Here is a 72,089-nt window from a genome sequence, read left to right as displayed (position 1 = left end):
TTGGCCTTAGCTTTGAACCTCTTGTCCTCTTCGATCATGACCGCTAAGTTGACCCCCCCCCCCCCCGGCTTAGATATCCCCGAAACTTTCCCTCCGAGATAGCCACTTCACATACTCAACCTTCGTTATGATTCGGGCTTCGGCTAGCTCGACCTCGGTCTTATACTAGGATAGCATATCTTGGGCTTCTTAGACCTCGTTCTAAGCCACCTCCTATCTGAACTTCAGCGCAATGTACTCTTCGCCAAGAGCATCGCGCTCTGCGACAACCCGAGGCGAGTTGTGCCCGGAGTTCCTTGTTCAGCCGATCCTATTTGTCGGCCTTCTCTTTCGCCACTCAGATCTGTACTCTGGTCAACGCCAAGTCCTCTTTGGTGGCATCACGCTCCGATTCTAGGTGGTCCATTTTTGCCTCTCAGCTCATCTGTTAAAGCCTTGACCCTATCCATCTCGGTCCTGAACTGGTCGATCAAGGTTATGTTCTCCTGGCCTGCGAGGTTGCGGCGTTAGCATTGGCATTTAGCCTCTCGTAATCAATTTCTATCACTCTTACCTTCTCAACCAGAAGAGCATGGTCTTATTTTGCTTTTGAGGCCTCCTTCTGGACTTCTCTAGTTCGGTCTTAAGGGTAGGGAGCTCGGCCATATCCCTAAGGACTTCATCTTTCTGCTCACAAAGTGCTTTGTACATCTTTGTTTGCCGGACCTTCTCCTTGAGCTCGAATTCGAGGTGACTCACCTCCATCCTGGATCGTTGAAAGCTTTCTTGATGAAGAATCGAAGCTTGAGACATAGAGGAAGAAATTTTTTAAAAACAATTAAGATGACGGGAACTTGTTAAAACAAATAGGGAAAAGGATATACCCGATTTACGCCTGCTGAGCTTCATTGAAAAGACTTGGCCCATCCAGCATACTGACGTCCACACACTTGAAAAATGAGTTAAGGGCATCGCCCATAGCCTGGTCATTTCGATCGGTTTCTCTTCAGCAACCCGATCTTCATCTAAAATGGCCTCCATACGAGGAGGTGACTCTTAAATGTGGATGATGGCAACGCCTTTAGAGGCAGCCCTCCTCGGGATCGAAGGGGATGCTTGCGAAGTAGTAGCCACATGTTCTTCTACAAACCCCCGAGTTGAGGAGGATTCAACCTTACGAGCATCCCTCTTTGGGGCCACAAACTCTTGTTCGGCATCGATCAGCTTGTGAGTGACGAACACCAAGTCCTCATCATACTAGGGAAAATCCTTGAGCCGATGAAGAGCTTCGGAATCCGGGACCCAGGCACCCAAAGTCTTTTTGGTGCTCTTTTTTACCCTGAGCATAATCACTTTCCTCTCCTTGGCTTCGGCAAAAGCGTCCGAGGAGTCAGGCGATTTTTTCTTCTTTTTCTTTGTTTTCTCTTCCTTATTCACAGCAGCTTCGGCAACGGGTTGTTGAGAAGCGGAGGGTTTTATAGACGGGGTCGAGGTCACTGAATCAGTGATTTCCCGAAGTTTGGTAGTCTTGGGCAAGCCTTTGAAAGAAGGACTTAGCCATGACAATAACAAAATAAAAAATGAGAGCTTGCGCCACTCACGCTTGGAAAAGGAGAGCTAGTTGCATATACCCTCGACCTACTCCCTAAAATGCGGGACCGCGTTAGGGACTCGGGGGACAACTGTATATCAAATGAAGCATGTCATGAGAATGAAGAGCAGATACAAGAAAGGACTTTGACAACTTAAGAGGAAGTAAACTACGATTCGGGTTCCACTTCTCATGGAACGACATGAACTTGGAAGGAATGAGGTCCTCGGTCTTTATCCGAACAAACCTACCCTACCAACCTCGGTCCCTATCTTTGTCTATACAGGAGAAGGAAGCCTTATATGCCCGACATGCAAGTTTGATTAACCCCCCTGGAAGATTCGAGGTCTGTAATTCAGAGCAAGTTATCGATCGTGAACCGAGGCTCCTCCATATTGTTCACGAAATAACGGAGAAGTGTCACGATCCTTCAAAAGGACGAGTGACCTTTCCCGAGGCAAATTTCGTACCTCTTGCAAAACTCGAGGGCCACTGTATCAACATGAACAAACGTGAAAGGATACGTGTAGACACTTAAGTATTCTTCCATGTGCGTCGTGATGGCACCGTCAGGACTGGGAATGACTATGTCCTTGCCTTCCAATTTACAGTCCTCTCGGACAGCCTTGAGTGTCTCCTCGGTGATGGAGCAAACGTACCTCTACGTCTCCTCACCCCAATCCCCTTGTGCGGAGGTTTTCCCGACTTTAAATTCATTATATGGAGCAGCCACTGTGTATGAAATTTCTAAAGGGAGGTCCCAAGCTACCACCAGAGGCACTGCCTCGGTACTGGTGGCCTCGGAAGAAGTTGTCGGTGCAGTGTTTTGGGTTACCAATTATGAGGTCTTCGGCATTTCTATCTAAGTATATGAAGATTTGAAGACTAGATATGAAGATTTGGTTGAAGGTTTGAAGGTAAGATTACGAAGGTTTGAAGATGAACTGTGAGGATATGAAGAACAAGTTATGAAGATTTGAAGGATTGGTGAATGGATAAGGATATAAAAGGCTCGAAGGTAACTTTAGGAAGTTTGAAATCAGAAAGTAAAAAAGTGAAAATAGGAAAGAGGAACTTTTATAAGGATAGTAATGAATGTATGACGTTTCGAATTCGGTAACTACCGGGGGTGATCAACTGACGGCTGACGCGTGTCAAAAAATCAGAGCAATGCGGCTGATGGGATGTTTTTATTCGTCAACTTGCTCATGGTGTGCGAAAGAAGGATTCGGGTTCAATTAATCACTTCTCATCGCTCCTATAATCTATTCTCCAAGAAGTGAGGGGATTATCTATGTACTGGTAGAATCGGGGATAACGTTACCCCCCAAGTTTTTGTTCAGAAGCGGGGAACAACGTTACTCGTTACTAACTCGAGTGAGACCGAGGGCACCTGTAGATCGGAACCAAGAGCGAACAGAATCAAGCATGGCTAAACTGGAGAAACCCTAGCTCGAGCAATACGAAGAATCGAGGGTAAAGAAGAAACAATTAAAGAAGACAAACAGACAACCGAAATATCCGCCATCAGCCAGATAATGCGGTGCAGATCACGCTCGGTAATGGTTTTAGATTATGTTTTCGTGGGAAAAAAGGAAGAAAATGATTTTATCTTATTTAGACTTGTATTAGGTTACAACTCCTCTACTATATAAAGAGGGGAACTCTTTCATCTTTTGGTCATTGTTGGCATGCATATCAAAGTAATAAAATTTGTTCTGGCTTTAGAAATTGTTTCTGTATTCTTCAATTGTTCATTGACTTAACCGCATCCGAACACCATCTCGAGGACTCGGTTGTGGTCGATTGTTAGCATTTAAGCCTAACACGGGGCTTAATTACTTCGATATATTGGTTTGATCGTTTATTCTCATTTCAATTCAATTATTTACTGTCCTTTAATTATTTGTGTTAAATTAAATCACATATCGTCCTTTACGTATACAAATTTAATTGTTATCCATTTAAAGGGTAAACAGATATATGGTACAAGCTTAGCTCCAACTAATTTGAATTCACGTTGTATAAAACCTATTAAACCAAAATTCAAATTAAGGGAAGAGATCATATCCATTCCATAACACTTGATATTAAGAGTGATGGGCTTCTGATTCTCTCTTTCTGTTTTCATGTATGAAATGAATAGTGCATAGATATCGATGGTGTGTTTTGGTTCACTGCAGTTTCCGCGAAATAAATAAGGCAAATAGGAATGGCGGTGTACCTGCTCCAAATTGGTCATAACGACCAAGTTTTAAATCAAAGTTGAATTTGCATATTTTGGATTTGGTTCCAGCGAAGTTATGGCAGCTGTTAGACTGCTTTTATTAGTAATATGAACAAAAATAGTGAATATCAAACATTTTCAAAGAAAGAATACATACCATTTAAAAAGAAAGATAAACTTGTGTGTTTTATAGTGAAAAGTGGGAATGATGAGTGCGACGTATCACTCGACAAAAGGGTAAGGAAGAAGTATTTACTCCCTTTGTGTCGAATCAGAAGATTTGGTATTGGAAAAGGAGTTTTAATTTGACATGAGATAACACTGCTGAAAGAGGTGAACAGCATTATTGAAGCCACTTGACCATTGCTTTAACAAACACACACTCACTCTTTTCCTCTAGGCTCTAGTTTTGTAATTATAATTGCTATATTGTCTTAACCTTTTAACCCATATATATGTTGGAAAAATTAGATGATTATGGAGAATAAAAGGTTTAGCTTGAGACGTGTCAAAGACATTGTCCTTAAGGATATATCGCTCACACCGAGATGAATAATATTAGGCGTATCCCACAGGATTCAACAAGCTCTTCTAGTATAACTACGAGCAGAAACAACAAAGATTTATGAGAAGAAAACCCAGCACTAAAAAAAAAGGAAGAAAAGTTTTTTAACCTTTTTCACTCTACTTAGAAGATGAAAACACATAAATATATATAGTCCAAAACAAATGGACTATCTGATGGTAATGTCCAAATCTGATGGTAACGTCAAAATAATGAAAAAAACGTTACCAGCATAATAGCCATTATGGCTATATAAAAATTTGACTTTTTCAAAATTATTATAAAGAATCCCATAATAGCTATTTAATGGTCAGTTTTAATTTGTAGAAACTGAAATCAAACTTGATAGTTATCAGTTACAAACATTAAAGAAATATATTTAAAATATTTAATATAATAAAGACCCCATTAAAAAAATGAATCTAGACATGATTTTGAATATTTCTTTTTGAGTTATCAAATTATTTTTCTAACAATCTCCCACGTAACTCAAAAAGAATATTAAGCATTAGAGTAAAATAAAAGGTTTCGCTGGATTTTCACAAATGAGCATAATGCATCGAATCTGGTGTCTCTTGGACTATGGACCAGACCTAGATAAAATAAGATTAAACTTATAGAACAATTGGTGAAGTTCAAAACTTCTATGAACCAAGAATTCTTTTGTAAGTTTAGTGTCTGATCTATCACATTATACCCCACACACTTTGTTGTTTATCGCGATTTTGCGCTAATAGGTCATGTGTGCGCCTGGTTTTCATGAGTGCTCTAAAAATATTTTACCATAAATTTCATAGGAGCGACCCTACTCCACACTCGTATAGGTCCATCCATCAAGTGTATTCTGCAACACAATACACCACCTATCAAAGACTATGGATTAATGGATTAAGAGTATAATAACTCAACCTCACATTCTTTGCAGTCTTGCACTATATACACACATCATAGGAAGAGACATAATTTAATAGTGCACATTTGATCAACTAATGACTTGTTATTACCCATATAAACCTAATTCATGGGATCTCCAATCACATAGGTTGGGTTACCATCATTGTTGATATATCTCAAATTGGCAAAAGTCTCAACCCCTGGTTGTTTCACTTATAAGTCAAAGGATCGGCCAAATCCTCTTTTGACTACACATAATATGTATAAAATTCTTATATCTAAGCAATTGCTTTATCACATTATATCTCAAGAGAATGTGTCTACTCTTCCCATTGAAAGATTTATTTTCTTACAATGGTTAGTGCACCTTGGCAACCACAATTCATCGACATAATTATTGTCGGTTTAACTCACCAAGAGGTTGCTTAATTAGCATCACTGCCAGACAATTTTAATATCATAACCCCCACCAAAAGGTGATCATACAACAACTATCTAGTTTTTTCTCATCTGAATCAGAGATTCAATATCTTCAATGTATCCTTTTAATACAGTGAAAAATTCACATATAGAATACTAACTTATAGTATTCTCACATAAGGCACAAAATCATCTCAAATAAAATGAAACTTGACTTCTATACAAGTGCTTTTTGAAATATTTTTCAACACATAAGAACTTATTTTCTTCTTGTATCTTCCATAGTCAAGAACAAAAGTAAAATTTTCTAAAAATTGAAGGAACTTTAACTTCTACAAGAATATCTCAAATTAGTAGGAAACAAGTCATGATTCAACGACTTATTTACCCAAATGACTAAGAGACCCAAAGCAACATAACTTTTTTAGAGCCAGAAATACAACATATTTTTTTTATCTTCCAATATAAATTTTTGCCACAAAAAGAATTTTAATTTTGTAATGCTTTATTATAACATTAATAAATAATTTTTTTTCTCATGTTTTTCCTTCTTAAGATCAGGCTATATAACTCTGGACACCATGGTCCCCCACATTTTCGAAAATTTCAGGTTAAGAAGTTAACCTCATCACAACTCATAAAGAGTTTTACTTTATAAATAACAAGCTAATAATATAGCTTTACCCAATGATTATCACATAGACTATCTAACTCATTAACTAATTTAAAAGTCATATTCTTCTTTCCATCTATACAATTAGATTCAGAATAACATAAAAATCTTATCTCATGATTATTTCTAATCACTTCTTGTTAATATATGTCATGATATTATCGGTATTTCATCAAGGAACCAAAAGAAGTAACATATGCAGGGGCGGATGCAGCATAGAACTACTGGGTTCAACTGAACCCAGTACTTTCGACGCGGAACATACATTTATGTGTAAAAAGTTATTAAAATTGTATAAATAGTAGATATCGAACCCATAACTTTAAACGCTGAACCCATAGAACTAAAATTTTAGATCAGCCTCTGAACATATGCCTTTATGAACATGACTTATATTGTATTTCATACATATTAACTTGCAAATACTTTGTAGAGTTTATCCTTTATGCTTCTTATGACATAGTTAATCATTGCTGAATTGAATCATCTTATTTATCTTAATCTAGCAAATTCTATTTAACAAGGATGCTATCATAGTAAATTATTTACTTTTTTATGTTGAGAAGATCAACAAAGAACCTATATGACCTGAGTATAAAAAACATATATATTTTTATTTCTAACACTCCAAATTCAAAACTCAAATTGATTGGAATTGAAAAATCGGTTTAAACCCACTATCTTAGAGCTTTTAAGAACATGAAGAATCAATCCAACAAAAATAAAAAATATTTCATCACGGGCAAGAGCCTACTATCAAATTCATATAGTTTATGCTAGAAGTTGAACATATTAGTTTACGAATAAATTATAATGGGGGTATGGATGCTATTAGACAGCATGAGAAAATATTTCTCGAGAGCTTTTAGCATAAAGTGGGTTCTTAAATAAATATACTTTTGTCCCTTTGATCGAATTATATAATTACAAAATTTACATTTATGCAAGCTTACGTGCATTCAAATACTAGGAAAGTATACATTAATTTTGTGATGCATTTTGTCTTTCATACTGCGATAGTGTACAAAATTAAAATAGCAACCTGCCAAGAGTGCATGCCAAAGTAGAACCAGCAACAACGGCATAAGATACCAATATAATTTGAGTTTCTTTCGCGTTAGCCAATTTGAGTTTTGTTAGAAACCATAACAATTGATATTCTCCATAAGAACAGTGTGAAATATCCTTAAGATTGTTGAAAAAATTGGATGATTATGGAGAATAAAAGGTTTAACTTGAAGCATCTCAAAGACACTGTCCTTAAGGATATTTCGCCTACACCGAGATGAATAATATTAGGCGTATCCCCTAGGATTCAACAAGCTCTTCTAGTATAACTAGGAGCAGAAACAACAAAGATTTATGAGAAGAAAGCCCAGCACTAAAGAAAAGGGAAGAAAAGTTTTTTTAACCTTTTTCACTCTACTTAGAAGATGAAAACACATAAATATATATAGTCCAAAACAAATGGACTATCTGATGGTAATGTCCAAATCTGATGGAACGTCAAAATAATGAAAAAAAACGTTACCAGCATAATAGCCATTATGGCTATATAAAAATTTGACTTTTTCAAAACTAATATAAAGAATCCCATAATAGCTATTTAATGGTCTGTTTTAATTTGTAGAAACTGAAATCAAACTTGATAGTTATCAGTTACAAACATTAAAGAAATATATTCAAAATATTAATGTAATAAAGACCCCATTAAAAGAATGAATCTACACATGATTTTGAATATTTCTTTTTGAGTTATTAAATTATTTTTCTAACAATATATTCTCCTTTTCCTTGTTAAGAAGATCAAAACTTTATCATTTGATTTTTTGAAGCTTTCTTTCATTCCATGACCTAATACTCTCCTGGCCAGGATTGTACTGCGTACCGTGGAGGTTACAGGGGCGGACCCAGTCTTTCGGCTATGGGTCGGTCGAACGCAGTAACTTTGGTCCAAACTTTTTATTTGTCTTAAGAAATTTATTGAATACACATAAATTATTAAGTTAGAACCCAGTAACTTGAAAGAGCTAGATCCTGAACCCATAAGCTTCAAATCTTGGCTCCGCCTACAGCAAAGATTATATATATATATATATATATATATATATATATATATATATATATATATATATATATATATATATGGAGATGAAATTTCTTCTTCAACCAGACATTGATTACAATTACACTCACTACACTTTTCCAAAAACTTATCATTAATTAGTCAATATATACGTCTATTTTAAAATCTTTTTAACTATATATATATATAGTTCCTGTCTAATATTAAAGTGTTATTAGGCATGTATCGTGGTGTATCTCAAACATATATACAGTGTTTATACTAAACTAGTATTTTAATAATGGTTGAGTAGTAAATAAGGTGAAAATGTACAATATTTATCATTCTAAGATGATAAAAGAATATGTAAAAAACACAATTTCATGTTTGTTGATTCCCGGACGGGTTTTAATGGAGTTGGATGGTCTTATTATATGGTCGGGTAATTCTTGTTACAGTTTGTCCTGATTTTCTATCATAATTAGAGTTAGATTCATTGATGAAAAAGAAAAAAGATTTTTTTGGTGGAAAATATCACTTCTATATTTGGCAAATCCTTTTCCTTGAGGAAAAATTTAGTACTTCTATAAATTGAGGAATCTTCATCTCACATAATAATATAATAGCATCCACATGTAGTCATTAAAAAAGTCTTGTTTAGGGGGAGATTATTCTCTAGATATTTTATACTTTCTTTTTATATTAGCTTTATCAAATATATACAGGATGATTGACCAAATCATCATAAATTGTTATGTCTCATTTAGTATATTTTCCTTTTGTTGTCTAATTTAGTGCTAGGTTGGCTTTGTTAGCTTCACCATGATGCTTTGTTATTTTGATCCGAACTATTCTCACCTTATTAACTAGCTTTTGAGGTTGAGCCCAAGGTCCATTTCTTTTAATAGGGTATCTAAGGCATATCCATCATAATTCATTGTTTGCTTGATGTTAGGCCTCCATCTTATATTGTTCATGCTCTAGATATTTAATCCTGGACGTAAGAAAGGTGTTGAGTCTCTCATATTGGTTGTAAAAGATGTAATAATTTTTTTATATAGTCTTGAGTATATATCCTCACTTTATAAGTTAACTTTTGAAGTTGAGTTAGTCCAAACTTCAATTTCTTTATCAATGCAATCATTGATTTGATCTAAACCTCGAGATAAGTATGGTTATTTTTTTCCGCCCTTTATTATTGTCCAAGCAGGAATTTGAGAGCACTTTTTGGATGGTAACTAGGAAGTTTAATATAGAGTAGGATTTTGTCGCCAGTCATTTTGTGTGTGCCAAATTCTCGTAGAAGTAAAAGTCACCGGTATGTGTTTTTCCCCAATTGTAAACATCCTCAGGAGTAATAGAGTCACAAAATATCTTGCGTGGCTACATATTCTTCGTCTGTTTCAATTTCGGTTTTTCTTTCTTTATTTAGAAAGTACAAGACAAAACTAAATATGGTTAGTCTTTTAAGAAAAACTAAATATGAGGGTTTCTTATTTCGATTGATTAGATTTTTCAATTCGATTTAGTTTTTCAATTTATCTTAAATTCCTATATACTCGTGGATATTATCAAGAAGAAACAAGGTTGACGAGGCATGAAAAGAATGGGACCAGAGAAGATTAGGACTTAATTTCCTTCTACAACATAAAGCTGCTTTGCATATTACTTACTAATAACATAGTTGATCAAGTTTTTAAAATTAACTTATTAAGAAAAATACTTTTAAAAAACGTTATATACCGTAAAATCGGAGGGACCAATTCCTCGTCATTAAGGTGTTTCGAGAAGTTATCTCGAGACCTCGAGGCTGCGAGGTTGCGGTCGAGTTCTCTCCCTCGATGTCCATTTACCCCGGCCCAACAACAATACCGGGGAAGGGGAGTTCATGTCACGCCCCAAAACCGAGGGGCGCGACCGGCGCTCGACCGGGCAGCCCCAGCCAAGCGGACCTGGGTGCCTTTCCTATTCCACGTGTTACCCCGCATTTCCATTTCCCATTAACCAAGTGAAATAGCCATTTATAAATTTAAACACATTCTTACGAGATTTACATAGCATACATAGTTACTTAGCGTGGTTTACAAGTTATACTGCCCAAAATACATAAGTACATAACCCACATTTCCTGTCTACGGAGCCTCTAGGGATACAAAAGAGTGATACAATACTTGCCGGTAACAAGGCTCCGGGAGGAAAAGGGTTCACCAATGCTTCTGGCGGAAAGTGAAGAGGAGCTACGGTCGGTGGACTGGAGTACCTGCTATGGATCCACCTACAATCATAGCACGAATGTAGCGCCCCCGGCAAAAGGGACGTCAGCACATTTGAATTGTACTGGTATGTATGAACAAACTTGCCCTAAGTAAACTCAAACCATACACAAGTAACAAGTAGTAATGGAACCAACAATCAAATATACATGAAAGAAAACCATCAAGCCAAACAAGGTACAATCTCTCCATTTCCCCTTCAACATTTTCACATCAATGATTTCACAACTTTCTCATATTTTCATTTCAATAGTGATTTCGATCACTTTTCCACCCTTATTACCTCGACCACCCTTATCACCACAACCCACACCTTATTACGTCGTGTTGCGGCGCGCAACCCGATCCCACCGAACAATCACAATTCACAAACAACACAACAACAACAACAATTCACAAAGAACAACAACAACAATTCTCGCTATAGCCATCAATACTATTTCCATCATATTCAACAACTCATATGCATTTTATGTCACCGCGATAATTGCCAATACAAGCCATATATGTTATTACCACAGTTGTTCCAACTGCATCATTTACAATTTCCTTCCATCATTTGTTTCTCAACTCTTACCACATAACACATTCACAATCACACATTTGGTTTATTGCTAATTACGTACACTATTATATCGGGAGACTTAACCACGAACAATCAAATCATACCAATCACAAGAATTCCACAAATAATCCACATAGATATCACATACCAAATATTCGTACACCAAACAAAGTGACTTTACAAAGGTCAAAGTTAGCCATACATACCTTTCTTGATCTTTCCTTTAATTACTACGATATTCCGGAAATTCTAGCAACTTCAATCTATTTTGAGACATAACAAAATTTGAACACAAATTAGGAAGATATTCATAATTCTAGCTCATTTGAGAATTTTATCAATTACTAGTTGTGCATCTTGATTTCAAATCTCTTTTACAAGATTCCCTTCATTTTCCAACCCAATCTTTTCTTGTTTATATTCAACAATCTTCCCACAAACCTAATTTGTACATGCATTAATAATGAATACTCTCACATCCAAGAATCATCTTACTAATTACCCATTTCTAGTTAGATTTCAAAGTTGAAGAATTGGGGAAAAGAAATTCTTACCCCTTTAAAACTTTAGCAACCCTTTGATGCAATTTCAAGGTGTGATTCAAGGAAGAGTAGTGAAATCTTTAATTTTCCCCTTTCCTCTCTCTAGAATCGCTCTCCCTTCTCTCTAGAATACCAGAAATTTCCCCAAAAATAAACCTCAATCGAGTTAAATGAAATGGGGTTCGGGTCTTAAAAACCCCTTTTTTGTACTGCCGCGCCGCGGGGCATGAGGCATCTGTGCAAAATGTGTCTGAAAATGAAATTTCGTACCATACTGGAATTACCGCGGTAGTGCAAATTTCTGCTCTGCTTTGGTAATTTGGTCATAACTTTGTGTATAAATGTCCGAATGACAAACGGTTTGAATCGTTGGAAACTAGACTCACAGACCTTTTATTTGATAGGCTGTGCATCACACAAATCCTTATATAACTGGAGATATAATTGTCCAAAGTGAGGTCTTGTGCGCACTCATTTGTAACTTTCATCTATTATGAAATTTTATAACTTGGCTTAGACTTAGGCCTCTCCTTAGACCCCAATTCACTTCTAATACAACTTATACACTTATTAATATATCCAATTGATATCCATAATATCCTTAATCCTTATTTGTACGCAAGATAAAATATTTAGCCTACCTTGGCACCACGAAGTCTTAAATTACTAAGCAAAATTTTCTGGGGCTTTACAGTTCCCAAGGCGAGCAGATAGCATTGGCAGAGCCTGGTGTCACGTCTAGCCGTCCCATCTCCATACCTTTACAATTAATGTATTTTGTACAATGTTGAGATTCCCCTCCTATATAAAGGGGATCCTTGCCATTTTGTAGGAGGACTATTGTTGCTCCAACCATTCTACACGAGATAAATAATAACTCTTAGCCATAAAGAGCCTCTATTAATTATATCCTAACTGTTAGCCCTTTCCCGATTATCCCCTATAGCTCGAGCCCTAATAGGACCAAACCTATTGTTGTATGTGAAAGTAGACAAAACAAAAGAAAGAAAAAATCAAAAAGAGATGAAAATATAATGTAAGCGCTTACATCGACATTCATGTGATGTAAGCGCTTACCTCAGCATTCTTATGATGTAAGCGCTTACATCGGCATTCTTATGATGTAAGCGCTTACCTCGGCAGAGCATTCAAATGCCTATAAATAGGGGTCTACATTTTCATTTGTAGAACATCCCAAAACTTCTTCTTTCTCTCTTTAATTAATAAAAAGCTATTCTTTGTGTGGCCGTGGAGTAGGCAAAAATTGCCGAACCACGTAAATCTTGTTTTGTCTTGTGCAATTTATTGCTTTTCTCTCTTAAATATTCTTTTCTTTCTATTATCTTGACACGCTTCCTCAACAACTGGTATCAGAGCACAGACAGTATAATTCTGGTAGAAAAGTACAGTATTGGTACAGGTACTATTCACAAGAATAGTGCGACACTATTGATCATCATTACTATTCACAAGCACTATTCACATAAATTGTTTTTGTGAAAAATGGAATTGGAAGAAGGGAAGGTTAAGATTGACAAGTTCAATGGCAAAGATTTTTGATTCTGAAAAATGCAAATAAAGGATTATTTGTACCAGAAAAATTTACACTTACCTCTGACCAAGATGAAACCAAAGACTATGGCCAAAGCAGATTGGGATCTATTAGATTGCCAAGCTCTTGGTGTGATTCGTTTGACGCTAACACGAAATGTGGCGTTTAACATCATTAACGAGAAGACTACTGCAGGCCTGATGAAGGCGTTATCAAATATGTACGAGAAGCCATCTGCTTCAAATAAAGTCTATTTGATGCGTCGATTGTTCAACTTAAAGATGACAGAAGGTGGATCAGTCACGGAGCATATCAATGAGTTTAATATAATATTAACTCAATTGAGTTCTGTTAATATAACAATTGATGATGAAATCAGGGCGTTGATTCTACTATCATCTCTACTAGAGAGTTGGTCTGCAACAATAACTGCAGTTAGCAATTCATCAGGAAGTACCAAACTCAAATTGAGTGATATTAGAGACTTGGTTCTAAGCGAAGATATTCGCCGAAGAGAATCAAGTGATTCCCCAGGATCTGCTTTTAATACCGAAAGCAGGGAGAGAATCAACCAAAGAGGACAGAGTTACGGTCGTGGCAGATCAAAGTCAAGGAGAAGAGGACAATCCAAAAATCGCAAGGATATTACTTGTTGGAATTGCGATAAAAAGTGTCACTACAGTAGTCAATGTAGAGAACCAAAGAAGAAGAAGGAAGAAAACTCAGCAAATGTAATTGCTGAACAAGTCGGTGATGCACTAATTTGTTGTGCAGACAGTCTAGTCAAATCTTGGATTCTGGACTTAGGTGCATCCTTTCACTCTACATCATGCAAAGAATTATTGCATAATTATATTGCTGGAAAATTTGGGAAAGTTTATCTAGTAGACGGCGAACCTCTCGACATTGCCGGAAAAGGTGAAGTTCATATAAAGACTTCACAAGGCACGCTATGGAAATTGCAAAATGTACGACATGTTCCTGGCCTCAAGAAAAATCTGATATCTTTGGGTCAGATTGACGATGAAGGATATACAACAACATTCGGCAACGGATCGTGGAAGATAACCAAAGGGAATTTGGTTGTGGCACGAGGCTTCAAAAGGGGAACACTGTATGCAACTGCAATAGAAAGAGATATTATAGCAACAATTGATCATGGTCGTGATACAACATTGTGGCACCGGAGGCTCGGGCATATGAGTGAGAAGGGAATGAAGCTTTTGGCATCCAAAAAGAAGTTGTCAAACCTAAAACATGTTGAATTAGGTTTTTGCAAAGATTGCATTTACGAGAAACAAAAGAGAGTTAGTTTCTCAAAGGTGGGAAGGACGCCAAAGAAAGAGAAGCTGGAACTAGTGCATACAGATGTGTGAGGACCAGCTCCTGTAACTTCTCTAGGAGGCTCACGCTATTATGTCACCTTCATTGATGATTCCACAAGAAAGGTATGGGTTTATTTTCTGAAAAATAAATCTGATGTGTTTGTTACCTTTAAAAGATGGAAAGCTGAAGTTGAAAATCAGACAAGTATAAAGTTAAAATGTCTGAAGTCTGACAATGGAGGAGAGTATGATAGCCAAGAGTTCAAAGCATTTTGCTCGGAGAATGGGATCAGAATGATCAAGACAGTTCCTGGAACACCGGAACAAAATGGTGTTGCTGAGAGGATGAACAGAACCCTGAATGAACGAGCCAGAAGTATGAGAATACATTCTGGATTGCCGAAGTATTTTTGGGCTGAGGCTGTTAACACGGCAGCTTACCTCATAAATAGGGGACCCTCTGTACCGCTGAATTTTGAAATTCCTGAGGAGGTATGGACAGGAAAGGAGGTAACTCTCTCACATCTAAATTTTTTTGGTTGTGTTGCTTATATGCATGTAAACTCTAATGATAGAGATAAGCTTGATCCTAAAGCAAAGAAATGTTTCTTTATTGGCTATGGTGATTATAATTTTGGTTATCGGTTTTGGGATGATCAGAATAGAAAGATCCTAAGACACAAGAATGTCACATTTAATGAAAATGTGATGTACAAGGACAAGCTTGAAGTAGAACCAACCAACACCAGCAAACAGACAATGTATGAAATAGTTGAGTTAGAAGAAATCTCAGAAAATGAAGTGGCTAGAGGGATTACAACTGATTCTGAATTTGAAGATGAAGAACCAAAAGCCGAATTGGAAGAAGAACTAGAAGCCGAACCTGAATCAGAACTAGAACTGGAACTAGAGATAGAATCAAATGCAGAACCAAATCTGGAATCAGGACCTGAATCAAATTCGGATTCTGTTACTCATGAACCTACATTGAGGAGATCTAAAAGAGTCACGAATGCTCCAGATAGGTTAACTCTCTCTCTTCACTATTTACTTCTTACTGATGCTGGAGAACCAGAGCATTTTGTTGAAGCAATGCAGGTAATAGACTCTGATAAGTGGAAGCTAGCCATGAAAGAAGAGATGAATTCTCTTTAAAAGAATAAAACATGGATACTTACAGAGTTACCAAAAGGAAAGAAGGCATTGCAGAACAAGTGGGTATACAGAGTCAAGGAAGAGCATGATGGTAAGAAGAGATACAAAGCACAATTAGTAGTAAAAGGCTTTCAGCAGAAGGAAGGAATTGCCTACACCGAGATCTTCTCTCCTGTAGTCAAATTAACTACTATCAGGTTGGTGCTAAGTGACGCAGCTGCAGAAAATTTGCATTTGGAGCAGTTAGATGTTAAAACTGCTTTCTTGCATGGTGACCTTGAAGAAGACATCTACATGAAGCAACTTGAAGGTTTTCAAGTTTCTGGTAAAGAAAACCTTGTGTGTAAGTTGAAGAAGAGTTTGTATGGTTTGAAACAAGCTCCCCGACAATGGTACAAGAAATTTGCTGGATTCATGCATAAAAATGGTTTCACATGATGTGAGATGGACCATTGCTGTTATATCAAAAATCTTGATGAATCCTATATCATTTTATTGTTGTACGTTGATGATATGCTAATTGCAGGATCTAGCATAAATGAGATCAACTTGGTTAAGCAACAACTGGCGGAGGAGTTTGAAATGAAAGACTTAGGACCAGCTAAGCAAATGCTTGGGATGAGGATTAGCAGAAACAGGTCGGAAGGAACCTTAAAGTTGTCTCAAGAAAAGTACATACAGAAGGTACTAAGCAGGTTCAGTCTTCATGATGCAAAAACCAGAGGCACTTCACTTGGAAGCCATCTAAATCTGTCAAAGGACCAATCACCTAAGACAAATGAAGAAAGGAAGTACATGTCCAAAGTTCCGTATGTTTCAGCAATAGGAAGTTTGATATATGCTATAGTTTGCACTAGACCTGACATAGCCCATGCAGTTGGAGTTGTCAGTAGATACATGTCAGATCCAGGAAAGGAGCATTGGGAAGGTGTAAAATGGATATTACGATATCTCAAAGGCACCTCAGGTATGACACTTTGTTTTAAAAAAAGCAATATTATCTTACAAGGTTTCGCTGATGCAAATTTAGGCGGCGATCTGGATAGTCGAAAAAGTACCACGGGCTACGTGTTCACCTTGGGTGGTACTGCTGTTAGTTAGATGTCCAGACTTCAGAAAAGTGTTGCTCTATCTACCACTGAAGCAGAGTACATGGCAATCTCAGAAGCTGGAAAAGAGATGATTTGGCTCAAGAATTTTATTAAGAGCTAGGTAAAGAGTAGGACAATTGTGTGCTTTTCAGCGATAGCCAGAGTGCAATTCATCTTGCCAAGAATCTAGTGTTTCATGCAAGATCGAAGTATATCCAGTTGAGGTATCATCATATCCGAGAGTTGATAAATGAAGGAACTCTTTCCCTACAGAAGATACCAGGATCAAAGAACCCGTTAGACATGTTGACCAAAGTTGTCGGTGTTGACAAACTAAGGCTGTGCACTGCCTCAGTTAGCCTTCAAGACTGATAGAGTTAAGGCGCCACCAGAGAATAGCAAATCTTTCTTTATTTTCTTTCTTGATGTAACATAGGTTTGAAGGGGAGATTGATAGGACCAAACTTTGTTGTATGTGAAAGTAGACAAAACAAAAGAAAGAAAAATAAAAAAGAGATGAAAATATGATGTAAGCGCTTACATCGACATTCTTGTGATGTAAGCACTTACCTCAGCATTCTTATGATGTAAGCACTTACATCAGCATTCTTATGATGTAAGCGCTTACATCAGCAGGGCATTAAAATGCCTATAAATAGGGGTCTACATTTTCATTTGTAGAACATCCCAAAACTTCTTCTTTCTCTCTTCAATTAATAAAGAGTTATTCTTTGTGTGGCCGTGGAGTAGGCAAAAATTGCCGAATCACGTAAATCTTGTCTTGTCTTGTGCAATTTATTGCTTTTCTATCTTAAATATTCTTTTCTTTCTATTATCTTGACACGCTTCCTCAACAGAGCCCGAGCCCAGGCATCGACCTCGAGGCCCCTCATCGTCCAGTCCGAGGCCCGAATAGCTAACCTTTCGGTTTGATTATAACTCTACTTTAGTTCGCATTTTGTCTTTGAACTTCACATACTGCTTAACAACTAGAATAAAAATAGATCACATATTTTTAAAATTCCATCAACAAATTTAAATTGTTATTACCATTTTCACGGTAAACAGTTCGGCGCCCACCGTGGGGCTAAAATTAATAGTTATTATTTTCTTGCTGGTTTTGTCCTATAACATAAGTTATCTTTCACACTTTTTCTTGTACAAGATCTTCGATTTCATGTCATAATGTCTAACTCGGTTATCGGAGATGAAAGCAACAATCTTAAGGACCATGGAGAGAACAGCGTGGTTGTTCCAGGCATTATTGTGCCATCACAAAACCTTGGGACCACACCGGAGCCAATCCCTGTGGACGCGGTCTTACGCGACGCCCAGCGCATCGACATAAGCTCCCACACTGATAGGAGCGCGCACCGAGGGGACTAACAAGAAGCACAGGAAACCCCAATTAGGGAGGAACATGAGGTTAGCCTTCATGTTATTTTCGAAATGTTGCAGGCACAACAGCTAGCTATTATTCAACTGCAAAGTCACCAGAAAACTCCCAGCACGGTAGCACCGGGGATAGCTCCCCCAACCGAACAGGTACCTGAGAGATCGTGCAATAACGGATCGATAGCCGACCCTACCATCGTAAATATGCTCAAGTACCTCACCAAAAGGATCGAATTGGTCAAGAAAATGATAGAAGCCAACGATAAGAAGGTCGAGACCTACAACTTCAGGGTCGACCAGATCCCGGGCGCACCCCTAGTCCTAAAAGGTGTGGATTTGAAGAAGTTCACACAAAGGTCGTTCCCCAAAGAAGCGGCCCCAAAACCCATTCCTAAGAAGTTCAGAATACCGAAACTCCCAAAGTACAATGGGACCTCAGACCCCAATGAACACGTTAACGCCTACACTTGCGCAGTAAAGGGCAACGTTATAAAGAACGATGAGATCGAGTCCGTATTGCTGAAAAATTTCGGGGAAACACTCTCGAAGGGGGACATGATGTGGTATCACAACTTGGCTCCTAACTCCATAGATTCATTCGTCATGCTAGCAGACTCCTTTGTAAAGGAACATGCCAGTACCATCAAAGTAGCGACGAGGAAGTACGACGTTTTCAAAATTATGCAAAGTGAGAACGAGATGCAGCGATAATTCGTGTATCGCTTTCAAATGTAATGGATGGAGCTACCACTAGTCTCCGACGACTGGGCAATGCAGGCTTTCACTCAAGGTCTGAATGAACGAAGCTCGGTGACTTCAAAATAGCTGAAACAGAATTTGATCGAGTATCCAGTTGTGACTTGGTCGGACATCCACAACCGGTACCAGTCAAAAATCAGGGCCGAGAATGACTAGTGGGAGCCCCCTCGAGCTCAGTATACCCGGGTAAGCTCTTGGCAAAGAAACCAAAACCAAACAAAGAAAGATATAAGTCGTACATTGAAGATACGAGGAACATCCCGAGGTGCAACCCACCTCACAATGATCGGAGAATAGAGCGAGGGAAGGATCCTCGAGTACTCATCAACAAAGCCAGATTCGATATGAACACATAGCCAATGGGTGCACCTTACTTGTCGGAATACAACTTTAACATCGATATATCGGACATCATGTTCGCCATTAGTAAAATCGGAAATGCCAAATGGCCCAGGCCTATACAATCGGATCCTTCACAAAGGAATCACAACTTAGTGTGCGAGTTTCACAACACACACGGCCATATGACCGAGGATTTCCACCAACTACGAGAAGAGGTAGCTTGAATACTTAACAAAGGACATCTCCGGGAATTCCTTAGCGCTCGAGCCAAAAATCAGTTACGGGAAAGAGAGGCGACCAAGAAGAACGAGGCAAACGAGCCGCAACATGTCATCCATATGATCATGGGAGGCGTCGATGCCCCGCAGAAACACAAAAAGAGAAGGACAAAAATATCCATCACCAGAGAAAAACGGACCGGGGGATATATTCCCGAGGACGTCCTCACATTCAGCGAAGAGGATACCAAGACCTTGTCTCAACCTCACAATGACGCCTTGGTAATCTCTTTCCTTTTAAATTCTTTTCAAATAAAATGTGTACTCGTGGATCCAGGTAGCACGGCCAACATTATCGGGTCGAGGGTGATAGAACAGCGCGGACTGCTCGACCAAATCGTACCCGCCACTCGAGTCCTCAACGGATTCAACATGGTAAGTGAAACAACGAAAGGAGAAATCACCCTCTCGGTCACCATGGCTGGCACGACCGAAAATGCCAAATTCCATGTCATCGAAAGAGACATGAGGTATAATGCCTTATTCGGACGGTCGTGGATACACTACATGAGAGCGGTTCCATCCACTCTTCACCAAATGATGAAATTCCCAACAAAGGACAGAATTAAAATCATCTACAGGGAACAACATGCGGCAAGGGAAATGTTCGTAGTGCACGATGTGGCACCGGCTGTCACACCTCTTTTTTCGGCCGCGCCGCCGTGAAGGTACACAGAAGGGAGTTTTTCCAATTAAAGGATAATTGAAACGAGATTTATTTATTTATTTCAGAGTTGCCACTTGGGAGCTTTATGGTGTCCCAAGTCACCGGTTTTAAATCCCGAATCGAGGAAAAGAATGACTTTGTTTAACAGTCTGCGCACCAGAAATCCGGATAAGGAATTCTGTTAACCCGGGAGAAGGTGCTAGGCATTCCCGAGTTCCGTGGTTCTAGCACGGTCGCTCAACTGTCATATTCGGCTTGATTATCTGATTTTATACAATTATGAACCTACGTGCAAATTTGAACTGTTTACTGCTTTGTTATTATTTATTCAAAGAATTGCAACGTCGTGAGAATGCATCTCGAATTGCGCCACATAAATGTACCCGCAATTTTGATACGTTCCAACTTCGTTGAGATTTGGATTTGGGTCACATAAATGTGCACCCGAGTTTAGGAAAATAACATTATTTAATACGCGCCTAAAGACTAACGCGTTGTTATTTTGAGAAAAGCCGTAAAGTTCGCTATGCGGCCTGTCTCGAAATCCCAACATTCGAAATAACTATCCGTTGAGGGCCCCGCAATTTGTGTATTCTTGTTTGTCGAGGCTCGTCTCATTCATTATTTTTTAAAGGAATTTGCAACATCATGGACATGCTTCTCGAACCACGTCACAATCAATGCACTTGTGGTTAGCGACACATTTCGACTCCGTTGAGGTTTGGATTTGGGTCACATAAATGCGCACCCGAGTTTAAGAAGATAACATTATTAAATACGCGCCTAAAGCGAATGGCGTATCATTATTTTGGGTAGGGCCGTGAAATTTGCTAAACGGCCCGTCCCAGAATCTAAGTATTTAATACATACATTTAACGAGGGCCCCGCCGTTTATGTGTTTATCCAGCGAGGCTCATCGCATTTATTTTAAAAGGACAATCCTAAAGTGACTACATTTTATTAAATTTGTCTCTAAAATAAAATCTCCAAATTAATTACATGCTTTAAAAAAAGGACGTGACTTATTAGTTATTAGTCTAAGACAAATGCAAAATGGGAAATTGTAATCGAGCTTGTACAAAGGGAGATTATTTAGTTCCTTATTCTATTAGTTAATAACACTAAAGTTGAGATTATGAATAGAACGCGAGATTGACACCCGATATTATCAAAACAAACCAACTATTCTTTGATTAATTTAAACTAACATTATTAGATGACTTGAACTATTGGAATTGACTATGTGTAAGACAAAGCCATTTTTTTCTTACTCTTTTTACGACTTGTCGAAGAAATGCGTCAATGCTTAAAAACCGATATTAGGCTAACTTCAATCACTAACATTCGAGAATATTAGTTACTAGCATTATTCACATGTTTGTAGAAATAGAATCAACAGTCCAGTTTATGTATTCGGCAGGCATTTGCACGATATTAATGAATGAGATATCCTAATATACAAATCAGTAGAAAAACTAGATCAAACTTAAAGCTTCAAATCTTCATTTATATTCATGCTTATGTTTTCGGCTTACAAATGACCAAGGTTACAACTGTGTACCTGGAAATGACAATACAAGAAGATGAAAGAGCAGTCAGCAACAGTAATAACACGGCAAGACAACAGCAACCCAACATCAGCAATTCAACCCAGATTCGAGGCCTGGGAAAATTTGAAGAAAACCAAACAAGCTCAATAGAACAAACCCAAAAGTTTGTAAAAGACTAAACAACAACAACCAACATCACCACAAACAGGCTCAACCACACGTGTATTAAACCCAAAACTAAACTCGTAGACTACTTTGTTTTTGTTTTCTCTTTTTAAAACTCTCCAGCACTCTCTTAAGATTTTCAGAATGTCTTTCTCCTCCAAAACTCTCTCTAAAAAAAACCCCCCCCCCCCAAATTAGTCCTAAGTGACTCTATTTATCACCCAAAGTAGGTATGGGCAACATATTTTTAATCAATCTCTTTTCCATCTTTTCATACCATTATGTTTTGTTCCCCATACTTGCATGCCTTATTCCTCACTATATTAAACAAGTGTATTAGTTCCCACTACCACATGTCTTGTCCCCCACTACGTATTATTTTAATATTATTAGTGCCTAGTGGACGGAACACTCAAATTAATCAATTACTAAAACATAAAATCCCGAAAATGCCCCTGAAACTATTGAAATTACCATTTTACCCCTGAAAATACTGCAATTTACCATTCTACCCCATCCCTTTCAATCTGTACCAAAACCATATCAGCTATAACTAATTCACCTACTCAACGATCCAATTAACAAACAAACTTAACAGGACAAACAAGTAGATTTAAATCACTAAACTCAACATCAGTTGAACTCAAACTAAATCAAACAACATCATAACCAAGATGAATGATACATACTAAATCAAAACTAAAAACCAACACATAAACACTCACATTAAATTTCTTGATGAAAAACTAGCAAACTTCAAACAAAAAATGAACACGAATTATCTTTAATACAAACAAAGACGTGGGTTCGAATTCAAACCAACCCATCGGAACACAAACACAATCATAGAAAGAAGAAAAAGAGCGGAAGATGAATTCACTGAACGAAAAATTAAAAGAAAAGAGAACGGAAACCTACTAGTTTGAAGTCCGGGCTCGAAACGGAATCTCGATGAACAACGCCGAACGGGAACCTCTAGAGTGGTTTCATGGCTATACTGTTGTGAATGGGAAGCGGCAGAAAAAACGACGATGATCGTTTAGACGTGACGACGACGGGGCTGTTTCAGGTGTTGGTCGCCGGACTGATGATGAAGAAGACATAACCGCTATGGTTGCTGGAGATGGCAGTGGTGTTGTTCGAAGTGAGCTGCTGGTCGGCGATGGCTGGACGTTGACGGACTGGTGAAAACGAAGCAGAAGAAGCAGCAGGAGAAGCTGGGGTGGTGATGACGGGAGGGAAGCCATGGGCATGGGAGCTGGAGATGTTGCTGCTCGATGGAAAAGAAGGAGGGGGCAGCTGCTTGACTAAAAAGTGGTCGACGGGCAGCTGATGAGGCTGATGAAGAAGAAGCAGCGGCCATGGCGTTCGTCGTTTGGTTGTTTCGATGAAGATGAAGGAAGCAGCCATGGGAGTTGGTTGGTTTCGAGAGGGACATGGTCGTGGGCTGCTGGAAGTGGAGGAGCTGGCTGCTCCGACGAGGAAGAAGGCGAAGCAGAAGAAAAAGCAACCATGGGAGCTTGAGGTGGAAGAGTTGTTTGGAGAAGATGATGCAAAAGGGGGCGGATAGTTTTTTAGATTTTTGGGGTTGGAAAATGAAAAAATGAAAAATGAAAGAAGGGGAGTGTTTGTTTGGGTTATGGGGTGGATCGGGTCGGGTTAACCCAGTAGGGGTTTGGTTAAGGGGTTATTTGGTTTGGGCCTGGGGTTTAAAATTGAAGAAAAGGCCCAATCAGATTTTCTTCTTCTTTTCTTGCTTCTTTTTTCTTAAACTAAAAACTAAACTCTAAAAATCCTAAATTATCCTATAGAACTAAATTGATTTATAAAAGTGCTAATTAACTCTTAATAACAATTAACACACAATTAAATAGCAATTACGATAAAATCACACAATTGAGACATTAAATGATAAAAATGCAACGTACATTATTTTTATGATTTTTTGTTCTTGTATAACAAACTTAATTGCTCCTAATTGTAGAATTAAATCCTAAATGCAAATGCGACATATTTTTATATTTTTTATTAATTTAACAAATAAACATGCATGGGCAAATACAAATAATTATCCAAAAATGCCACAAAACTTCTCAAAATTGCACACAAAGGAAAATTATTTTATTTTGAATTTTTGGGAGTAATTCTCACATAGGGCAAAAATCACGTGCTTACAGCTGCCCATCTATGTTCGAAAACACGAAGAGTTTTCGTGCAAAGATAAAGTGAGCGATTTTTGCCCATCCGAGTACTCCGTGTGAAATATTTTTTGAAAAAGATTTAACCGAACCTTTGCTTCAAAGGTTTCCTACATATCCCTGGCTAGAAGGGAATCGGGTTAATATAGTTCGGGAAGTTTTGGTAGCTGGGACTACCATGGGACTGCAATGTTACTGTTGTTGCATGCTGTTATTACTGCTTGCCGACCTCCTTATTACACCATGCTGAAAGAAAACAAGAAGCTAGACTAAACTATGAATTACAAAATCTTATCTAGATCTTAAGTCATGCTCTTGTATCTCTTGTTGCTTTGATGTCTCAGTGACTCCTCTGGTATTTCTTGTCTTGTATTTTCCCTTGACTGCCGATCTCGAACTACTTATGTCCTTCTCGGGAGCTTCGCATTATTTTTCCATCGAGTCTGGGACTTCCTTCCTCTGCTTGGGATTCTTATTGTTTCCTGCTGGGGATTTCGATTGTATTCCTCTGCTTTACTGACTTGAAATGTATTCCTCTGTTATAAGGGCAGGCTCCCAACCTCAACCAACAACTTTGAAAATAAAGCGCCCTTCCGTTCTTCAGGGGGGCTCCTCAACAACAACTTCGAAAATAAATTGCCATTCTGTTCTTCAGGGGGGGCTCCTGACTGCTACAAAATAGACAAAACAAAGGAAATTTTCTGCCCCAGTTTGCACTAGGAACATTTGTGAATTATTAGCAATATTGTAAACCACTTATGATATCGATGCAATGGTGAGAGTAAACTAATGACTAGGCTAGGATGTGCGTCTCCTATGAGTAAAACCAAAACTCTGACTAGCAGATGCGTCTGCTATCCTAAAACCTGAATGAAACAAAGAAGTGCGTCTCCTAAAGATGAATTTGAATGGTCAAGACTAGGAAGTGTGTTCCTTATGGGTGAAACTTCAATGACTCAACTTAGGAGGAAATGCGTATCCTATGGGTAAAGATAAACTTAGGAGGAAGTGCGTCTCCTATAGGTAAAACTAAACTTAGGAGGAAATGTCTCTCCTATGGGTAAAAATAAATTTAGGAGGAAATGCCTCTCCTATGGGTAAAAATGAACTTAGGAGGAAGCGCCTCTCCTATGGGTAAAACAAACTTAGGAGGAAATACCTCTCATATGGGTAAACAAACTTAGGAGGAAATGCCTCTCCTATGGGTAAAAATAAACCTAGGAGGAAATGCGTCTCCTATGGGTAAAATAAACTTAGGAGGAAATGCCTCTCCTATGGGTAAAATAAACTTAGGAGGAAATGCCTCTCCTATGGGTAAAAATAAACTTAGGAGGAAATGTCTCTCCTATGGGTAAAACAAACTTAGGAGGAAATACGTGTCCTATGGGTAAAAATAAACCTAGGAGGAAATGCGTCTCCTATGGGTAAAATAAACTTAGGAGGAAATGCCTCTCCTATGGGTAAAACAAACTTAGGAGGAAATGCCTCTCCTATGGGTAAAAATAAACTTAGGAGGAAATGCGTCTCCTATGGGTAAAATAAACTTAGGAGGAAATGCCTCTCATATGGGTAAAAATAAACTTAGGAGGAAATGCCTCTCCTATGGGTAAAACAAACTTAGGAGGAAATGCCTCTCCTAAGGGTAAAAATAAACTTAGGAGGAAATGCCTCTCCTATGGGTAAAAATAAACTTAGGAGGAAATGCGTCTCCTATGGGTAAAACAAACTTAGGAGGAAATATCTGTCCTATGGGTAAAAATAAACCTAGGAGGAAATACGTCTCCTATGGGTAAAATAAACTTAGGAGGAAATGCCTCTCCTATGGGTAAAACAAACTTAGGAGGAAATGCCTCTCCTATGGGTAAAAAAAAAACTTAGGAGGAAATGCGTCTCTTATGGGTAAAACAAACTTAGGAGGAAATGCCTCTCCTATGGGTAAAAATAAACCTAGGAGGAAATGCGTCTCCTATGGGTAAAATAAATTTAGGAGGAAATGCGTCTCCTATGAGTAAAACAAACTTAGGAGGAAATGTCTCTCCTATGGGTAAAAATAAACTTATGAGTAAATGCGTCTCCTATGGGTAAAACAAACTTAGGAGGAAATGTCTCTCCTATGGGTAAAAATAAACTTAGTAGGAAATGCCTCTCCTATGGGTAAAAATAAACCCGAAAGACCTAGATTAGGAAATGCTTTTCCTAGTGGTGAAGTGTGATCTTCTCAAATATCCTTTTGCGTAAGCAGAATTGGGGCATTACACCTGGAAAGTTCACCCTTCCAAGCTTTGATATGAACATAGCTTCCATCCCTATTTCAAACAAAGGAAACTTGTGAGTTTAAACATGGTGGTTGGTTGCGTTACTCCTGCTGGGGATGCTATCAACCCTTTTCCCTCTGTCCTGAATTATTTATCTTCAAAACTACTTCCCTCAAAACTTGTACTGTCTTTTATGCGAACTGCTGGGGATAACATTTTTCAAAAAAAATATGTCCTCTTACTCCTTCAAAGACTACTTCTCTTAAGACTGATGTTTCATTCCTCTGCAAACCGTTTCCTTTTGCGAAGCTGGTCTTCCTTTTTTTTTTTCTCTTAAAAAAAATTCTTTCTCTATTTATATTCTTCCTTCAAAGACTACCTCCCTTAAAACTCTGTTATCTTCCTCCTGACATTGCTTTCTTTAAAGCTTGTTTTGCCTTCTCCCGAAGAACTGCTGGGGATATCGCTTTTCACCAAACTTATGTTAGACTTCTCGAAAATTTTCGAAATGAACAAAAATTTTCTGTTCCAGTTTGATAATCTTCTTTGTGACCCTGTCTTTCTGCTGTCAGTACTATTTCATTTCCCTGCTTCAAATCAAAGAAAAATTTGTTAGTTTAAAACGTGGTGGTTGGTTGCGATACTCCTGCTGGGGATGCCATCAACCATTCTCCATCTATGCGTTGTCTGTCCATCTTGAAGCTTAGGCTGATACCTTCCGCCCTTCTTGACGATTCATTATTCCCAAACCTCTTAGCCATTTTCCCAGTCTCCTTATCTGACCTCATGTATTTTCATGACAGCTGATTTCACTTAAAGATCTTGCATGCTCATTGATTAACCACTTTCTTTGTCTATTCGTGCCACTGAAAACAACCTTTTCTGCTGGGGATATCCCTCTTCTTTTGTGGTATAGCTCAGAAACTGGCATTTCCCCGACCTTTTAGCCTCATATGAATTTCCCAAATCATGCCCATTGCTCTCCGCGTTGTTCTTTCTTGATTTGTCCACGGGCCTTGGCCTTGAGGTCTATAACCTTTGATTTCGGCGAGGATATCCCTCTTGACACTCGTCCATCCTTTTGTCAATTCTCTCTTGCTGGGGGATATCTTTCTTGACACTGGTCTCACGCTTGTTCCTTGCTGACTATACCACTTGGATGTACTAGTCAGATCTCGTCTTGTATAATTGGAAAGCTGATGGTAGATTTTGAAGTCATTTCTCACTTGTTCTGACCAAACAGACTCTACTGGGGAATTTTCTATGAAAGGAGGAAGATAAAAAGGAACAGAATAAAAGACAAAGGAAAGAGATGACTCTCTAATGAGGAAACTATAAAATAAAAAACCTATCAAATGCGGATACCAACTTTAATGGTCATGACATGCACATATGGCCTATCCTCCGTCGTTAATCGCCTTTCACAACTTTCGTCTGGGGATTTCCATCTGATTCTCAATCTTTATTCGACTTGTAGTGCCCGAAGGGTTTTCACTATCAAGCCTCTCTCATTTTGGTTTTTCTCTCAGCTTTCATTGCCTTATGGTGCCCGTGAAGATTTTCACCGATAAGACTCTCTCATTTGTATCACTTTCCAGCTGGGGATTGGGGTGTTACCACTAGACTCTCTCATATTTCTTTTCTGCCGGGGATTAGAGTGTTATTTTTGACTTCCATTTGCATGACTCGACATCTTTCGAAGATTGGTCAAAAGGTCTTTCTTTGGACCGTAACGTGGGGTTTTGGATAGGGCTAGAAAGAAAGGGTATTAGCGGCTCAAAACGAATCAATTTGGGTTCAAAATTTACAATCTTCGGAACCAGATTTCTTTACATCGAACACAACTTCTACCCCAGTTTCTTGCTTGGGGATTTTTGATTTTTGTTACACTATCACTATGCACACTATGCACACTATGCCCGAGCCGTGAGGCGCCTACGTATCCTCTTTGAGGAATCAGGTCAAACGTAGTTCCCAATTCCTCTTTGTTTTTTGTTTGTTTTTTTTCTCTTTTTTTTCATTTACTTATTATTTTCTTTTCTTTTCTTTCTTTTTCGCATTTCTCCTTTCTCTTTTATCGTTTTGTTGTTTTTGTTGTTTTCTTTTCCTTTTTCTTTTTCTTTTTCTTTATCTTCCATGCTTGTGTTTTCTAATCTTTGCTACTGATTCCGAACGAGGGGTACGAAAGAAAACCAATAAGGCTCAAAAGGTTTAACGAAGGATAAAGTGTTTAGATAGCAGAACAAATGCCTTCGTCATTCCAATCTTCAAAACATGTCAAGCACAAACAAACCCATTGAATATTCGCTACATCTTCTGATTGTGCCGGGCTTGATAATCATGCCCACACACTCGCCTTTTCATTCGTCATTTTTTAAAAAAAAAACACTGTTGGGCAATACTCTTACTTTCGTTACCATGAACGACCCTCTTGGCAATATGGCTAACTTGCTCTTATTGTTTTTTTTCTTTATGTTTTACTTGCCCCAGTTTCACGTTGCTCGGGCTTCAAGTGATCTCAAGTTGTTCTTATTTCCCTTAAGTGTCCCGATCATCTCCCAATGGCTTTATAATTAACTCTTAAGATTAGGCCCAAACTGTGCGTGCATGTCATGTCACTAGAATTGGCGTTTGAACAAGGACAAAAAAAAAGGATAAAAAGAATTAAACAAAGAAGATGACTGGAGGTAACAAAAGACCGGAATTTGCATTAGACAAGCGGTGAAACGGTTCGTATAACGAAACAAGCAAAACAACTGGGGTACAACCTTGGAACAAACCTAAAACAATCCTAGACAACACTGAACAAACCACTATGACACAAATGGAAGGATAAGAGGGTTTGACACAAGACAATGTCTGGATCATAACCCTGCAAATAACCCGGACAACAGAAATGATAACAAAATGAACCATCAAAACTCCTCCCTGACCAACCAAGAAAGGAGCGTCTTTCCAATTGCTAAACTCGGCATCTCAGCCACTGGGTTCCCCATCAATATTGCCAAAACCATTAACAACTTCAATATCATTAACTTCAGTCTACAAATTCCCAAGAGGATTCGCATGCTCCTTGTCACTGTTATTGATCACAATTACCCCTTCTTAAATCATTCTTTCTATTTCCCTTTTCAAAGAATGACAATCTTCAATGCTATGCCCTTGGACATTAGAGTGGTACATGCATCGTACAGTAGGATCAAAGCCTTTTGCATATGGGTCTGGAGTATAGCCGACGAGCGGCTCAATCAGGCCAGAATGCTTTAACTTTTCAAACAGACTTGCATAAGATTCTCCGATCGGGGTGAGAGCCTTTTCTCGCTTCAGCAACCTCTCGTTCCTAAATGCTTGACTGGGCCGGAAACCTGATCCAGAGGGCTTTCGATAGGCTTGTGAGGGTGGATAGGCATTTTGTGGAGCTGGGTACTGGGAAAGTGAAGCATGTTTTTGGGAGTCCCATGGAGAGAAGTAGCGTTGGGGAGGGGAGTAGTGTCGGGAGAATATAGTTGGACGACGAGTGATGGAGCTACTCGGGTGGCTGGGAAAGCTGTCATAAGTGGGTAGATATGGAGAGTATGGGGGATCATCCGTTATTGGGTTAGGTGCTTGGGTAAGGACAGAGTTCAAGCAGCTAGGCGGTGGCGGTGGTGGTGCTTTCCCATTCATCCATGCCCGATACATATCTGCCACATGCTGTCTCAACATTCTCACCTCTTCTACCAACCCGTAGTCTTGTTCAGCCAACTGCTTTTGGGCATCGGTACCAACCCGCTCAGTTCTGTTGCTCTCTGCTATTATCTTCTGCCTTTGTGTTGCAGGGAAGCGTTACTTTAGAATCACAACCAACAACCTTTCTGATTATTGAAAGAGGACAAAATGGAAGCAACCTGTTAGCGTTAGGATTTTCAACAGATAAGAAAGCACACATTAAGGATGCAATGCAACTAGGCAGTTAACCCTTTCTATCATGTATTTGCTTTAATTACATGCGTCATTCCAGCTTCTTGTAATTGTGCTCCCCCTTTTTCTTTTCTTTTTTTCTTTTTTTTCATTTTCCTTTTTAATGGTGGTCGAATCTTATGTGGATTGCCTACGTATCATGTCCCCGCATGAATCAGACCGGGCGTAGTTCTGCCATATAAAAGGTAAACAACAATAAAATATTTTTGGAATCACTTAAAGACGAACAACAGACTCGAAAGTCAAACGGCCCACATTCCCTAATCAAAAGAAATACAAACTCAAGCAAAATAAAATGACAGATTCCTTCCCCTATATGCCGATTTTGACCAAACGGCTGTTTTTGCAAACGTGACTCCTTCCCATTTTCACATGAATTTTGAGGCCGGGAAGATTATTTTATGACACTTCACAAACTTGTTTGTTCTTTTACGAAAATAGCCTTTTGACAACTGAAAGATACTCTAAGGCTATCTCGGCAAGAACGGTTTAAGATACCGGCGAAGCTAGCTCGGCTTATTTTGACCAAAAATCTAAATGATATTCTTGACCACTGAATCTTTTTCTTATTATTTTTCAAATTAAAATAAAATAAAATACCGGGTTTTGCCAACGCGGCCTTTCAGCACCTCGGGGCCGAAGATTTTAAGGCTGCGTTAGCTAACCGACCAAAATCCTAAAAACATGACCAAAGGTGGCCGTCTATGCAAAGTCAGCCTTCCGACGTCCTTTTTGGGAACATTTGGCTATTTCTGACAAAAACAGCATGACCCAACTCTATGACGAAAAATTAAAATTTGTGATATTTTTTTTTGGCTATTTTTACAAAAGGGGAGGTTGGACCCGATGAGAGCTGCCTACGTATCTCACATCCTGTGAGAATCAAACCGGCGTAGTTCGGGATAAAACAAACTTCTTTTGAAAACAAGACTTTTTTTTATTGGCAAATAAAAATATTTTTCATAAACAAAAACTTTTTTTTTTCTCGTTTTCTCAAAAATTCGACAGAGTTTCGACGTTATTCGTACATTGATGATTTTTCCCAAACAGGCGATTAACTCTCTTTAACCCTTAAAACTGCTATTTCTCTTTCCTCAAAAGCCGGTCAACATGCAAGTCCGAAACAAATAAATGCACAAGTAGAAGCAAGTTGGATGTATCAGGATGGTCTTTTGTCATTTTGGTACACCTGTCCTAGACAGACCCAACCCCTGTGTTGAGACTCCAAAGTCAAATGCACATGATGCAAACAAACACTCCTACTAGGGATCCGGCATGAAGCTAAGTTATTCTAGGTTTGTAACCTGGGTATTTGTTCTAGACGGTGTACCCGAGCGGACAACTCGAGTCAAGGAGGGGGCTACGTACCGGGGACCCGCGGGATCGTCCGGCTTTGTAACTTGTCCGGCCTCTTTCTTATTTCAAGGTATGACACTAACAGAATAGGGAGTCTCGACCAGAAAGCTCCTCCCCGGAGGTAAGAAGAGAAGGGTTTCGGCACAGTTTATGTACAGTTCAGATAATATCAAAGCGGTAAAATCAGCATTTAGCACCTTAGGCCCAAACATGTAAAAATCATATAATAAACAAAGCCAAATATACCAATTCATCTAAGCTCGAATTTTGAACCCTGAACCAGAGATTCTGGGTTCCATCCCCAGCAGAGTCGCCAGAGCTGTCACACCTCCTTTTTCGGCTGCACCGCCGTGAAGGGACGCGGAAGGGAGTTTTTCCAATTAAAGGACAATCGAAACAGGATTTATTTATTTATTTCAGAGTTGCCACTTGGGAGCTTTATGGTGTCCCAAGTCACCGGTTTTAAATCCCGAATCGAGGAAAAGAATGACTTTGTTTAACAGTCTGCGCACCAGAAATCCGGATAAGGAATTCTGTTAACCCGGGAGAAGGTGCTAGGCATTCTCGAGTTCCGTGGTTCTAGCACGGTCGCTCATCTGTCATATTCGGCTTGATTATCTGATTTTATACAATTATGAACCTACGTGCAAATTTGAACTGTTTACCGCTTTGTTATTATTTATTCAAAGAATTGCAACGTCGTGAGAATGCATCTCGAATTGCGCCACATAAATGTACCCGCAATTTTGATACGTTCCAACTTCGTTGAGATTTGGATTTGGGTCACATAAATGTGCACCTGAGTTTAGGAAAATAACATTATTAAATACGTGCCTAAAGACTAACGCGTTGTTATTTTGAGAAAAGTCGTAAAGTTCGCTATGCGGCATGTCTCGAAATCTAAACATTCGAAATAACTATCCGTTGAGGGCCGCGCAATTTGTGTATTCTTGTTTGTCGAGGCTCATCTCATTCATTATTTTTTAAAGGAATTTGCAACGTCATGGACATGCATCTCGAACCACGTCACAATCAATGCACCCATGGTTAGCGACACATTTCGACTCCGTTGAGGTTTGGATTTGGGTCACATAAATGCGCACCCGAGTTTAAGAAGATAACATTATTAAATACGCGCTTAAAGCGACTAGAGTATCATTATTTTGGGTAGGGCCGTGAAGTTTGCTAAACGGCCCGTCCCTGAATCTAAGTATTTAATACATACATTTAACGCGGTCCCCGCCGTTTATGTGTTTATCCAGCGAGGCTCATCTCATTTATTTTAAAAGGACAATCCTAAAGTGACTACATTTTATTAAATTTGTCTCTAAAATAAAATCTCCAAATTAATTACATGCTTAAAAAAAAGGACGTGACTTATTAGTTATTAGTCTAAGACAAATGCAAAATGGGAAATTGTAATCGAGCTTGTACAAAGGGAGTTATTTAGTTCCTTATTCTATTAGTTAATAACATTAAAGTTGAGATTATGAATAGAACGCGAGATTGACCCCCGATATTATCAAAATAAACCAACTATTCTTTGATTAATTTAAACTAACATTATTAGATGACTTGAACTATTGGTATTGACTATGTGTAAGACAAAACCATTTTTTTTTCTTACTCTTTTTACGACTTGTCGAAGAAATGCGTCAATGCTTAAAAACCGACATTAGGCTAACTTCAATCACTAACATTCGAGAATATTAGTTACTAGCATTATTCACATGTTTGTAGAAATAGATTCAACAGTCCAGTTTATGCATTCGGCAGGCATTTGCACGATATTAATGAATGAGATAACCTAATATACAAATCAGTAGAAAAACTAGATCAAACTTAAAGCTTCAAATCTTCATGTATATTCATGCTTATGTTTTCGGCTTACAAATGACCAAGGTTACAACTGTGTACCTGGAAATGACAATACAAGAAGATGAAAGAGCAGTCAGCAACAGTAATAACACGGCAAGACAACAGCAACCCAACATCAGCAATTCAACCCAGATTCGAGGCCTGGGAAAATTTGAAGAAAACCAAACAAGCTCAATAGAACAAACTTAAAAGTTTGTAAAAGACTAAACAACAACAACCAACATCACCACAAACAGGCTCAACCACACGTGTATTAAACCCAAAACTAAACTCGTAGACTACTTTGTTTTTGTTTTCTCTTTTTAAAACTCTCCAGCACTCTCTTAAGATTTTCAGAATGTCTTTCTCCTCCAAAACTCTCTCTAAAAAAAATCCCCCCCCCCCCCAAATTAGTCCTAAGTGACTCTATTTATCACCCAAAGCAGGTATGGGCAACATATTTTTAATCAATCTCTTTTCCATCTTTTCATACCATTATGCTTTGTTCCCCACTATATTAAACAAGTGTATTAGTTCCCACTACCACATGTCTTGTCCCCCACTACGTATTATTTTAATATTATTAGTGCCTAGTGGACGGAGCACTCAAATTAATCAATTACTAAAACATAAAATCCCGAAAATGCCCCTGAAACTATTGAAATTACCATTCTACCCCTAAAAATACTGCAATTTACCATTCTACCCCCATCCCTTTCAATCTGTACCAAAACCATATCAGCTATAACCAATTCACCTACTCAACGATCCAATTAACAAACAAACATAACAGGACAAACAAGTAGATTTAAATCACTAAACTCAACATCAGTTGAACTCAAACTAAATCAAACAACATCATAACCAAGATGAATGATACATATTAAATCAAAACTAAAAACCAACATATAAGCACTCACATTAAATCTCTTGATGAAAAACTAGCGAACTTCAAACAAAAAATGAACACGAATTATCTTTAATACAAACAAAGACGTGGGTTCGAATTCAAACCAACCCATCGGAACACAAACATAATCATAGAAAGAAGAAAAAGAGCGGAAGATGAATTCACTGAACGAAAAACTAAAAGAAAAGAGAACGGAAACCTACTAGTTTGAAGTCCGGGCTCGAAACGGAATCTCGACGAACAACGCCGAACGGGAACCTCTAGAGTGGTTTCATGGCTATATTGTTGTGAATGGGAAGCGGCAGAAAAAACGACGATGGTCGTTTAGACGTGACGACGCTGGGGCTGTTTCAGGTGTTGGTCTCCGGACTGACGATGAAGAAGACACAGCCGCTGTGGTTGCTGGAGATGGCAGTGGTGTTGTTCGAAGCGAGCTGCTGGTCGACGATGGCTGGACGTTGACGGACTGGTGAAAACGAAGCAGGAGAAGCTGGGGTGGTGACGACGGGAGGGCAGCCATGGGCATGGGAGATGGAGATGTTGCTGCTCGATGGAAAAGAAGGAGGGGGCAGCTGCTTGACTAAAACGTGGTCGACGGGCAGCTGATGACGCTGACGAAGAAGAAGCAGCGGCCATGGCGTTCGTCGCTTGGTTGTTCCGATGAAGATGAAGGAAGCAGCCATGGGAGTTGGTTGGTTTCGAGAGGGACATGGTCGTGGGCTGCTGGACGTGGAGGAGCTGGCTGCTCCAACGAGGAAGAAGGCGAAGCATAAGAAAAAGCAGCCATAGGAGCTTGAGGTGGAAGAGTTGTTTGGAGAAGATGATGCAAAAGGGGGCGGATGGTTTTTTAGGTTTTTGGGGTTGGAAAATGAAAAAATGAAAAATGAAAGAAGAGGAGTGTTTGTTTGGGTTATGGGGTAGACATCGGGGCGGGTTGACCCGGTAGGGGTTTGGTTAAGGGGTTATTTGGTTTGGGCCTGGGGTTTAAAATTGAAGAAAAGGCCCAATCAGATTTTCTTCTTCTTTTCTTGCTTCTTTTTTCTTCTTTTATTTTTTCTTAAACTAAAAACTAAACTCTAAAAATCCTAAATTATCCTATAGAACTAAATTGATTTATAAAAGTGCTAATTAACTCTTAATAACAATTAATACACAATTAAATAGCAATTACGATAAAATCACACAATTGAGACATTAAATGCTAAAAATGCAACGTACTTTATTTTTATGATTTTTTGTTCTTGTAAAACAAACTTAATTGCTCCTAATTGTAGAATTAAATCCTAAATGCAAATGCGACATATTTTTTTATTTTTTATTAATTTAACAAATAAACATGCATGGGTAAATACAAATAATTATCCAAAAATGCTACGAAAATTCTCAAAATTGCACACAAAGGAAAATTATTTTATTTTGAATTTTTGGGAGTAATTCTCACATAGGGCAAAAATCACGTGCTTACACCGACGCTCGCACCTCCGCCCGCAAAAGAGCCAAAAGATAATCGAGCCACACCCTCGATCAAGCCTGATTAAACGAAATAAAGGACCATACCGCATCCTCATCTTGAGTGATTGGAACATATCGATGCTCAAAACATCGCCGATGCGTCACACATTAAGGTATGGCCATCTCTTTTTTCATTTTGTAATTCAGACTAACCCTTATGCAGGCGCCCGATCAAAGAGGTCAGAACGCTAATCCAGCTCGAAGACCTTAAGGTTTTAAAGCATTCGTTGCACTCTTTTCCTTCGACCGAGTTTTTATCCCAAAAAAAGGGTTTACCAGTAAGGTTTTTAACGAGGAAACATCTGCATGCTACCTAAGGGAAACTCAACAAATGTTCGAGGCTTCTTTTGAAATCAACCCCGAACACTAGGGGGCATTCCCCTCCGGAAGCCACCTGCTCGGAAAAATCAAGAAATGTCAAATGGGGTCCCTATAGGAAAGTAATGTACCGAGCCAAATGGTCGAACGAACCGTGTCCATATAGCTGGGTCCCTGACGGCGAATACATGTACACTTGTATCAAATAATCGAAGAATATCTTTTGTCAAGGCATCTCGCGCTCCAAAAGAGGCTCGGCACCTTCGCAAAAACAACTCCTCTTCCGGAAACGTCCCGAACACTCGGGGACTAGCGTCAACAATTCAATACTTAAATGACCTTCGGGTCTGTACACCAAAATCGTAAGCCCTTAGATAAGGCAATGCACAAATTGCTAAACATCTCCAATGCCAAAAGTACCTCGAGTACTCGGGGAATGGCATCGAAATTTCAAAAGAGAAATGCACGACCTCAGGGTCGGGATCTCCAAATTCGTAAGCCCTCGATGAGGCAATGCAAAGTTTACAAAAAATGGCTCCCGAGTCAAGAAACTCTTGATGACTCGGGGACTGCCGTCAAAGCGCCACCTCCATTGACTCATCAAAACACGAGGCCATAAGACCCCGAGTGGGAAGACTCGGTCTCGTATGACCTACATAAGGTAGTAATTATATCTGTAAGACATTAATGGCATGAAAAAACTGTAAGACCTCAACGGCATGAAAAACCTGTAAGACCTCAACGACATGAAAAAACTGTAAGACCTCAACGACATGAAAAACCTGTAAGACCTCAACGGTATGAAAAACATGTAAGACCTAAACGACATGAAAAAACTGTAAGACCTCAACGGTATGAAAAACCTACAAGACCTCAACGGCATGGAAAAACTATAAGACCTCAACGACATGAAAAACCTATAAGATCTCAACGACATGAAAAATCTGTAAGACCTCAACGGTATGAAAAACCTGTAAGACCTCAACGACATATAAAACCTATAAGACCTCAACGACATGAAAAAACTATAAGACCTCAAGCAAGGCATGCATCATACTTGTACCAAGTATCTATAAAACTATAAGACCTCAAAAGGCATGAAAATTTTGTAAGACCTTACTACAGGCAGAAACTCGATCCCGAAGTTTAGGCTATATATCGAATTTGTAAGACCCCTAAAAAGACATACCCTCGATATAGACGCCTAAACTACTACACTCGGGACCAAGAATGGCTCCGGCCAAATATAAATGACTACGGTCATACGGCTGTACCAACCGAATTAACGCGACTCGGGGATGCCCGACCGTCGCTACAAAATCATAGTCCATTACTTTGAACCTACTTCGAAAATAACCGGTTAAACAAGCTACCCTCGACAGGCAAAAGGGCTTCGACCATGTCAGCTCCAAATCACAAGGCTTCGAGCTACTCACCCTACGAGCCAAACCTTCTGAGGTGCTCGAACATCTCCCAAACGACTTAAAATCGAGGTTCTTCCCGAACCGACAATGGGTCAGGCAAAATCATTTCAAAAAGTCCTTAACAAGAGGAAAACAAAGCCTACATATGCATAAGGGCAAAGTGTAAGAGCCATTGTCGCCAGCCTAATGAACCTCAAGGCCACACACACTAAAAGGTTGCATCGACCAAAAGTGTAAGAGCCATTGTCGCCAACTTAAAATTTGAAAGCTTGAGGATAAAAATGAGCTCGAGTCATAATCCGATTCGAAGACCGGACCCAAAATAGCTAACTATCCATGCCTAAGGGAAAAGCGTAAGAGCCATTGTCTCCAGCTTAACGAGCCTCAGGGCCACACATTAAAAGGTCGCATCGACTGAAAGCGTAAGAGCCCCCATCGCCAGCTGAAAATTTAAAAACTTGAGGATCAAAATGAGCTCGAGTCATAACCCGATTCGGAGACTGGACCAAATATAGTTAACTATACATACCTAAGCGAAAAGTGTGAGAGCCATTGTCGCCAACTTACATTAAAATTCTGCATCGGCCCAAGGCATAAGAGCCATTATCACTATCTCACGTACGCTAAAAGATCGCATCGACCAAGCACGTAAGAGCCATTGTCGCCAATCCAATGAGCCCCGGGGCACATCACTACTCTGAGGATTCCTACCAAAATAAGAACCAGCTCTCCTGGCCAAGATCGGGGCAGGAAAAGATGCGAAAAGAGTAAAACCTCAAGGTTTTATTTCATACACATGCAAGAGACACAACCTCCAGCTACAAACATGCTTCGGAAATATTACATACAGATGACAAAATCTATGCCCTCCCTTTGGGGGCTACGGTCTGCCGATATCATCCTCGCTTTCCTCGGCATTTGGCGAAATCAATCAAGTATCACACTCATCCGCCCTTGCTGGTGCCAGCTCTACCGGGAGGGTGAAACCCCTATCACGGGTCTCCTCGAGGGTCTTTCTTCAAGACTTGCAACGAGCATATTCTTCAATCCTCTCTTCGTGATCGAGGACCCTTCTTAGCTTGGCTTGAGCATCGACAACATCCTTTGAATAGATCTCCATCTCCAGGTTAGCCTTAATCTGACTCATTGCAGCTTATGCCCGGGCATCAACGACCTCAACCCTGACTTTTGAAAACTCGAACTCGAGTTCTACAATTATTTCTGTCTGAACCAAAGCTCGGACCGAAAGGCTGGCACAGAAAGAGAAGGGTAACTGCTTAAAATGGGGTAACCCCCGAAAAGGCAGAAACAACCCTATTTATATATGGGAAAAATGGTGACGATTCGCCTGCCTCAAAGCCGGTTAAGAACGCTAACCGATAACACTCTCTCCAGTTCCGAGGTGGTACCCAATCTTGAGGACCTCCATCAGAGCAAGGTTAGGCTCCAAGAAGCCAATAGCACCCTCTCCAGTCCCAAGGCGGTACCCGACCTTGAGGACCTCCATCAGAATAAGGTTAGGCTCCAAGAAGCCAATAGTACCATCGCCAGTCCCGAGGTGGTATCCGACCTCGAGGACCTCCATCAAGACAAGGCTAGGCTCCAGTAATCCGACGACACCTTCGCCAACACCGAGGTGGTACCCCACCTCGAGGATCTCTATCAAAAGGGAATCAGGCTCCAAGGAAATAGGCATTTGAACTCCACCCGTATGGGCTTGGCCCCGAGTACCATCCAAGATCGGACAAACCCTATTTCAAAATCTATCTACAACACCATAAGGCTATTCATACTAAGCTCAGAGTGCGTTTCCAGGTGGTCCAAATTTGAACGAACCTCCGCTCGAGGACTGTCTTCAAGAGATCAAAGGCAGCCCCCTTCCACGGGCCCCCGAGCAAATTTCTTCTCAAAGGTTACCATGGGGTTTAACTTATAAGTCATGATTCCAACCCGAAACATTATTCTCATTTTACTCGAAGTCAAGGTCCCAGCGACCCGAGTCTGTCGACCCTATTCAGGTTCGATCCAAGGGATCGCAAAGGATTCTGCACGAAGCCATTTTTATCAACCAAAGGCCTGAAGGAATTCCCGCATTCGAATTCTGTATTAGCAACAACAGACAAAGTCATGCATTCAGAGTCTCCACAAATATAAAAGAATGTAGCAAGCATCGAAGACAAATCGGAGAAAAAAACTTTGTATTCATGAAACAGTCTATTACAAAAGCCCATGAGGGGTCCTTACGTATGATTACAAAAGCCCACGAGGGGTCCTTACATAGGAACAATGAAGCAGAAGGGTGTACACACAATAAAAGCCTAAGAACCTAGCCTATTCTCAAAGGTGCATCCTCAATAACAACATTTTCGGATATCATCCTCTCGGGTGCATGACCTCAAAGACAATATCTTCCAAAGCGTCATCCCCTCAGGAGCCTCACCTCGACCCCCCAGAATGGCATCTTCAAAAGGGAAGATGTAGAAGGGGAAAGCAATTGAGAAGAGATGACGAAGGAGAAACCGAAAGGAGCCAAGAAGTGGCTGGGTGAAAAATCTGGCTAGTATGAACTCCGCCAGTATTACTATTATAAAGCCACTTCTTGTGACATTGCCCCGGTTTGGGAGGCAACAGTTAGTAGATAGTGCCGCCACACCCCAGGGAATCCAAAAGGGGTGTAATGCGCCAAGCCGGGGTAGGAGTATGAGCAACGAAGTATAGTTCGAGCACCCTCATGAGTAGCGATGTATAATCCGAGCCCCCTCTTGAGCAGCAGTGTATAATCCAAATATTTCCTCGGTTCGGAGGAAATTGGCCCTATGCTTCATCGTCTCGAGCCAACGGAGATAACAACAACAACAACAATAACAACATAAATACAGCATAATCTCACTCGACCAGAGAAGGTCCGGGAGATAGGCCGTAGCATGCCTGATATCGCCATAAAATCTTGAGGCAATGGGCCTCAAACATGGTGAACGACAAAGAGTAAAGATACAAAGAAAGGAGGCATGGATAGGTATCGAAAGATACTTGGATAAAAGACTGATCCCAGGAGGCCCCCATTTATAAAAAAAAGGGCAACATAACCGACGACGCTATTATCGCCCTCAAAAAACGTAATGACATGCGCATTTAATGCGTCCATGGGAGCTGAATTAATGACGACATTATGATTTTGAAGAATGAGAAACCACAATGCGTTGAATGATCCTGGAAAAGCGAAACGACGAAACATTTCAGTAATCATGGAGGCTTGCATCATCAGCACGACGTCATTACAGGAAACCCGAAGAGTGGAATGTCAAAATCGTTTCCTGTCGCTTCTCTCTAAGAAACGCGGAGACTATCTGTATACGGTGAAATCGGAGGGTCCAATTCCTTCGAGAAGTTATCTCGAGACCTCGAGGCTACGAGATTGCGGTCGAGTTCTCTCCCTCGATGTCCATTTACGCCCGACCCAACAATGATGCCGGGGAAAGGGAGTTCCCAAGGCGAGCAGATAGCATTGGCATAGCCTGGTGTCACGTCTAGCCGTCCCATCTCCATACCTTTACAATTAATGCATTTTGTACTATGTTGGGATTCCTCTCCTATATAAAGGGGATCCTTGCCATTTTGTAGGAGGACTGTTGTTGCTCCAACCATTCTACACGAGATAAATAATAACTTTCTCTCTCTCTCTCTCTTTTTTCTCTCTAACATATTCTCCCGACACTATTGCTCTTATTTATTACTTTCATACTTGTTCTTCATTTATTGCTTGTCATTGGCCATAAAGAGCCTCCCTTAATTATATCCTAACTATTAGCCCTTTTCCGATTATCCCCGATAGCTCGAGCCAGAGCCCAGGCATCGACCTCGAGGCCCCTTATCGGCCAGTCCGAGGCCCGAATAGCTAACCCCTCGGTTTGATTATAACTCTACTTTAGTTCGCATTTCGTCTTTGAACTTCATATACCTAGCATCAACTGCTTAACAACTAGCATAAAAATAGATTACGTATTTTTTAGAATCCCATCAACAAATTTAATTGTTATTACCATTTTTACTGTAAACAAACGTATTTTTGGCGAGAAATAGTTTTTTTTAACTAATTAATTTGAAAAGTACTTTTGAGCAGCAATTAACATTTTTCAAGCTTTTAAAAGGTACTTCTAATTGTATTTTTTTCAAAAGTGCTTTTCAAAAAAATATTTTTAGGAAGAAGCTACTTTTTTCTGCTTGTCACGGTTTTCTATTTCCATTCACAAGTACTGTTTTTTTCAGTATTTTAAAAAGCGTGGGCATAAGGCGGGGCGTTTTACATATGCCTCAATGAGGCGTAAGCCCCGAAGCACGGGGCATAAGCCCCATAGGTATTTAATTTTTAATAATTTATAAAAATAATATAATTACAGTAAATATTTATAAATAGCTAAAATTGTATAAAAATTGGAGAAAACTATAAATATATGAAATATATATATATATATATATATAGATGTGCTCCATCCCCACAAAAAACTAGTCAAAACAATCTATTATACACTACGTTAGAAGCACAAGTAACTTGAGTAAAAAATAATAAAGTTTTCTACATGGAGGAACAAAAAGGATGACTAACCTACAATTTTAGATTTGAACTTGGTGCTACGAAGGAGAATAGAGTTCTCTTTGTATTTGTAAAAAAAAAATTGAATTTTCGTTGCTTTTTGGAGATATTAGCAAACTAGCGAACAAGATAAAAAATTGGGAAAACCCATGAATTAGGGCTTCAGTCAATAAAAAAAAGTCTTTACTTTTAAATTTAATACATTTTAGTTCCTTTTTAAAACTTTTGAGTAATTACCAAGCTCAATTTTGAGAATTTGGGTATTATATGAATGACTTATTCAACAATTTTTATTTTAATTTGAAAAAAACTCTGGGGCTTACGCCCTATGTTTTAAAAGGCAGAATTGGGATTCGCCCGGGGCTCGCCCCGGGGCAGAGCACTCGTAAAACGCCCCTGGGCTTATGTGTGGGGCTTAGTTCCGCGAGACTTACGCCTCGGCCATCGGGCACGCCCAACGCCCAGCGTACTGGCTCACCTAATAGAACTTTATGCAATTGTATGTAACTAACCTTGCAAATCCTCAATTTTTCTTAATAAATCTTTGACTATTCAAAACAACTTTTTTCTTAATCATAAATCATTGAGTTGAGAGTATTTTATGTCATAATTAAAATAAAAATTATTACACGTTATCCCTAAGACTGCTATGATGGTGAATTTTAAATAAATCTATCATTTAAAAAGTATTTATTTATTAACTTTTGTTATATCTTTACTATATAATAGTCATATTATTTTTTCCACATTTACGAGATACAATACTTATTAATTTAATAGCTCGGTATTAGCTAGTAACTATTTACAAATAATTAGTTATCATGATATTGTATGATGAATTATGTCTCACTTTATTAACTTGTAGAAACTTAAAAATAAATGATGCTAGAGAATCATATTTAAATTGTGAATTATGTTTTTATATAAATTCTCTTTCAAATAGAAAGCATATTAAATGAAAGGAGTATTTTAAGAAAAATCAAATTATGATATTGAAATTCTTTCAAGATTCATTACTTCTTAAGAGATACATATAGGATTTCGTATGGAATATATTAATTTTGATGTTTGAGTTATAACGACGTTGCAGCTAAATTGCATATTATGATTTAGATCATACTTTTCGTATTATTCATAGTTGAATTATAATTTATAAATATTTTAAATAGATTATTTATTATAATTTATGATTTTAATGTAATTTTTATAATTATTTTTATTTTATACTATCTTAAAATTCTTGAATTAATAAACTTTAAAGATCCGTGGGACTTATGCCCCATGTCTCAGGACTTACGCCTCGCCTCGTCAGAGGTAAAACGTCTCGCCTCACGCCCCCACCTTTTAAAACATTGCTTACGCCTCACTAAAAAAACGCGCCTCAATCACCTCGGGGCATACGCCTCTTGAGACATCCGTTTCACACCATCACCTCGGGGCGTTTTTGATGTGCCTCGCCCCAGGGCTCACCCCGAAAACGCCTTTTAAAAACACTAATTTTTCCTTCTTAAAAAGTAGTCAAACACCTTAATTTTGGGAAAAATATTTTTAATCAAATAAAAGTATTTTTGGCCAAAACGAAAATTAGGCTAACAAGCTGTAAGTTCTAGTAATGGTTTTTGTCGTTTAAGGATAGCAGTTCCAAATTCTAAACCCTTCCCCTTAATTCTCCACCCCTTGGCCCCTCCTTTTCTTCTCCTCAGTCTAAGGGTTTGCATCAGTAACGAGGGTTTTGAGGAAAGATGAAATTAATACTACGAGGGTCATGAGGGGCAAAATATTTTCTTTTTCTTCATCAGAATCGAGGGATTTGGGGGGCAAGAAATTTGATTTATAAATATGCTCTCCGAAATGAAGAATGAACATCCGATCTGACTATGATCTCTCCCTTTCTCTCCAGTATCTACCTCCCCTATTAATTATTTTACAGCAATTTCAATGCTCTCTCTCTCTCTCTCAAGTCTCAACCCTATCTCACCATCTTAAATAGTGCCCAACTCTCATAGCCGACTTTCTAGTATATGTTTCTTTCATCTTATTACAGACAGAGGGAAAAACTAAAGATGATGCAGAGACTATGATGATAATATGCAGTTTCATGGAAGTTTGGCAAAGGGTTTCTTACAGAGTTCTTTGGCATTCTGTCCACCTCCCTCTTCTTTAGAAATGAAGATGACCAAGAAAATGAAAAGGACAAAAAAAAAGGAGGTTTAATTAACGTGGAGGTGGGCATACTGCCAATAGAGCTGTGTTGATTTCTCTTTGTAAAACTCTCGTGATACATCAAACAAGAGAGATCCTTTCTTCTTACACACGTTCTTCATGTTTTTGTTCTCCCCAGGTTTTTGTTCACTTGATTATTCTTTCTTTCAGTTATTTTCTCTTCATCATCATTCATCTAATCCATGTTTATTTTTCTTGTTTAAACCTTCGATTTAAAAAAAAAAAAAATCTAATGCTTCAAGGCTAGCTCAAGTTTCTTCTAGGAATAATGGAACAACTATCCTCGACTTGACAATGTTACATGGAGCTAAGAACCCTAATTTTCAGAATTTGTTCATGTATTTCATGTTTTAACTTTATTTAGTCCTTTTTCCCATTACCTCCTTTGCTACGTAGCCCCATATGTATATATATGACACTTTTTGATGCTCTTAATGCAACTCTATGGTTAAAGAGATACAGAAAGATGCAGCTGATCTTTCCCATGTGGTAAGAAAAATAGGCAGGGATGCGTTTTTGTTCGTTACTCCTTCCGTTTTAAAAAGATTGTCCTAGTTTAATTTAATAAATAAGGAAAAACTTTTGAGATACATAGTCTTTATAAAAGCCATAATATTTGTGTAGTTGTAAAATTTTTGAAATTTGTGGTCTTAAAACTTGTGATAGTATTTGTGTAGATCATGCCAATCTTTTTGAAACGGATTAATAAGGAAGTAGTCCAATCATTTTTTCAACAGAGAAAGTATTATTTCTCGTAAAACATCTCTTTGTTTCATCACTATTTTAACCAAACTAAGAAAGTGTTGGGTTTGAATGGATTCGAATTTCCTGGTACCAGAAAGATGAGGCTGTTTTACGCTACCAGTATATTATAACATGTTCTAATAGGTAACTTACTTTATTTTTGAGATTACTAATTCACTTTTTGTCAACAATTAATTTGTTGAGTAGATAATTAATAATATAAAAATTCTTTAATTATGTAAAAAGAAAGTAGTAGTCGGACAGTTAAGTCCAATATTAACTCAAGTCAAATGAGACATCATATGACCTGCTCCTCTTTAATGTTTTTCATGTGTGCGCTCTGTAATCTTTGTGAGCTAGTGTTCGCTTAATTAGTGCAATGCTGATGACATGCTGATGGGACTCAACAGTTGATGAGCTGCTGGGTACAGGTAAATGTAGGTATAATATGACACTATGAGTAGACCCTAGTTTTTGGGAGTGGGAAAAAAGACTTGTGCATTTTCACACTTAATCACTGCAGATGGGTGATTTCACATTACAGTACAAGAAGATTGTAGAGAGAGGGCAGGAAAGTAGGCTCATGATTAATGTCTGACATTTCCATTAAAGTATAAGGGATATGTTTTTGGTCTACCGTTAAAGCAGACTAATTAAATGCATTCGTAGTAGTCAGGCTATGTGATGAGTATATATGGGACGAGTTATAAGTGCCTATCAACCAAATTGTACGTACCAAACATTCTAATGCATAATATGAGAAAAGGTTGAAAAATTGATCAATAACTGAGGACTGGTTGGTATCTAAATATCTTATTGATTTTTAGCTAGTTATAGTACTTAATTCTTTCTAGCATTTGTTGTTAGAGACTACTACTGCATGTCTTTCCATCTTCTGAAATGCATTACAGTTGATCATTTATTTACAGTAAATATTTTTCACACTATGAAAGTACATATGTTCCTTCGGCGGTATATGTTCCGTCCGTCCTTATTTACTTGTCGTGTTTGCTAAAGCTACTATTGACTTTAATGTATAATCCCACCATTCCTATTTACTTGTTTAAAAACTTGGCTAAGATAGAAAATAAAGCTTGATGATCAATGTTTCAGTACACTAGAAAGCTTGGGTGCAACATCGTCTTATAAAAAAAATCGTCTATTTGATTTCATGTCAATTGCTTTCTTCTAGATTGGCGAGGAAGCAGGAAATGGAGCACTTGGCATGTTTCAGTAGAGCTAGAACTGAACTTACAGAAAATTTAGTGGTGTAACTTTAAAGTCATTTCCCATTTGATTCAAGTTTTCCATGACATGAATGACTACCCACCACCTGGCCAAATGATGTTCACGTTCGAACGTTTTTACTCTTCCCAACAGATGGTAATGATGCTTATCCACAGGGACGTATTTACCATTGAGTTAATAGCTTTTGGTCAAATTTCTTATGTATTTAAGAAATACGTTAACTATGTTATAAATAGAATTTTATTTATGGTGAATGTCTATATTTAAATAGATTTTAGGGTTTATTACTTGGTGGCTAAGTCACCTTCTCCATATAAATAGAGGGTTCTATTTCATTGTAAATCATCCCATATCTATAAGAATTCCCTTTCTCTGTACTTTGTTCTGTAATACTCTTCTTCTTCTTTTATTATTTTATAATACGTTATCAACACGAGACTCTAACCAATTAAGTAGAAGCTTTGGGATTGAGCATAATGATTGTCAATTGTTCCATGGACTTCCTTTATGATTAAATTCTGGATTTAAGGTAAGCATTTTACTTTTCTCTTTCGAATTTTTGACATTCTACAATTTGATTTTAAATAAAAACAAAGACGAAAAATTTTGATTGTAACTCTAATGGAGTTTGAAAGAAATTATAACCACTCGAAGTGGTAAAATTTCTATGTCTTGCCATGATCAAAGTCATGTATGATCGTGAGCACAAGAAGTGGAAACTCGTCACATTGAATTTGCTTCATTCTCATTCCCTTAGGAGAATGTAATAGCAGTATGTAATAAGTCTGAAAGAAGACAAAATTATTACTATGAATGTATCAATGGATGTGGACGTGACAATAGATGAAATTATAATCGTCATTACTGTGGTAATGAGAACAATAAGGATTCTCAAAATAATCATTCACTCTGTGAAAGTAATATCTGTCATCGATTTGACATGAGATTTTATATAGCACATATAGATGATTATGGTCCATTCATGATGAGAATGTGACAATATCTGATTTATGAAGACATATTCATTCTTGGAAGAATATGAACGTGCTATTGGTATTGAATATACCACACTCACATCTAGAAGGAGGTTTGAGATGATATAAGAAAATAATGTCATTATTATGGTATGAATGGTCATTGTTCATGTACCTATTGTACGCCAAAACATTTTGGCAATGTGATTATTAAAGGACAACAATAATGCAAGAAACATATCTTGCATATAATTTTGACCATAACCATAATGGTATAACTTATCTTTAAAAGAGATATTCACTATGTGGATGTTGATAAATATGTGGTAGTACCAAACTAATTGAGAACTCTGCAAGAGCTAATTATTACTATTTTGGAGAAACACAATTGATTACCAATAAGGTATTGTGTTGTAGTAAATCTCAAAGAAACTTATTCAGTTTTCAAAGTATACGCGAAAACGGTTGATTATATTGAGACTATAAATAAAGAAAGATTTAATATCTTCTATTACTACAATTTGTAGTAGGGTAATATGTATGTGAAAAGCTACCCGCTTTATTCTCCAGTTTGTACTACACAAATAAAAGAATACCATAATAAACTGAATGTTTGTTGGTATAAAAACTCATATCATTATAAACTTGGAGTTTATTGATATTTGCACATATCATGATGTAAACCTGAAGTTTACTAATGCAGACAATTTTATCAAGCATGGCGTATTGAGCGATCTTGATTTAAGTATGATGTGCAAAAATAAAAGAGAATTCGCACGAGTAAATATTAAAGGACTAGAAAGTTCTTTATGAATTCTCTTGTGTTGCTTGTTCTCACTAATTAATAGACCAACTAAAATTGGGATCGAATCCCATGAATGCTGGAATTATCAAAGGTGAATATGGGCCCATTCACCTACCATGTATACCACATAAGATGCATCTATGAGATGGTTACATGTGCGATTATTATTAACCCGCAACATGGTGTTTGCGAGGTAACTTGCTCAATAATTTGATTTAGAGCATAATTTTCAAATTTTTTATTCAAGATAGTTCATCTTAATAAGTTGGTTTACATCACAGTTGGTTTAGCAAAATAATTTATTGAGTGTCTCCACTTAATAACTAAACTATTGCTTATGAGAACAAAGTTATCTATGTCAGTTTGATATAGGTTATATACGAAAGTATATTACACTCTCCCCTCGCAAGTGGTTCACAGTCAGGAACCAAATAATTCCATCTTATTATTATTGATGTGCGGTGTATATTTTGATTAACACCATAACGCACAAAGATGATGAAGCAAGTTAGTTTTTCTAACATGATGGGGAGAGATGATAACATTTGAGAAAAAGTTACGCGGAATGAATTATCATTTTTACATCTAGATCCTCTAATAAAATAATATAAACTTAAAGTTCATAAAAAGATAATTCATTTGCAATATATTGCAAAGCATGCCAGACGCATTTGCTGACCCAAAGAAAGTAACTATATTCTCATTGCAAATGCTCATATTAAGTCCTATAAGGACAAAGTCTATGGTACGCTTAAAGCGTATAGACAAATCGATTTCAAATAAACTTCTTAATAAAGAAGATGAACAAATGATCATAATAAAGGAGGCAAGTGATCTAGAAGATCACATGACATAACACTTCATAAAATCTCATGAGAGATTCAGGTACTTGAATATATGAATGAAGAGATCCCTATGTTATGTCTTTATGAAAAAATATTGGAACCGATATAAAATATTTGTCGACAACATCTATCATAGCGCTAAGTATAGATGAGGATCTTAAGTCTATCGAATATAGACACAAAAGTATTGGCCAAATGGAAGAGACACAATTCAAGTAGAATTGATTCCATATGAAAGACACATAATTTTGTCTATGTTGTTCAAATACTTGAAAGTATAAAGTCAATGGTATGTGCAATTAGTTTTCGATATCTTATATGTCTAGCATGACATAAAAACTTGATATGCATATAAAGTCTATTATATGGCTTATATGACTTAACTTATATAACAATCCTTGAAGGATTTAAATCGCTTGAAGCATATACAATTCTTGGTCCCGAAGTACCGTATGATAAAGGTAATTTGTGCACATATGTATTTTTCTATAACTATAAGCATGATAATAACTATAAGCATGAAACAACCTCTCTGCCCCTCGGGGTAGAGGTAAGGTCTGCGTACATATTATCCTCCCCAGACCCCACTTGTGGGATTACACTGGGTTGTTGTTGTTGTTGTTGTTGTTGTTGTTGTTGTATAAGCATGATAATGTGATAGTGAAAATACCTCTATGGAGATATTGAAAAGGCCATTCTACCGCAGTTTATGAAGACATTACATCTCTATCAAGAATGATGATTTCAAGATGCAATATATTCATTCAAGTTAATATGGCTGATTTGTTTATCAAGTCTCTACCAAAGATCGTATGAAGATGATGCACAAGATTGAAATGCAAATACTTAAAGATGTGAATTAATGCTCTCATCAGGGGGAATTAATACGTGTTGTACTCTTTTTCCCTTACAAAGTTTTGTCCCACTGAGTTTTCCTTGCAAGGTTTTTAACGAGACAACCAAAAGACGTATTGTTAGATATGTGTACTCTTTTTCCTTCTCTAGAATTTTTTCCCATTGAGTTTTATTTAGTTAAGGTTTTAATGAGGCACATTATCTGTTGAATAGACATTCAAGGGGGAGTGTTATAAATAGTATTTTATTTATGGTGAATGTCTATATTTAGAGAGATTCTAGGGTTTATTACTTGGTGGCTAAGTCACCCTCTCCCTATAAATAGAGGGTTCTATTTCATTGTAAATCAACTCATATCTATAAATTTACGCCAAATGAATATCAAAGACCTTTAGGTAATTAAGAAAGCACTTGGACTTGAGAATCTTAAGGTTTGCATTCCGAGAGTTCCTTGCCCCAAACTTTTGTTCTTCTTTTTGCTACGGAAAAATCCTTATGGCCTTCTCGTGAACCCCACTCTAGTTGAGGAAATTTTTACTTTGTACCTCACACAAAGGCAGAAAATTCATGCACTTCGTATTATCAATACACAAAAGTTCAAAAGACTAATCACAATAGTATAGGATTTTGCTCTGATAAGTATTACACACCAGAACGTTGCCTCGTGGAGTAAAAGCTAGTACAAGTTTTTACATAAAAGCTCCAAGAAATTCCCCTTGATTTCATGTCAGTTGGATCCAAAGATTTACCAAAGAAGGAACCTAGGACTTCTACATCTCAGTTAACAGTAAAATATGCTAGCAACTAGAATAGACCGATGTTTACCAACATCACATTTGGCAAATGTTATTTAAGGTCAATACTCAATGCTAGTTCAAAATTTAGCAAAAGAAATGGTAATTTAGATTATTGCACAGGAAGCCCTCTCCACAGGACTGTACCATGAGAACTAAGATATAAACTTAAAATGATTAGATCCAGATTGTGTAATAGACATAAAATACAAACCAATATTATCATACAGAACATTCTCTCCTTGTGGGCGCACCATGAACACTCACAGTGATGAACTTAAACGATCGAGATCCACAAATCCAGAAAGCACGGCCCTGTTACGATCCTTAACCTTCACTTGATATATAACTCTGCACATTCCAACTGTCTTTTAGTCTACCAAACACCCAATAAATATATTGAATCCCGTAATAAACGATGTACTAATTTAACATACCTCAACCCTGCCAACCACATTTCCGTGATTAAAGTCTCTCCTGGATAGACATGTAGTAAAAATCTGCCAGATATGCTCTTGATCATGTTCTGTTCACCTCCGCAAATACATTTAATGATAGCCCTAACTGCATATCCAAGCGTGCACAACCCATGCAGTATTGGACGAGAAAATCTAGGCAAAGTACATCCAAAGAAATTAGATTGCACTGACACATTGTAAATGCATGAAAACAGATAAAAAAGATTGTAACTTGATATTGTTCAACTAGAACTAGAATTACAGAAGCAAAATCACTCCTTCAACTGATGTCCTGAACAAAAGAACTAATTAAGCTTCAAGTTGAACATAAAACTAACAAAAGAAAACACCTTTTTGGATCAGGGTATGGCCTTAAATTTATACAAAGTATTCCAACCAAGCGCATTTGTATAAACTCACTTGTTAAAAAGGATGAATATGAGGAGATGGACAGTACTATGGTTGTTGAAATTACTAAGCCATGTACCATCATGTGTAAGCATCATGTCCAAGTTCAGATTTCAAATTCTTAAAAAATTTTAGTTTCTGCACTTATTTTCCGACATGTATTTCAGTGGCGAAGGACTCATCTTTCAGGGGTATGTCCCCAAACAGATGGTGGGGAGGAGTCAGGAATGCCTTTTTTCTACTCTCTACAGTTGTAATAAAAAATAGTTATTGGGTCAGGGGGTGGGTGTGGGTGGGGTTTTTTTTTTTTGGGGGGTGGGGGTTGTTGTTTAGGGCTAAGATATTTTAGAACGACATTATCATGAATTAGTGCAGTTCGAAATTCTTATATTTTTTCATTTTTTTTCTGTTCACATAGTCCACAGCTAGGCTTGCCGCATCAGCACTTAAGATGGGCAAGTCGAAGGGCAAAAATGCTTACCTCTCTTACAATTTACCAACTTATTGAATAATGCCAGTTAAGAAAACTTGTTTAGGTTTGGCAATATTTCTTTCTAAAAGTGCGGCAATAATAGAAAAACCCGAAAATTTCCCACATGTTATGCTTCACTCAGGAAGCAATATCGCTAGTTTGTGAGTGCCCTTTCTATTTCGTGCAAACAATGGGATGTTCACGTCTAATATCCAGGGACGGCCCTTCCATAAAGCAACCGCTTTAGGCCCCATATGTGTGGGGGGGCCCATTTTTTTGTTACACCTAATAGACTATGTATAAGTTTAAAAAAAAGTTATGTAAAGTGAAAAACTTTGATTTCTTTCTTAAACAAATATAGAGAAGAAGAATTTGCAACTGATATGATTTCTACGAAGGAAATTGCACTTGAAATGAATATCGAACCCGAATTCTGTAAGAAACGTGTGATATATAGCAAGTAACAATTTGATGCGAATGTTGATAATGAAATCTCAAAATCTTTCGAAGAGTCCTTTAGAGTTGATTACTTTTATACATAATAGACAAGACTATTTTTTCATTTCACAATGGATTTAAACAATTCAAAACATATGAAAATATTTTTAGTTTTCTATTTGGCAGTAAAAACTAAGATCACTAGATGTTGGAAATTTGAAAAATATATTGCCTTAATCTTGAATGTTCCTTAAAACATAATAATCAATTTGATATTGATGGTCTAGATTTATTTTCTAAATTAAAAGTATTAAAAAAATAGTACAATTAGAAGATAACGGTTTAATTGATACACTTAATCAAATAAAAAGATTTAATTCTTTTCCAAATGCCTAAATTGCTTATGGAATAATGTTCATAACTCATGTTACTGTTGCTTCAGCGGAAAGAATTTTTCAAAATTAAAATTGATAAAATCTTACCTATGAACAACAATGTCACAAGAAAGGTTAAATTGATTAGCTATATTGTCAATCGAGAAATACTTATTAGGAGTTATTAATTATAAGAAAATTATTAATAACTTTGTATCTAAGAAAAGGTAAAAAAATAGACTTTAAATAAATAATTAAAAAAATTAAAAAGTTAAGGCCCTCATAAAGTTTGGCTTTAGGCCACAAAATTCGTCGGGCCGCCCCTGCTAATATCATGCAACTTTAACAAGCATCACATACCGGCAAACATTGGCTAAGTAGCTCAAGGATAACAGAATATAAAAGTTATTGGCAAAGAGTAGAACAAGTGACTCATAAGATATAGTACTATCATTATATAGATAGAGTTAAATTGCATTGTTTATGGAAGATTACCCTGCAATTCCTGCAACCATTGGATCTGAATGCAATGGATTGTAATCACCAGATAGCCTATACAGCAAGGCCTGCATCACCACATTAGGAAAGTTCAAAAATCCAATGAAAACAAGTATGACAAAATCTTCAAGCCCTCAAAAGAGGATGTAAGTATGAGAATTAACATGCCTTTGAGACTTATGGTCCTACACAACTCAAGTAAATACAAGCATAGCGTTCAAGATACAGATATTGATGCTTAAATTTGTGTAGTACCGACATGAAAAACAATACGCAACTCATGTAACCAACCTGTGATGCATGCGTACATTCTTCAAAAACTGCAAAAGGTTGACTTTTGGGAATTTTAGGAAAGGCAGATTGATTACTAGGATTTTTTGAGTAAGAGTAAGGCTGAGATGACTTCGAGAACCCACCAGCACCCCTCAAGTAAATTGCCAACCTGCAATTAATATGTGGTGTTTACTGTTTGCTTTAGCATAAAAGCTCTAGGCATATCAGTTAAACTAAAACTTACCGGTTCATGCATAGTGGATCATCAGATTCTTTCTCGTAACTTACAATTTCTATTTCAAGAATGGCTGCTTTACCTGTTATAAATCAACAACTCGTCACGTACATATCTTCTCTTTTCATTGCTGCATCTCAAAGAATGACATTATCATTTTAATTTCTGTTAACCTATTTCCAAAATGCCTTAGCTAGAAAAAGAGTAAAATTTCAAAATTATATCCACTCAACTCATTCCCACCAACTGCCTAATTGAGAAATGTTTCTGCACACCAGCAGTAGACTTGCTATAAACCATTTGCCTCTAACTCTAATGCCTTCACATTTAGCTGTCTATATTTTTATTCAAATGTTCTAATTTGAAGTACGAACTTATCTAGTTCCTGCAGTATTTCTGTTTGCTATTCATACTCATACCTTTATCATGCAATCCAGCAATACTCACTTTGTTTAGTATCTGCAACAATAACATCAAGGAAATAACTTATTCTAGATTAAAAAACGAAAGGGGAAAAAGGATGATAAATAAAATTAAGATTATTAATAAACACTAAGGTACCATATTCTTCCAACCCAAAACTTTAAAATAATCTAAACTAAGTCATGTTTCAAGTGGTGCCAAGGGAAGGCTCCTCTTCCCTCAACTATGTTTCATCGTGTCAAAGGACTAGGATTTATTGAAATAACTAAAGCCAAACATGTAAAAATTTAAGTGAAAATGTATCAGCTGTGCTGTATATATACATATACAAGAACCAAATGCCACTATCCAAAAGTTAGGCAGGAAAGCTGTGAATATAAGATATGTATAAGCGCAATAAACGTAAAAGATATGAGATTTGAGGTTTGTAACTAGAATGTTGGTATTATATTGACAGAACATCTATGCAAGTAAAACTGATATGTCCAACTACAGATTACAACTAGTTTCCTGAGGAAAAATTACTTCGAAATTACTGTTGATCTTCATTCATTCTTGAATACCTTCTGCACCCAAATTTAAGAGATAGATTATGTTCTTGCTAGATAAGTTGAGGCATCTAGTCAGACACTTACACAGCCATGGGAAGGGAGTGGCTTATAGATTTCAACGTATTGTTGGCCGTGCAGTAGAAGACGTGGATCATATCTAGCAAAACGAAGCAGAAATGATGCACTTAAGCTAATATCTTGGCAGTGTAGAACAATTGCATGTCTACTCTACACTCATATAAACGAGCAATTTTACTTTAGCACTTGATCAAATATATGGAGAAACAGAAGCAACAGTGTCGTATCTTTAGAGATGATTGGCAACACAGAGAAAAGGAACCGACCCCCCTGCCCCCAACCAAAACTAGAAAAGTATGTGTTCTACTTACTGCAAGCCTGGAATCTGCTCCATTTCTGAAGTAAATCCGAGAGAGAACAAAGCAGCAAAAGTTGGCAAGACCTAAAAAGATAAAAGGCCACAGGTGAAGAAAAAGGCAAATCAATTACAGCAACGAATTCCATTGCATTTCTTCAACCTTTGCAGTCCTGTATAGTATAGTTAAGTATTAAACTATTAGGAAAATAAAATGAGTGTAACCTGTTCTTTTCTATGCAAGCACTGTCAGGTCGTTAAAGATAAACAATTACTCCGAGTATGACCTTGTGATGTTTACTAATCATAGTATACTGTAAGCAAGGGACACATTCCCCCAGTTAAGGGTACCTAAGCCTTTATAGAGATAAAAAGTTTGCCTTTACCATCATTCAAATCAAACAGTAGAAAATACAACAGAAGAAGATAATTTAAGCTGCAGATTGGACTATGGCTTGACATACATCAAGTTCAATTAAACCAAAATTCATCACTTCCTAAGAATCAACAATACCTGAATGAATTCTTGACCATCTTGATGATAAACATATTTAAGCTCTTTATCATCAATAGCATCCTTTGCACATGCTCCTATGCCAAGAGCGTAAAGAGCAGCATCCCTATTTCACAATTAACAATTGCAACATGGTAACAAAAACCTCAAAGGTCAAGAACACTAGCAAAATTCAAGCCTAATCATTTGCACAAATTAATAAAAACATAAATTGAGCAAAATGGATATAAAGGTTTCATGTAACTTCTCCCTATTAGCCTACTTTTACAAGTATGTTGCAGTACCTTTCAGTGTAAGTATATAAACTCTGCAAATACCAGTAAGCAAAAATTAGTGTTGGGATTAAGCGAAATTGAGCAAGTTAATTCGAGAATTAAGAAAGAAAGGAAGAAGGATCATGAACCTCAGGAAATTTGTGGGAAATGACTAGTTCAGGATCGAACTCAGAACATCCAGAGCCCGCCATTTAATCTTTGAGAAAAGCAGAAGAATCTTCAACTTCCAACAAGACAAATTTCAAGGTACAATTTTGGAAAAGCTGTAATTGCGTTGGGTGGGAACTGAGTTGTAGAGAAAAGTTGCTGCTTTTAGCAGAGCTTAAGGAAATCGTTTCAGGAAAAACAAAAATGAAAAATTGGTCGTGGGTTTGGAACGCAGATCGAAGTGGATTGATAATGGTTTAAAACAAAGTTTTATTATACATATATGTAAAATGTAAAATTTAAAAATAAGTGGGTCTAAATATAAAAGGTATTGTATCTTTTCTTTGTTGTATAAATTATAAAGAAAAATGTTTCACATAAGTTGAGACAAAAAATTATTTTTTAAGACTTAGAGTTTTAATCGAATCAGATTATTAAAATCTTGTTATCAGATTAATGATTATGAAGACTCTTTTCCCACATAGATTAGAATGGTACAGTTGAATTTGTTACGTGGTTTATAAACAAGCGAATTGATTTGATCCAAAAATGGTAGTAAATAGGATTAAAAGTAAGACTTAGCGATTAAACCTGAAGAAGATGACAAACCTGACTCTGAGAACAACGTCTCCGAGGACAGAAATGAGCACAATATGAAAGAGCAAATAAAGTTATTTAATTGAGAGCGAAAATGGAATACAACACATGTTTTGCCAGGAATTTTGTGTCTTACAATGGCTGCTGAGCCTGCTATTTATAGCTATACCTAGGGAAACAAGATCCTAGGATCAAGCCCTACTTAAATGATAACAAAGGAGCAATTGATGAATGTATAACGGCAGGCCATGAATACAAATATTTTCTGCAACGGCTGCCCATTTAATGTTAGAGAATATTCTTCATCGAATGGTACCCAATGGAAAATATTTGATCTGCTCTCATTGACTATACTCCCTCTGGGTTTACCCGATATCAATTGCAGCTCTTGTTCCCGGTATTGGTTGCTATTTGATTCACCTTTTACCTGTCTTTGGGTCCACGTGTCATGCTATCATTGGATCATTTATTATAAATCAATTTTACTTTATACAGATAAACCTCCTGCTTTTCAGTGACAAATCTTTGTGTCACCGGAAAGTTGGTGAAGATCCCTTTCTTAGCAGGAAATATCCTGAACAGTCTCTGACGCTTGAAAGGACGCACGTCTTCTCGCATTTAATATCTCGAACACGTGTTGTCCCATAATTCAGTAATATTTTCGCCGGTTCTCGAGGTAATCATGACCAAGATTTTTGTCGTTTGTATCTTTACTTGTACTCATCATTTTACCACTTTTCACTTCCAAAATTATTATTAGTTTATCATTTTGTCTGCACTGAACCTCTTCCTGCTTAGAAAACTTTCATCTTCTCTAACTTTCTCTAAAAATATTACTGCCATGGCTTCTTCTACTGAATCTTTTAGAAACTCTAGACTTCTCTTCGGTGGAAGCCCAAAGAGAAACAAAGACAAATAAGTTGTTGTTGATTCCAAGCCTCCCATTGTAAACACCATCATACCCTAACACCTGGGTACCATCAATGACTTCTAGGAGAAGCTTCCATCCGCGTCTCCACAAACTTGGGTCATTAGTAGGTACCCCTTTTCTATTCGCCCTTCCAGTATTCTTGTTGTGAAGGAGGACTGCAACTGCCTAAATCATGAAATCTTTGCTCCGGATATGATAGAGAGGGTTACCTTCACCAAGAAAGATTTTACGTATGTCTATACATATCCCTTCACCTTGGGTCCTTTTTCTTTGGGGACGAGTGAAGGGCTAGACTCCATAGTTTTGGAGTTTTTTCACCGTACGGGGTCTGCTTGGCACAAGTAGACCCATCTATATGGCGAACAATGGGTTGCATATACCAACTATGCACGAAGACCGAAAAAACCTTAACCCTGGCACATATGATGAATCTCTACTCCCCCAAAATTTTTCGTAGAGGAGTAATAAACTTCAGCAAGAGTGACCATCACACGATTTGCATTGTTGTGGAAAAAATGACAATGATCGTGCGTGAAAGGAGCGATTTGTCATCATTGCCAACAAGGATATCACCCAGGCCACAACTCTGTCTTTTCCTGAATCATGGAATCGTTTACGTAAGTTTTTGATTCATCTCCTTTCTTCGTAAAAAGCTTGTTTTTCGTTATTGTTGATCTCTTCATTTCATTTGTTTCATCTACCCGGTGGAAACCACCACGATTCAAGGCCTGGACCAGTAGGTTCATAAGATTCTAGATATTACAATACCAGAATCCCGTCGGTGGAAAGAAATTGCCCCCAAATATGGGTGGAAGACTAAGAACCATGGTAACCCAAATCCTTTTTCCTTTTGTCTTTGTATGAACATAGGTAACTTTGCTAACTCCATGTTTTTCTTAATTCAGGACTCCTGCAGGGCTCTGTCACCTGCCCCGAGGTTTATATTTTGGCTGACCGCGGAGGTCACGAGGGTGCTACAAAGTGCCCTTGCTCGAAGTAGTACCCTCGGATCTGCTTCCGGTGAGGGTGCTTCCTCTCGGAGCCCCCAACCAGAGAACAAACAACCAAAAAATGATGTTCTTTCTTAGTTGGAGCTAAAAATAAGAAAATAAAGACCATAATAACCGATCCGACCACAATGGTTGTTGTGGAAGACGTAGAAGCCAGTGATGAAGTGGCTCCTCTCCAAAGAATAAAGATAAATTCATTAGTTCAACCGGATGTTCCGCCAGGATAGATTCAAAACTTGACCGCAGATGATCTCCAAACACTTTGGGGCGAGATGGAAATAGTGGAGGATCCTGATTCTCACTTTCCAACTCCCGTTGCGGTCTCCGGTCCAAGGAGCTCAGACCCTAGGCCTCTTCTACCTTCGAACACTAGGCACCCAATAATCAGCGTTGCTCCTACTACAGCTACTTTGCAACTTTCAATGCCAACAACTTCACGCCCCTCTACACCAGCTGCACCTTCTCCACCAGCACCCACTGTGTCTTCTCCACCATCAGCACCCCCTGTTGTCTTCAGAGAAGGATAAGAAGAAAATGCGCTCCCTTTCGGGGGAGTGTTTGTTTAATAATGCTACGTATAATCCGGTAGCGGTACTATACTTTCTTTCTTATCATTTGTTCTCTATTCTATTGTAACAGATTTCTAAGCTTGGTATTCTTTTTTATATGCCAACTTTCTTGCTTCCGAGGGCCTGCGAAAATTGATCCTTGATAAGGAAGGACTCGCCTCCGAGCGGGATCAACTGTCGACCGAAAGGGATCAACTTGCTGCGCGCCTCCTAATGTTGGAGGCAAAAGCTACTGAGGAGGGAGAGCTTGAGGCCCGGTTGCAGCAATGCAAACAAGAAGTGATGGCCCACAACCAAGAAGCCACTCAAATACATACACAATTCCAAGAAGCTAAGTGGGTTGAACTCCAAGATGGTGTACTTGCTATTACTGAGCGCGAGTCTACCTCTTAGGAACATGTGAATAACTTGAATGCAACCTTGAACTCCAAAACTAAAGAGGCCAGTGCCCCGAGGAGAATCTGGTCAGAATGGAGAAGAGATTCAAGAAGATCATGGATCAAAACCGGATTCATCTGTCTACAACCAATGATCATGATTCTAGCCTTGGTGCCATCAGTTCCGAGAAGGATAGCCTTCAGTCCGAGGTTGAAAGACTTAAGGCAAAGCTCCAGTACCAAAAGGATTCCCTCGTATTGGAAAATACGTATGCTATGTATCATATGATGACAAAAACCTTGGAAGAGGCCAAAATGGACATTGTTGTTATTGATGATTACATCGCCAAGGCCTGAGAAGTGGAGCTAACTACTCGAGAGCGTCTCCCTGCTTGGCCCACTACAATTGACTCTTCGAGAACCAGTCCCAAGAATGGGGAATCGAGGACGAAATTGAAGTGAATGATGATGAAGGTCTAGGTTCCGAACTGGCAGCTGATCCACCCTCTTCCACCGGGGGGAGGGGGGGACGTACATGCCTCTCTCCGACCGGGCTCCGACGGAAATAATGCTTAGATTATTTCCTTTTGTTGTCCTCCAACCTTTTTTATTTTGTAATTATGCCAAACTTTTCATTGAGTTTGGCACTTTTGATAAATAATGAAGAACATTGTTTCGAGTGTCATGCAAGATACATTTTCTTTGCATTGAATTAGTTAAAGCTTCGGGCATACTTTCATTTGATAGCTTATGATTCCAAGCATGAACTCTTCCAGAATCAACCCTTTACTATAAGGGTTTTATAAGAGAGGTGTCACACCTCCTTTTTACCTTACAGCCCCGGAAAGGGTCTAACGGAGTTTTTCCAATTAAAGGACAATCGAAACAGCATTTATTGTTGAAAGATTCAGAGTCGCCACTTGGGAGATTTATGGTGTTCCAAGTCACCAATTGAATCCCGAATCGAGGAAAAGCTTGACTCTGTTTAACAGTCCGCGAATCAGAAAACCGAGTAAGGAATTCTGTTAACCCGAGAGAAGGTGTTAGGCATTCCAGAGTTCCGTGGTTCTAGCACGGTCGCTCAACTGTTATAAATGGCCTATTATCTGATTTTAAAACACTTTTAAACCTATGTGCATTTTCAACCTTTAACCGCTTTTAATTGATTTTTAAAGAAGATTGAACGTCGCTTAAAATATGCCTTTGGATCGTGCCATATGAAATGCACCTGCAATCCGAAACACATTTTATTCAACGTTTTAGGATTTGGATTTGGGTCACATGAAATGCGCACCCGAATTTAGGAAGATAATATTATTAAAATACGCGCCTAAAGCAACTACGCGTTTCAGCTTTGCGAGGGCCATGAAAATTTCAATAAATGGCACACCTCGAACTCTTAAGGATTAAATCAAAATTAATTAAACAAGGGCCATGCGATTGTCATTTTTGTACGACATGGCACACTTCGAATTATTCTAGCCAAACGATTTTTAAACTAATCCATGAGGGCCATATACTACTTGTGTTATAAGAGATGACTCGCCCCAATTATTGATAAGAGCCTAATTAATCAAAATGCCAAGTGTAGTCAAAGGTTTATCTAAAGGCTTACAAGATAGGGTCGGTTATTTAAGCAAATGGGTTTAACCCAACTCCAAATGAGTTGATGGCTTAATGAATAAAGGGCCACTCAATTTGGGCCCAAACGTGAGCCCAAGTCTTTGGGGAGATTGGGCGTCAGCGGAAAGGGGGATTCCAGGTCGAGTCCCTGAGGCACACCAACAACGTCTAAAAAATATCATTGGGTACAACGTGAGTCCAAATGGCTAACAACGGGACACCCTTACTTATTCAATCGACCTTTAAAATCAGCCTTCGATTACTTAATGGATGATTATATGTAGTTTAGCAATGATAGTTTGAAGGTCTTATTTAAATAACTAACAGTAGACAGCTTATTTCCAGGCCTCCAAATTAACTTAAAATAAGGCTTGAAGATTACAAAATAAAAAGAACAAATCAAACCAATCTTGCTGAAGTAAAACCAAACTAACAATTGCTCATTTCACGGTGAACTTAAACGTACATCTACACCAAAGAATCCCAGTAACGCACAGCCAAAAACTAACCAAAATCCATAACAAACCAGCGTGAAATTAGCAATTACAAAACTTAAGGTCTTACTAACATGAGTTCGAACTTAATCAAAGGCCAAAGTCCATGATCCAACCAGTGCTACATGGCATGTTTACCCCTCAGACCTCTGATATTTACTTCAGAAATCCAAACGGGTTAAATTGACCCAAGGATATAGACCAAATTAAATGGGCTACATTTGCGGGACAAATCAACAACAGACCAAAGCCCAATTTCTTAAAACTAAGACCCTAACTAAATTACTACTATCTGACACAAAATAGAGGGAATTAACTGAACTGCTAGACTAATTAAGAAAGGACCCTGAACTAATCATGCATGCATGACAAAACCCAGAAGCGGAGATGAAGCAAAAACAAAGAATAAAAATATAAACAACTAAATAAACGGACAAAGAGGATACCTGAACATCAACCAGAAAGCCGATTCCACAAACTTTGCAGGGCTTTTCAAATTTCTGACCGGAATAGCCCTTAATCGTGTATTTTCATGTGAAAATACACAAATAAAGTTTGTTACGGTCTAAAACCTTCAGCACACCCCAAGATTCAAGAAGTTCTGGGCAGATTTGAAGGAAATCAGTCCGGGATTTAGAAAAAGGGGAGTGGGGTGTTATAGGGTGTGATTTTGGGTAGGGTCGGGGTAGGCGTCGCCACTAGAGGCCGGGGATTTGGGGGGAGGCTCAGCTAGGGTTTTATTTCAAAGCCAGATTCGAGCCATTCTGGGTTGATTCGAGGGCGGGGACTTGTAGATTCAGAGAGAGGAGAAGGAAGGGGGTGTTTAGTGTAAGTTTGGTGGCGGTTCACGGTGGCGCCGCCGGGGGAGGCGGTGGAGTTTTGAGGCGGCTCTGTTAGTTTTAGGTCTGGGGTCCTGGTGGGGTGCTGAACAGAGGGGTTTTGAGGGGGGGATCAGATTTGGACATATAAATACTCCCCAAGCTTCAGTTCCGAGCCGTTCGATCAAGTGGGGATCAACGACTCAGATTGACACTGGTCGAAATGACGTCGTTTTGCTTGAAGGGTGATCCGGACCGGGTAGAGGCGGGTTTGGGCTGGAATTGTACAAATCTAGGGGCAATTGGGTTGAAGGGGGTTTAGTTAAATGGCCCAAATCTGAATTTCCCTTTGTTTTTTTGAATCTTTTCTCTTTTTCAATTTCCAAATTTCTTTTCTTTTCAAAATTAGAAATAAATCCTAAATTAGTTATTAAAACTAATATTATCCTATCAAATTAAACTAATTAACTCTAAAAATAATTACTATAACTAATTAAATACCAAATTAAAGAAAGCTAACAAAATTTGAGAAATTAAAATTAAAATGCAAAAACAAACTATTTTTTTGTGATTTTTCCATTTTTATAAGACACTAAATTACTAATTATTTCAAACATGCAAAAAATTAAATCCTAAATACAAATGCAGCATATTTTGTATATTTTCATTAATTAACAAACGAAATGCACAGACAAAAATGCAAATAATTAACAGCAAATGCCACAAGATCCACAAAATTGCAAATAATGAAACGAAATTACTTTGCTTTGAATTTATGGGAGTATTTCATGTAGGGCAAACATCACGTGCTCACAACTGCCCCTCTTTGTTCGGAAACACGAAGAGTTTTCGTGCAAAGATAAAGTGAGCGAATACGAGCGATTTTTGCCCGTTTGAATACTCCGTGGGAAGCATTTTTGAAAGATTTGACCGCACCCTGCCTCTGAGGTTGCCTACATATCCTTGGCTAAAAAGGAATCAGGTCAGTGTAGTTCAGGAAGTTTTGGTAGCTGGGACTACCATGAAGCTGTGATTTCACTATTGCTGCTGCTGCTTACTGAACCTCCTTATTACACCATGTCAAAATAAAACAAGGAGCTATACTAGACTATGATCGATGGATTACAAAAGTCCTATCTATATCTTCAAACTTGATATTGTGCTTTTTGTTGCCTTGTTGTTCTCCATTCTTTCGGAGACATCCGTTTGTTGCCACCTTGAATTGTAAACTGAGATGTTTTCCCCTTCTTCAGGTGGGTGTCTGATTGCTGAACTTGATATGTATTCCCTGCTCTCTAGGCGGGCTCTTGACTGCTGACTTGAAATGTATTCCCTGCTCTCTAGGCGGGCTCCTGACTTCAACATAGACAAAACAAAGGATTTGAAAGCTCAAACATAAATTGTACTCCCTTGTTCTCCAGGCGGGCTCCTGATTACTGACTTGAAAGTATTCCCTGCTTTCCAGGCGGGCTCCTGACTTCAACTTGAAATGTATTCCCTGCTCTCCAGGCGGGCTCCTGACTTCAAAATAAACAAAGCAAAGAATTTGAAAACTAAAACTTTAAATTGTACTCCCTTGTTCTCCAGGCGGGCTCCTGACTGCTACGCTTGAAAGTATTACCTGCTCTCCAGGCGGGCTCCTGACTTCAACTTGAAATGTATTCCCTACTCTCCAGGCGGGCTCCTGGCTTCAACTTGAAGTGTATTCCCTGCTCTCCAGGAGGGCTTCTGACTTCAATAAAATAGACAAAACAAAGAAAATTTTTCTGCCCCAGTTTGGTAACTGGGCACATATGTGAGTGTTAAACTGAATCGTATTACCAAATATTACTAAGAATTTGAAAGCTAGGTCCCATTATGCAGGGGGGTCTTGACAACGACAATTTTTAATCTAAGTTATATCTTCTACAGGTGTGACTTCTGCTAAATCTTGCTATCTAAGAGAATCTTTAAACTACTCCCCATTATCCAGGAGGGTCCTGAAAATCAAAGGTCAAATTTTATCTTAAGGGTGACAACTTTCATGCCTGAATTATAATACCCTACAGCAGAGTTTACGCTAAATGTTGTTATCTAATCAAAATTTTAAAGCTAAGTCCTATTATTCAGGAGAGTCCTGGAAACTCCTAACTGAATCCTATCTCGGACATGCAAACTTCTAAGCCAACTTATATTCGTTTGGGATACATTTATGCTAGATTATGCTATTTCTGAAATTTAAACTAGGTCCCATTTTCCAGGAGGGTCCTGAAAATCAAAACAAACCTATTTGGTGCCTGCCTTTCTCCACGGAGAGTTTCTCCGAAACAACCAAAATTTCCTGCCCCTGTTTCAATCAAAGAAAATTTTGTCCGTTTAAAATGGTGGTTAGCTGATGGCATTCTTACTGAAGATCTTTCCGCTGCATTGTTTTGTTCTGACTGGCTTCCCCGAACTGGCCCTGAACCGCTTTGACTTTCTAACTGACTTTCAAACCTCATGACCTTTAACGAACCGAGTGTTCTATACCCGTGCTGTTGTTATGCCTCTGACCCCTTTATCTGAACCTTTGCATCCCTCATGACATTACCAGTCCCTTCCAACAATGAGATTTCCGGTGATTCCTTGTACCCTCCCCTTACATCGTGTTATCCTTAGTATGCTCCGACCACGATGTGCTTTGCGATTTTTGAAGTTGGTAGTGAGTTTTGACTTGCTTTGAACAAAACTGACATTGAAACATCTTAGCAGATAAACCCAAAAGAAATGAAATGCAATGACTTTGCGGGTTAAGGATAAGAAGAATCCAAAACCAGATGATTTCTACAAAAGGAAAAGAAAAGGAAACTTATCTGAGTGGAACAGCTGGTACCAATGATCATGACATGTATTTCGGATTAATCGACCCAATCTGTCCAACCAATCGACTTTCCGTTACCGTACTCTGTTGCCTCGAAATTTCCATGACTTGATTACTTTACCCAAACCTCGACCTTGTTCATCCTGCGGTGCCTTGAAACAGTTTTCCCACCAACAGACCTTTCTCACTTGTTGGTTTTTCAACCCACTTTCGCCTCAAGGTGCCCGTGAGGGTTTTCACCGCTAAGACTCTCTCATTTTTACTTTTCTCAACTCCCGTCGCCTTACGATGCCTGTGAAGGTTTTCACCAATAAGACTCTCTCATTTTTACTTCTCTCAACTTCCATCGCCTTACGGTGCCTGTGAAGGTTTTCACCAATAAGACTCTCTCTTTTTTTTCTGCTTGAACCAGAGTGTTGCCCCTAACATGAATTACCTTTTCCTGCTTGACTTTGCATCTCTCGAAGACTGATCGGAAGGTCTTTCTTTAGACCGTAACGTGGGCTTTTGGATAGGGTTAAAAAGAAAGGATATCAAAGGCTCAAAAGAATTCACATGGGTTTAAAATTACAACTTTCGGAATCATATTTCTTACAACAACCACAACTTCTACCCCAGTTTCTTGCTTGGGAACTTTTGGATTTTTGTTTTGATGGGACCGAACCGTGAGGCTGCCTACGTATCCTTAAAAGGAATCAGGTTGAACGTAGTTCATATCATAAAAATTACTTTGTTGTTGTGTTTTTTCTTTTCTCTTTCTTCTCTCTTTTTCTCTTTTGCTTTTCTCTTTTCCCTTTTATTGTTTTTCTTCTTCTTTTCTCTTTTCTTTTTTTCTTTTCTTTTCTCTTTTTCTTTCTTTCTTTCTCTTTCCTTTTCTTTCTCTTTTTCTTTCTTCCCTTTCTTATCTTTCATGCTTATGTTTCTGATATTCGCTACTGATTCCGAAAGAGGGGTATGAAAGAAAATAAATAAGGCTCAAAAAGGGCGACAAGGGATAAAGTGTTTAGATAGCAGAACAAAACGCCTTCGTCATTTCAATCTTCAAAATATGCCAAATACAAACAAGTACAATCAAAGCAAGAAATCATACATAGTATCTTTTGACTGCATCAGAATTGATAGCCATTTCTACACATTTCCCTTCTACATCTGTCAAATATAACGCGCCATTGGACAACACTCTAGTTACAACAAATGGCCCCTACCAGTTTGGGGCTAACTTTCCTTTTGCTTCAGCCTGATGAGGCAAGATATGTCACAACACTAGTTGCCCTGCTTCGAACTTCCGTGGACGTACCTTCTTGTTATATGATCTTGCCATTCTCTGTTGGTACAATTGGTCATGACATACTGCCGCCAATCTCTTTTCATCAATCAGACTTAACTGCTCCAAGCGAGTTTTGACCCATTCAACGTCATCAAATTTTGCCTCAGCAACAATTCGAAGGGATGAAATTTCAATTTCTGCGGGTATTACTGCCTCTGTGCCATACACCAACAAATAAGGAGTGACCCCTACTGAAGTACAGACAGTAGTGCGATAACCCAGCAATGCAAACGGCAGCTTTTCATGCCACTGCCTAGAACCTTCCACCATTTTTCGAAGTATTTTCTTTATATTATTGTTGGCTGCCTCGACTGCTCCATTCGCCTTAGGGTGATATGGGGAGGAATTGCGATGTATAATCTTAAACTGCTGACATGTCTCTGTCATCAGATGACTGTTGAGATTGGCACCATTGTCTGTGATGATTACCTTCAGAATCCCGAACCGACAAATGATATTTGAATGCACAAAATCGACCACTCCTTTCTTGGTCATAGATTTTAAAGTTTTCACATCAACCCACTTGGTGAAATAATCAATGGCTACCAGAATAAACCTGTGTCCGTTTGATGCTGCTAGCTCGATTGGCCTAATGACATCCATGCCCCAGGCAACAAAGGGCCATGGTGCCGACATTGTATGAAATTCAGATGGTGGGGAGTGAATCAAATCTCTGTGTACCTGGCATTGATGGCACTTGCGCACAAAACTGATGCAATCTCGCTCCATAGTGAGCCAGTAATAACCTTCTCAGAGAATCTTCTTTGCTAGAATGTACCCACTCATATGCGGTCCACAAACTCCGGAGTGTACCTCAGTCATGATTACTGTGGCCTGTCTTGCATATATGTATCTTAACAATCCAAGATCTGGAGTTCTTTTGTATAACACCCCTCCGCTGAAGAAAAATCCGCTTGCCAATTGTCGAATTGTTCTTTTCTGATCACCTATGGCCTGTACCGGATATACCCCCATCCGGAGGTATTCTTTGATATCATGGAACCATGATTCCCCATCAAGTTCTTCTTCTACCATATTACAGTAAGCATGCTGATCACGGACCTGAATTTGCAAAGGGTCCATATAAGCCTTATCTGGATGATGTAACATTGACGCCAGAGTGGCCAAAGCATCGATGACTTCATTATGTATTCTTGGGATATACCTGAAATTTATTGACTAAAATCGTTGACAAAGATTATGCAAACACTGTCTATACGGTATGAGTTTCAAATCCCGCATTTCCCATTCTCCCTAAATTTGGTGCACTAGGGGGTCCGAGTCACCCAAGACCAAGACTTCCTGGACACCCATATCCACAGCTAACCTCAACCATAAAACACATGGCTCGTACTCAGCCATGTTGTTGGTACAGTAAAAACGAAGTTGAGCCGTAACAGGGTAGTGCTGCCCTGTTTCAGAAATAAGTACTGCTCTTATCCCCACGCCCTTCATGTTTGCGGCTCCATCAAAGAAAAGTTTCCATACAGGCTTCTTGACTTGTTCTAACTCATCAATGTGTATCACCTATTTATCAGGGAAATAAGTTTTCAAAGGTTCATAATCTTCATCAACCGGGTTCTCGGCCAAATGATCCGCCAAGGCCTGTGCTTTCATTGTAGTTCGGGTCACATAGACAATGTCAAACTCTGTGAGCAGGATCTGCCACTTTGCAAGCCTCCCTGTGGGCATAGGATTCTGAAAGATATACTTCAATGGATCCAAGTGAGATATGAGATAGGTAGTGTAAGCTGACAAATAATGTTTCAGTTTCTGTGCCACCCAGGTTAGGGCGCAACATGTCCTCTCGAGCTGAGTGTACTTGACCTCGTACAGTGTGAATTTCTTGCTGAGATAATATATGACCTGCTCCTTCCTACCAGTGATATCATGTTGACCCAATATATAGTCGAATGAATTGTCCAATACCGTCAAATATAGAATCAAAGGTCGCCCTAGTTCTGGCGGGACCAACACGGGTGGATTTGACAAATACCCCTTTATCCTATCAAACGCCTCCTGACATTTATCTGTCCACCTGATCGCAGTGTCTTTCTTTAACAGCTTGAAGATGGGCTCACAAGTTGTCGTGAGCTGAGCGATGAACCTGCTGATATACTTCAATCTCCCCAACAAACTCATCACCTCGGTCTTGTTCTTCGGAGGTGGCAATTCCTGGATTGCCTTGACTTTTGATGGGTCCAATTCAATACCCCGGCGGCTGACTACGAACCCCAGCAACTTTCCAGATGGCACCCCAAAAGCACACTTTGCAGGATTAAGCTTGAGATTGTACCTGCGAAGCCTTCAGAAGAACTTCTTCAGATCCCTAACATGGTCAGACTGCTTCCTAGACTTCACGATCACATCATCCACATACACCTCGATTTCCTGGTGTATCATATCATGGAATATTGTTGTCATTGCCCTCATGTAGGTTTCCCCAACATTTTTCAAGTCGAATGGCATGACCCGATAATAGTACGTTCCCCACGACATGATGAATGTCGTCTTTTTAGCATATTCCTCGTCCATTAAGATCTGATGATAACCCGCATAACAATCCATAAAAGAACCAATCTCATGTTTGGCACAATTGTCAATCAATATATGGATGTTTGGCAGGGGAAAATTATCCTTCAGACTTGCTTTGTTGAGATCCCGATAATCAACGCACACCCTGGTCTTGCCATCCTTCTTTGGCACAGGCACAACATTGGCTAACCAGGTAGGATACCGCGTGACCTGAATAACTTTCACATCGAACTGCTTGGTGACCTCTTCTTTGATCTTTACACTCATATCCGTTTTGAACTTTCTCAACTTCTATTTGACAGGAGGGAATGCCGGATCAGTAGGCAACTTGTGAACCACTAAATCAGTGCTTAGACCCGGCATGTCGTCATAGGACCATGCAAAAATGTCTTTGTATTCGAACAGTGCTTTCATTATCTCCTCCCTGAGTTATGGTTCCAGATGGACACTTATTTTAGTTTCACGGACATTTTCTTGGTCCCCTAGATTAACTGCTTCTGTATCGTTCAAATTAGGTTTGGGCTTTTCCTCAAAATGACTTAGTTCCTTATTAATTTCTTCATAGGCCTCATCATCATCAAATTCCAACTCGTCATCACACTCAATTTCTTGTATTATTACTTCAGAGTTAGATTGGCTTTTAAAACTGGGCTGAAGATTCCTCATGCATATCATGTCATTGATACCAGCATAAAAAGAACTGTACAAAAGAAGAAAACAAAAATAGAATTAGAAGAAATGAAGGAAAATGAACAATTGCATTTCATTGAATATAAAGATAGTAGGGTTTTAACACATCCAACTGGACGGAACATAATATCTGAATTACAGACCCTGGAATAATCCAGACAACTAAAAGAAAATCAAAACCCACTACCAAAACTCCTTCCAGATAGGAAGAAGAGTAGCTTCCCAGTTGTTGACTTTTGCACGTGGTCCCACAAATTGCACATCTGCCTTGCTGGACCGTTCCCCAGCCTGAACCATATTGACCTCGGCAAATAACCTTTCGAACCCTTTCTCCAAATCTCCATCAGCTCCAATCAGTGGTCCAGGGATCCTTGACAATAGTTGCTTTCTGGTACCCGGCCTGACGAATGACCTAGATAGATGCGGGACTGGCTTTGGCAATGCCCATGCTTTCTTTTTCATTTTCCTAGCTCTTCTCATGTCTGAAATGGTAGGGTTGAACCCTAGACCAAAAGTATCTAGATTCCTTGGAATGGAGACTGGCTACACAATACCTTGCAGAGATGTACCCAAACCCTTGCTCGATACGAAACCGTTTTTCAACATTTCGACAACTACCATGACTGATGTCGCAACCATCTTTGGAGTTGGCACGCACTTTCCTTTCGAAATTTTCTCTACCGATACTATGTCAGAAACCTGATAAACCCATGGTCCCTTGCCATCGTCAACCTCTATGACCGGCACAATGGCACCATTGGGCACACACAAATTATCTTCGCCATGTACAACAATTTCCTGTCGATCCCATTCAAACTTGACCATTTGATGCAGAGTAGACGGAACTGCTTTGGCAGCATGGATCCAGGGTCGTCCCAACAACATATTGTATGAAACAGCCACATCGAGCACCTTGAATTCCATAGTAAATTCAACTGGCCCTATTGTGAGCTCAAGTACTATGTCCCCGACTAAATCCTTCCCTCCACCGTCGAATCCCCAAACGCAAATACCGTTCTTGTGAATTCTTTCATCCTCCACTTGCAGCTTGTTCAATGTGGTGAGAGGACAGATGTTCGCGCTAGACCCGGTGTCAACCAGTACCCGAGTAACCAGTGAGTCTTCACATTTCACCGTTAGATAGAGGGCTCTATTGTGCTCGGTACCCTCCACGGGCAACTCATCATCGGAAAAGTGACTCGGTTTACCTCAAATATCTTGTTAGCTATCTTTTCCAAGTGGTTTACTGAGATTCTGTCAGGAACGTGAGCCTCGTTCAAGATCTTCATCAAAGCACGACGGTGTTTGTCTGAATGGATCAATAATGACAAGAGAGAGACCTGAGCTGGTGTCTTCCTTAACTATTCCACAATGGAATAGTCTTGCGCTTTCATCTTTCTAAAAAATTCTTATGCTTCTTCCTCAGTCACTGCTTTCTTCACCAACACTGGATTATCTTTTGAGATCTTAGCTTTTCTCAACTCTTCGGGGGCAAGGCATCTCCCCGATCGAGTCAAACCATGAGTCTCACACACTTATTCTTTAACCTCTTTCCCTTGGTAAGTTACTGTCATTCATTCATAATTCCACGGGACTGCCTTGCTGTTGATCACTGCAAGCTGAGTTACTGGTTTTATAATAACAGGCTCTGTACGAGCACCCTTCACGACCACAACAGGTTTACTTGTAACCCCTGATACCACCACTTTAACTTTCTCTGGTTTCACTACAACAGTGCTTGAAGACCCCTTCTTGGCTACCACAGCTGGCTTATTGTCTACCCCTTTCAACTGGACCAGTGATTTCCCACTGGTTACCTTTTCCTTTGAACTGGTTTCACTGGAGCGGATCATCATCACTGTCTGCGAGGGTTTCTTAGCCTCCCCTCCCTTGTGTAT

General features: G+C 38.6%; 1 protein-coding gene and 1 long non-coding RNA gene across 2 annotated transcripts; one reads left to right on the top strand and one right to left on the bottom strand.

Annotated features, from left to right (window-relative positions):
- Window positions 1-44,063: 44,063 nt before the first annotated feature.
- LOC142174135 (uncharacterized) lies at window positions 44,064-47,046 on the top strand. The gene is made up of 2 exons (XR_012703466.1): window positions 44,064-44,795; window positions 46,614-47,046. It is a non-coding gene; the product is annotated as an uncharacterized LOC142174135 (long non-coding RNA).
- Window positions 47,047-50,932: 3,886 nt separating this feature from the next.
- On the bottom strand, window positions 50,933-56,635 carry LOC107773136 (enoyl-CoA hydratase 2, peroxisomal-like). Its single transcript, XM_016592582.2, has 11 exons — window positions 56,363-56,635; window positions 56,244-56,266; window positions 55,960-56,065; window positions 55,462-55,532; window positions 55,157-55,229; window positions 54,518-54,557; window positions 54,108-54,180; window positions 53,882-54,032; window positions 53,588-53,658; window positions 51,380-51,553; window positions 50,933-51,293 (listed from the first exon to the last, which is right to left on the bottom strand). Exons 1-11 carry the CDS (start codon window positions 56,423-56,425, stop codon window positions 51,206-51,208), a joined length of 933 nt encoding a protein of 310 aa, XP_016448068.1. The 5' UTR covers window positions 56,426-56,635; the 3' UTR covers window positions 50,933-51,205.
- Between the last annotated feature and the right edge of the window lie 15,454 nt (window positions 56,636-72,089).

This window comes from Nicotiana tabacum, chromosome 20 (assembly GCF_000715075.1).
Source record: "Nicotiana tabacum cultivar K326 chromosome 20, ASM71507v2, whole genome shotgun sequence".
Lineage (NCBI taxonomy): Eukaryota > Viridiplantae > Streptophyta > Magnoliopsida > Solanales > Solanaceae > Nicotiana > Nicotiana tabacum.
The sequence above is the reverse complement of the archived record's forward strand: the minus strand, read 5'-3'. Positions and strand labels throughout refer to the sequence as shown.

Bases quoted from the DNA above. Each gene is read 5' to 3' on its own strand.
- LOC107773136 (XM_016592582.2), bottom strand. From the start codon at position 56,425: ATGGCGGGCTCTGGATGTTCTGAGTTCGATCCTGAACTAGTCATTTCC. The intron at 56,066-56,243 runs GTACTGCAACAT...ATTGTGAAATAG, and splicing joins TTATATACTTACACTGAAAG to GGATGCTGCTCTTTACGCTC. The intron at 53,659-53,881 runs GTTGGTTACATG...GTGGTGATGCAG, and splicing joins AATGTACGCATGCATCACAG to GCCTTGCTGTATAGGCTATC.